Genomic DNA, 68963 nt, shown 5'->3' on the forward strand with positions numbered 1-68963 from the left:
TGTGTAGAAAATCATGAATGGTGTAGAAAAATAAAACAAGGAAATGTTATTTATTCCTTCTCCAGCGCTGGCCCGCAACATTTTGGCACCTGAGGTGGGGAGCTCAAATGATGCCCCCATGTCCGCTTTTCCCCTGCCTGCCTGCCATGTCTCTTGTGCCCTCCTTCCTCCAGCACAGCACCCCAATATCTCGGTGCATCTAGAGCAGAGAGAATACATCTGCACCAGCAGCAGACACGATTTTCTACACTCTGGGTTCTAGTGGTGCCCCCCACAGTCTGGCACCTGAGGCGGCCGCCTCAGTTCGCCTCACGGTGAGGCCGGCCCTGTCTTTCTCTAAACGTACCACAAGAAGCTGACGCAATTCAATGTACAGGCAGTGGATTTAAAACAAACAAAATCAATTGTTTTTTCACAGTCAACTTGTGGAACTCTTTGCCAGGGGACGGTGGGAAGGCCCAAACAACAACAGGATTATTTTCAGGAATAACGGCCCGAGCCACGCAGAGAGCAGAGCCGCAGCCGCCAGAGCCAGCCTGCGCGGGGAGGAGCTGCAGTAGCCGGCGGCTGGAGGCAGAGCAGCGTCCATGGGGCTGACGCAGTTTGGGTCCGGCTGGGGCGAGCAGCTGGGCAGAGCGAGGGGGACCCTGTGCCTAGCCCAGGGAGCCCCACAGCAAGAGGCCTGGCAGGCCCGACTGTCAGGGCCCTCCTAATCCTGACAGAGGGTGGCAATGGGGGGGGTAGCACCCTGCCACCTCGAGCCAGCAGGCCACCCCAGAGCAACTGTCTGACCGGCAGCTTCCTTGTGGCTGGGCCAGGCCTGGCACACGTGCTGTGAACTGCCCTTGTAGCTGGGGTTTCCAGGTGTCCGGTTTTCTACCGGACAGGCCGGTATTTGCGCCCTCTGCCTGGTAGAAAAATTCAGAAAATACCAGACACGTGCAATGTGCAATTTCCGGTATTATCTGAATTTCCAGCTGGGCGCCGGACGGAAGCCTGGTGGGGGCAGGGGAGTGACGGGGAGGCGGGGCCGTGATTGGCGCTGGGAGCCCTGTGGTCGCATGCAAAAGGAGGGGGGAGCGGGGTCTGGGACTCCCAGCCACACACTCCCCCCCCCGACCCAGCTTTTGCATGGGACCAGAGGGTTCCAGCGCCAATCGCAGCCCCCCCCTCCCAGCTGGGAGCCTCTGGCTGCGTGCAGAAGCTGGGGGACCCACTCCTCCCACCCCCGGCCGGTTTCTACTAGCAACTAGAGGGGGCGTGGCCTGTTGGACTCTAGCTGTGGCCAGGGGTTGCACCCCCCCCCGCCAGCTCTGCTTCCCGCCCCCCCCTCCCAGCCAGCCTCCCCCCGCTCTGCTTCCTGCCCTCTCCGCCTCCTGCCTCCTTTCCTCCCGGCCAGCCCCGCCCACAATCAAGTGTGTTGGGTATTTTGGGGGGGGGGGGAGGGGTCTACCCCATAACCCTACTTGTGGCCCAGAGCCGGCCGGCTGGGGTCCTGCACCACAGAACGGGGCCGTGTGGGGGCTTTCGACTTTCCCTTGTTTCCCTTCTCTTGTCAACGGTTGAATAAACGGAGCTCGCTTTGAACGGCGTGGAACCGTTTCTGGGTCGGGGGCCACTGATCCACAGAAAGATCGGGCCAGGTCGGCCCCCAAGGGAGAAGCCCCCCCCCCCAAAAGCCACAGCCCCTCGCTGACATGGCCCCACACTGAGGAGAAAGACGATCCCCACGTTCCCCACCAGAGCCGGCGGGGGTGGCAGGGGAGAGGGGCAGGCTAGTCCCGAGCCGGGGAGGGACGTGAGGCAGGAAGCAGCGCTCACCCCTTCGGTGGAGGGGAAAGTGAGTTCACACCCACTCAGGGGGGGCGGCTGCTCAGCAGAGACGGTCCCCGCCCCCAAACTTCACACCTTTGTGTATGGAAACTCGCCGCCCACAGAGAACAGGAAGAGAACCTGCCGCGGGGGGGCCGTGAACGAGGCTGCTCGTCCTGCGGAAAGTCCCCCCGAGGCCGGGACGGCGTTTTGAAAGCGTGCAAGGCGGTGGTTTGGCGCTGGGAACGCCACTTCCCCTAGACACAACGGCAGGAACGGTAGTTGGGGTCCCGGGTGGGCCCCCAGAAGCCCCCTTCACCGCCAGGGGTGTGGAAACACGTCGTATCCACAACGGAAAACAGCAGCGCCTGGGGTTTATTTGACCTTGAGCGCCGGGACTTGAGGAAAGGCAGGTTGAAGTAGAGGAGGGGGAGGGAGGCTTTCTCCAGGGCCTCTGCCCCGGCTGGCTGCCCCCTGCCCCTGCTCACCAGGAAGCAGAGAGGGGTAGGAGCAGGGCCCGAGGACTCCAGAGGAGCGGGGTGGGGGTGGGGGACAGCATGCAGCTGGAGGGAAGTGGTGGTTTCATTCAGTTCCTATGAATGCTCACCACTTCTCTCCAGGCCCTGGCTGCACGACCCCCCCACCGCTCCTCCGGCCAGCGCCTCCCCCAGTCACGCCCCCGTCCCCCAGCCTCTTGCCAGCTGCCCAGAGCTTTGGCTTGTGCGTGCGGCTGTTTGCAACCGGGCTGTTTGTAACAAGGATGTTAAAACGGGGTTAATCGACTAGTCGGTGGAATTCCCATCGACTAGTCGACCGGAGGAAGTGCCAAAGAGTCCCCAGCGGGGGCTCCTGTGCATTTCAAAGCCATGGAGGACGGGGTCAGTGGGGGACTCTCAGTCCCCCGCTGACCCCGGGCTCCATGCTATGGGCTCCCCTGCCCCTTTGAAACTGCCGCCTCTGCCCAATTCAGAGGAGAGGCGGGGAGCCCCAGCTGCTCTCGAGTTCCAGGAAAATGCCACGGGGAGTCCGAGATCAGCTGGGAATCCCCAGCTGACCCTGGGCTCCAGAGCCGACCCTTTGAATCCCCGCAGAGGTGATGTTTTAAAGGGGCAGCCCCCCACCCAACTGATCCCAGGATCAGCTGAGCAGCTGCTGCCTTGGGGTTTCAAAGAGGTACCGCTCCCTCCCCCCTCTATTTCATAGAGGCAGCGGTGGAGAGGGGGGCCGTATTGACTGGGGAGGGGGGCGCAAATGCTTATCGGCTAGTCTGTAACATCCTTAGAGTGTACCTGGGGGAGTGCCTGTCAGGAGCCAGCCATCGGACAAGGGCTCCGGCCTCTGGTTACAAACACAGCTGGCTTGGGGCCCCCACCCTGCAGTTCTCACCCCACAAGCAACCTGCCAGCTCGGCAGTGGGAAAACTGGCGCAGCTGTGCCGGCACACAGGCCGATCCTCACCTTATTGCCACAGCCTGCAACGCTGCAGCCGTGGGGACCATGGCGCTGGTGCAACAGAATTAGAGACCCATGCGCTCCGTCGGCAGGGCACAGACGGGCCACTTGGCAGAGCGCCACGCACCCCTGGAGGGCCTATCACAAGAGAAGCTGGACAGGAGCGAAAAGGGCTCCAGCAAGGGCCGCACAGCAAAGCCCGGGTGAACAGCCTGAGCTGGCGGCTGGCACTGTTTCAACGGCAGGGCCTTGGGCCAGAGGCAGGTCGAAGTTTCCCCAAGAGAAACGAGGGTGCCTTGCACTCAAAGCCTGGCAACACGCCAACACACGCCGGGTTATCTTCCAACCAAACCCTGGTGGCCTGGCGAGTGCCTGATGGAAACTTGCCGGGCACCCTCCTGCCGGCATGGCTCGTTGGCAGCACGCAGCCTCGCGGATCCTGCCAGCCCCAACTCTCTGCTAGGGTTGCCAGATAGCTTCACACAAAATACCAAACATGGCAGGGAGAAAAAAAAAAAAAAAAAACGGCCCCTTTAAATCACCACGCTTCCCCCCGCCCCCACCAGACACCTTCTGTCTGAGGAAAAACGAACAGAAAATACCAGATATTTTTACATGTCCAATATTTTCTGTATTTTTTTAACCAGACAGAGGCCGCAAATTTCCTTCTGTCTGAGGAAAAACGAACAGAAAATACCAGATATTTTTACATGTCCAATATTTTCTGTATTTTTTTAACCAGACAGAGGCCGCAAATTTCCTTCTGTCTGAGGAAAAACGAACAGAAAATACCAGATATTTTTACATGTCCAATATTTTCTGTATTTTTTTAACCAGACAGAGGCCGCAAATTTCCTTCTGTCTGAGGAAAAACGAACAGAAAATACCAGATATTTTTACATGTCCAATATTTTCTGTATTTTTTTAACCAGACAGAGGACTGTCCGGGCCAAGACCAGACACCTGGCAACTCTATTCTCTGCTGAACCGGGCTCCCTGGCTCCGGGAGGCTTAGGGAGCCTGGGACTCCCTTCACAACCTGGTCATTCGCACTGCATGGCGGGGGAGGAAGGGGGGGGTTACTTCTGTCCACTTCCAAACAACATTTTTCCTGAAATTGGGGAATTTCCCCCAGGCCAGGACTGGCAGTTTCTGACCAGCTCAGTTTTGGAGCGGCCGTGGAGGTTAGCACTGCTAACGAGGCTGTGTGCACCCCCCTCTCACACCCCCAGTGGCTGACACGCCACAGAGGCTTAGCAGAGCTCACAGGTTAAGGCTCCGAAGTCAAAACACCCACAAAAAGAGGGTGCTTGGTCCCACAGGGCTGGATTAGTCCTTTGTGGGTCCTGCGCCCTGGACGGTGGTCCTAACTCCCTGGAGGCTCTGACTTACTTCACTGTGGCCTTACCCACTGCTCCCCCCCCCAAACTCCCTCCCCCTCAGCCTCTGCCCCCCCCGAAACCCCCCCAGCCCTGCCTGCCATTCACATACAGGGTGTGGGGCACAGATGCACCCACGGGGCTGGAGCACACAAGCTCCTAGCCAGGGCCCCCCCCATCAGCTCCGGTGCGAGGGGACCGTGAGGAGTGACTTTCACAGATGTGGCTGCTGCCGGAGAAGGAGAGTTTTTTGGTGTGAGGCCCCTGACTGATTTTTCTTTGGGGCAGCCCGCCCCCCCAAAAAGGTCCCCCACCCCTGGAGCCAAAAGTCAGTATCTGTGCATCCAATGCGTCCGTCTGCCTTCCGAGGCATGAGATTTTTCTCTCCCTAAAAAGGGTTTTTTTTAAATTTGCTTCTGATTCTTTCAGCTACACTGGGGCTGTTTGCCAACTTTCCTCCACCCAGACGAGGCCCGGACGCTTGAAAAAGAAACAAACACCCCAGCGGAGGAGCGGCGGGGGAAGAAAGTCATCTCCAGCATGAGATCTCTGATAACGCAGTAGCTGGTCACGCTGACTCTTGGAACAGGCAGCCCCGCCCACCTGTTGTGACACTGAAGGCCTGGGTACGCCAGGTGCTGTACGAACCCTTCAGAGACAGGGGCGCTGGCCCTCAAAGCTTGCCCCTGTTGTAAAACCAGGGTGTGACCACTGCCTCTTGCCCCGCCCCCAAACAGGCACTGGAAGCAAAGCAAAAGAAATTAAAGCAAATTAGAGGCAGGATTGAAATAGTCCCATAGCGGGCTCCTCCCACAGTGACAAGGAGGAGAGAGGGTTAGATCAAAGGGCTGCACACCTCTCTAACGGCAGTGGAGTTCCTGCCACCAGGAAGGGGCTGATGGGTGGGAAGATGTACCCCTGCCCCCTGGTGGCTGAGCTCAGGGCTGTTTTGACTGTGCACATGTCATAGAGCCTACACTGATCACAGCTAGTGGAGAGTCTCTGTTGGATCACCACAGTGTGCAACACAGGAGTTGTGGAAGCCACCGAGCCGGTACGATACAAACAGGGACCTGCCCATCGCATGGAGAAAGGCAGCATTCAGCCCCGGCTCGCTCTTTTCCCTGCTGTAGTCAGAGCCGGGCCCTGCCTCGGAGCAGCCTCCTCTTCCTCAGTGCCTTGTGGTTTCTAGCTCCTTGGGACAAGCCCTGCCGGCGCGGGGGCGGAGGGAGAAATGACCTCACGTCCTAGCCCTGTGACAGACCGGTGACTGCAGCCCAGGGGTCAGTTTCACTGTGGGGGAAGACAAAGCATGGGGGGGGGGGGGGAGGGAGAGGAAACTACCCTCTGTCAACAAAGCAAAACCACCCCCACAGGAAATATTGCTGCAGGCCACGCACCCTGGGACTCCACAGGGTGCTGAGGACCTCTGGTGGCTTCAGCTGGTTAGGACAGATGGACCATATGGTCGGGTGGCCTTGTGGCACGGGTATGTCCACGCTGCAACACTATGCCGAAAGAAGTAGCGCTATTCCCAAATAACGTAGTCCGCATCGACACTGCAGGCATTTCGAAAAAGTCAAAATACGGTCAAGCTGGAGGACTTCTTACTCCGACGCCTGTAACCCTCCTTGTATGAGGAATAAGGGACATGGGAGGAGTAGTGCTGTGTTTTGAAATCGGTGCTGTGTAGATGCTTCCCATTTTGAAATAAGATACGCAATGGACATAGCTCAATTTGCGTAGCTTATATCGAGTTAAGCCCTGCTGTGTAAACACACCTTTTAGGGACTAAAATATATCATGCACTTCTGTGGGCAAAACCCACTTCCTCTCACACTCATCTGAGGAAGCGGGTTTTGCCCACGAAAACTCAAGCTGCTATATATTTGTTAGTCTCTAAAGCTATGTCTCCAGTGGGAATCATTTTGAAATACACTTCTTGTGAAATTGCAAGGCTTCCCTGTAGTGTGGACGTGCTATCAGTGCAAGGTAGGCACTATTTGAACATGTCTAGACTGGTGTTTTTTTCCGGGATACCAGAGGTTTCAGCTGGTTAGGACAGATGGACAATATGGCCGGGTAGCCTTGTGGCAACGTCTACATTGCAACACTATTCCGAAATAACTAGTGCTATTTCGAAATAATTTAGTCCGCATCTACACAGCAGGCAGGCAGAGGTACCCCGGAAAAACTCCACTGCATCCAGGGAATGCGTCTGCTCTTCCACTGCTGAAAGAGGAGGTTTTTTTTACCATTTGGCTCCATCTACACAGGGCCAAATGGCGGAAAAGCCTCTTCCAGAAAAGCAATCGGAAAAAACTACACAAATTGCGGAGCACAATCTGCGGAGCTTTTTCCAATAAAAAGAGAATAGTCTAGACCTAGCCTTAATGTGGACACGCTACCTTGACTTAGTGCCCTTAGTCATTACTTTGAATGACTCGGGGAGTCGTTATTTCAAAATAGCAGTGGCTAAGCGTCTACGTTAACCCTATTTCGAAATCGGTGTTCTTCCATGTAAATTCAGGGGTTATTTCCAACTAGCAAACCCGTTGTTTTGAAAATTTTCAAGCCAATAGGCTTGTTACTTCAAAATAGCGCTTTAGTGTAGACATGCCCTAAGCTGCCACAGGACGACTCATTTTTAAAAAAGCAGCGAGGAGTCCTGTGGCATCTTATAGACTAACTGACATGTAGGAGCATAAGCTTTCGTGGACAAAGATCCACTTCATTTTTAAAGTTACAGATCAACGCAGCTGCCAACACATCCAGGGGCTCTCTAGGTTCACAGCCTCAGTCCAGAGGCCCCCCAGCAGTGGCCAAAGCTTACAATGAGGCATCCTGATACAGCGGTCTAGTTTTGGTCCGAATCTACACACTCTCCCTCTGTCGATTGCCGGGGAATTAACTGGGAGGGTGATATAAAGGCGCTCAAACAATTGTAATAGAGATGCAGCCGTGTTAGTCTGGTCTTGCTGAAACAAAAGACAGGATGATGCAGCACTTTGAAGACTAACAAGATGGTTTATTAGGTGATGAGCTTTCGTGGGCCAGACCCACTTCCTCAGATAAAGGAAGTGGGTCTGGCCCACGAAAGCTCATCACCTAATAAACCATCTTGTTAGTCTTTAAAGCGCTGCATCGTCCTGTCTTTTGTTCAAACAATTGTGTTATTGCCAAGAGTTAGCTGGAACTCCTGCCCTGCTGGCCTGACTGCACAGGGAAATACCGACAGCCCGACTTCGGGGCCGTTTCTGTTTTGGCGCCACTGTGCATCACGGTTCCCAGGAAGCCCTGCAGAACTTCCTCACGGCAGCCCAGAAATTCTCTGGGGGAAGGCCTGCCGCATGGGGGAAGCACTTCCCCAAGCAATTCCTCCGCTGTAAAATTTCAGGGCCGGGCTGTCCGACCTGCAGAGAGCCAGAAGAGAAAAGCCAAGCCAGCAGCAGTGGCTTCTCCACTTCACCTAGAGACACTTGTGGGGGAAAAGAGCAGCTAGACCCCTCCCCATCTCCTCCCCTGCCACTAGGGTTGCCAGGTATCAGATATTGGCTCAAATAGTCCGGTATTTGTGGCCTCTGTCCGGCAAAAACAAAACAAAACAAAACAGAAGAAAACCCTGTTTTTCAGGGATGGAAAACCAATTGGGACATTCCTCCCCTGCTGCGTTGGGCGGGGGGGGGGGGGGGGGGGCGAAGGTTGTAGAGTGGAGGGATTTAAAGGCGCAGTGACTTTTTTTGGGCTCAACAACTTTGGCCATGTTTGGTATTTTTTGACACAGTATCCGGCAACCCTACCCGCCATGCAAGGAAAGGAAGTCGAGTGCATCAAGACCAGACCCAGTTCTGTCCTCTCAACCCCCCACCACCACGCATTTCTCCTACCCAGATCACATGCCATTTGCTTAAGCTGCCTGAATGTAGACAGTTCCTAGAGGAAAGCCGATCCCGTAGGGCAGGCATGTCCAAAGTCCGGCCCGCGGGCCAATTGCGGCCCGTGTTCCGGTTTAATACGGCCCCACAGGTAATTTGACAATATCTATCTTTTATGGCCCCCAACGAATCCATATGTATTGAGATGAATACATTGTAAAATCTCAGTTAATGTCAGTTGGTCTAAATCAGTTATAAATATATTTGGACACAACATGTATACTTGGTGTTATGTTCCTGTTCATATTTTTTGAACTTAAAAGTTGACAGACAACCTTTATTACCAATAATATGTAATGTACTTTACAACGTTCCTGACATATATTTCAGCTTCCTGGATTTTTTTTCATCTGGCCTTCAGATATGAAAGGCAGAGTGATTTAACACCTGTTTAGATTGGTCATCCATGTGACGAAATGAAAAGAATGCCGTTTGCAATAAACTTGGCATAAAATAGTTAATTTGCATTTAATTTTAATGGTTCAAAGAATGTCAGGCAAAATGGTCGGCCCTCACGCATGTTCACTTCATCAAATCTGGCCCTCTTTGAAAAAAGTTTGGACACCCCTGCCGTAGGGTCTCTTAGGAGCCAAGGTCTGCCAGGCTAGCCTGAAGGGATCTCCTCCCCCAGCATGTGCATTTTGTTGCCACGCCCGTGGGAATTGCCAATTTAAGCAGGATGCGTCGGGAAGAGGGAAGACGGCCTTTGTGCTCAGGACTCAGCTAGGACTTGGGTGATCCAAGTGCCACCCCGCTCTATAGGGCCGTAGGCCTTGCTGGTGATCTCCGCATCTCCCCTTCTGCAGCGAAGTGCTGGCCCGTTCCGCGGGGCTGCTGGGGGCAGACGTTAATGGAGGGGGGGGGAATAAGGAGGCCCCCGCTGGGTGTGGTTACAGAAGAGACTACCTGGAGTTATTCCTACCGGGAATCCTCTCCGGTTCCCCCCCCCCCAGGCCCACCCGTGTCCTATCAGCCTTTCAACAGCCCACATCCTGCCCCAACCAGGGAACGAGCCATTCTTCTCTGCCCCCCTGCAACAAGTCATGGGGCGCACACTCACCCCCACGGCGCCGCCTGCTGGTCATTCAGGGAAGCAGTGCTGCCTCAGAGCGCCCTCTGCTGGTTGGTGTCTGCTGGTCCGGCCATGTCCCTTCCTGGCCACAGCATCCTTCCTCCTCGAACTGTCCTTGGTCCGTGCCCCTTCGCTCCGGGGTCTGCCCCTCACAGAGAACCCCCAATTCCCCGACGCCCACCTTGTCTCCGTGACCCAGGGACTGTCCTCATCCAGCCTCTGCTTCAGGGGGAAACTGCAGCCTGACATGGCCCAGCATTGGCAAGATGGGGAGTGGACCTGCTGCCTTCTGCCCTGGCTGCCTCCCTGCTCCTGCAGGCCTTGCCCGAGGCCCTGCAGCCTTGGAGTGAGCTCTAGCTAGAGGTCCCCAGTCTTGCCTGCCTCTCTACCCTGCTCTGTCTCAGGAAGCCTCCAGCTTCCTTGGCAGCCAGGCTCCTCCTGCTTCCCAGCTCCAGCAAACAGATGTCTGTTCTCCCCTCCAAGAGCCCTGGCTGGGCCCTAATTGGCTGTATTGGCCTCAGCTGCAGGCTATTCTCTCTCAGCCCTCGCCCAGGGTTGGGTTTTACCCTTAAAGGGCCAGCCGTCCCATCCCACAAGAGTTCAGCTGGGACATCTTCGCACTTCCCCAACTCTGGGCTTCCTCCAAGGAGCCCTTGTCTTGCTAGCCTGTCTGGAGCCACTTCTCTTCCTCTTGAAACGCAGAGGCCGCCTCCGCCCCCAAGGAAGCCCTGGCCAGCAAGGACCCACGACCGCAGCTGACCCTAACCCACCCACACGTCTCTCCAGACCAGCCGTCAGCTGGGGCCAGGCGGCATGTGGGGCAGAGAACCCGCCCCGCGATGGAGGCAGAAGACACATGGGTCAACAGGGCTGCAAGATTTATTTTGAAAAGTGATCAATCTGCTCCAGAAAGCGCCCAGCCCTCGCACGGCTCGTCCCGCAGCCTGGCACAAGCAGGGCCCTGCGGCCAGGCAAGGTGGACAGCAGAGAGAGATGGGTAGAGCCAACACTGAACTAGTGGAGTCCTTTTCAAGGAAGAAGGCAAGGAAGAGTTGGAACCACCTAGGGCTACAGAGCCAGACACTTACTTAGCAAAGCCAATTTCGGCCCTTCCCTCCCATTCTGAGTGCTGCAACGTCATTGGTCAGAGCAGAGGGGGAGCCGGCTGGAGAGAGTTTTATTAGAGGATGCACCTACCTGTCCCCTTTGCTGGACCATACCAAGTAGTAAGAAAGAAGAGGCAGGGAACAGCACATTACTTCACTGCAAAAACCAACTCAGGGTCCCAGTGCCAACTCCTCTGCCCCAGGGGTTTAAACAAGAGTGAACGTCACAGCAGTTCAGGGCCGAAACCCACAAGGGATTGTAAAACTGGATTTAAAAGTTTGCCTGGAAAAGGCAAATCCGGGGGAGGACACGGGTTTGTCTTTTTTTAGGTTGAAGTTCTAGGAGGCGGGTTTTGAACCCAACGATGGCTGTTTTTAAAAATCTCAATCCACGACAAACCAATATGCACTTCTGCTTTTTCCACCCCCCACTGTAAACCCCCAAGAGGCTCCATAAACATGAAGGCCCGTCACCCCAGCCTCCTTGGCGCAGAAGCTCTGTTAGCAGGGCTACTGAATCTTTAAACAGGGATACGCAATCCCAGGAAATACAGATAACGCAGTCCCAAACGAAACAACACCGCCTCTTGAAGAATTTGCACCCCAGACAGAGTGCAAAGGTGGCCATTCCTATCGATGAAGCCATTATGGAGGTAGCTGACAATTTGGCAGACACCAGCCACGGTGACCCCAACTTGTCGCAGAGCTGATAAACGGTATTTTGTTCCATCCAAGAACTTGGAATTTCTCTTCAACCATCCTCAGCCAAATTCCTTAGCAACCCTTCTTTTACATATCTCTAATTATGCAGCGCTATTATCGAACCATAATTTTGACAACTATGAAAAAAATCTCAGCTGCTCCAATACCTCCCAGAGAGCAAGCGCCCCCCTCTTAAAATCCCTAGTGCAGGAGGGTTTTACGGCATTTGCGGCTTTGCTCCGCCGTGACTTAAAACTGCCAGTTGAAACTCAAAACCAGAAAACAAACGTTTTAAAACACTGAATAAACCCCATGCCTCCTCTTGGGAGCTCAAGGTATGTTCCATCCTGCCCCATGATGATATCACAACTGCAGAAGTTCTCCAGTCTTCCTAGTCACATGGTTATGGAGTGAAGTTATTCAGTATGAAGACTGGGAGGCGAGGGGAGGGTTGTGTAGTTCCCCACCCCCGTCACAACATGGACACCAAAAGAAAACCAACCTTTCGAGCCTTGTGTCTAGAGCAGAGAGGACAAACCCAACCTTCCAGAGTGGAGAAGCGACTAGCACGTAGTACAGCAGAGCCGCAGCATCCTACACTTCACCCGCAGCAAACTGTGCCCCCGGCACCGCGCTCTCGCTGCTTCTCGGAGACCTCGCACGATCTCCGGTTACGAGGGGGCCTTGCACAGTACGCTCCAGCAGAGCGAAGGAGCAGTGAGCATGCTCGCCATGCTGGGTTCGTTTTGTGCGTTTCCTTAACTTCCCCCCTACTGCCCACTTGGGCTTCCTCGTGTAACTCAGCGAGGTACCACTGCGGATTTCGGGGGTGAGAACAGAAAAAAGCTTCACTTGTAACACACACAGAAAGGCCATCAAGACCCTGCCAAAGTCAACTGGCAGAGGGAGGGCTGAAGGGAGCAATGCACTACCCCCAAATCCATGGGAAACCCCTCTCACAGCAAACCCCAGGGACGATCCAAGCTGCCCTCATCCCTACGGTCAAATAAATAAATAAATTAACGCAGCGTTCTGCACGGGAAGCTGTCTGGGACGGGCAGGCTCATGCCCGGTGGCTTGTCCTCAGAACAGCCAATCCGCTCCCAGTAGCTCAGTGTTTTAGTCACACGTACCTTGAAAATCATCCGGCCCCTTCCACATTCCTCCCCTTCCCTGTGGCCACAGAAATGCAGACGGGCCCAGCTCCTCCGCTGAAGACCACCCCAACGTACCTGGAAAGCATGGCCGCAGGGAGGGGGACGTCCGGGGAATGCCAGGCCAGAATCCGCTGCAAATAGAACAAGCCGTAGGAGCGCGAGCGGCCCTCACGTTGGCTCCGGCCTGTCCCATTCGACCCTGGACCGAACCGGAGAGTTGCAAGTGATTCAGGATCTGGCTGCAGCCAGTTGGCAGGGCATGGGCTAGCCAGCTGGCAGGGACTACGGCCAGACATCCTCAAGCATAGGCAGGCGCTTAGCTCCCCTTGAAAAGTAGTGGAACTAAGGCCTAGGGTCTTGGCCTGGCCTGCACCTGCACCAGCATCCTAGTGGTCTCATTCCTGAGTCCCCAGCTCTCCTCCTCCCAAGTTACAGCACCTCAGCGCTCTGCCCCCAGCCGCCTTCGCTGCAGCCACACACACAGTCTCCTTAGCCAAGGGGCTGGGACCCAGCTGGGGGAAACTGAGGCTCCGATCTCAGGGAACCCAACCTCCCACCTGCCTAAGGGCCCAGAGGGGGCGGGTGCCTGACCCGGGCATGGGGCTGCCACTCCCACAGCTAGAGCATCCATTCGAGAGGTCTGTGCTCCCAGGGTGGGGCTAGCACCAGCTCCTCCACCCAGACCTGGGAAGCGGAAGAAATCGTTCTAGAGGGGCCTCAGCCACCAGACAGGACCTGGTGGACTCGGCTCTGACGGGCACCCGGCGGCGGCATCGCTGGCTCCCGCCTGCTACCGCGCAGCTGGGTTCACTCATCCCGCCAGGGGACCCCCGCTAAGGCACAGGCAGTGAGGAGAGGAACCCCAGACCCTCCTCGTCCCTGAATGGCTGCCCTTCCCACACCACCAGGCAGCGGGGCCCACCCTGAGCGCACAGATCCTGGTGTCCTGGCGAGCGGGGAGCCAGCAGTGCTCACGGCAGGGCCCCCGCTGGCTCCGGGTTGCCCTCCACGCACGGGGCAGCCCCTCTTTGAAGGCACTTCTACCCCTTCCCAGCTGGCTCCCGGCCCGTCGCTCCAGCACGACGGCGGCCAGAGGGAGGCCAAGCCAGGCCGTGGTCCGGCTGCCACGTGCGAGCTCGCACGGGGAAGAGTCACGTTGACGGCCAGGCAGGGACTCGAACCCGGAGCGCCCCCTAGGTGCCATCCTCTGATGTGCACGGTGGGGGAGGGGTGGAGAATTCCATTTAAAGAGACAGGCCGCATTTCCTTGATCCTTGTTCCTCCGGATGCCGGGAGCTGGGCCAGAGCTTGGACCCAGTCAATGGTGCCTGCTCCAGAGCCGGGCTGCACCGAATCCTCTCTCCGCCCCGCACACCAGGCGTGTCACCTCCCCCAGGCAGCACCAGCCCCCTTGGCTCAGCCTCCGCTCCGGAGAGGTGCCACTGGAGGGGCAGGGCCGGACGCACGAGCCAGGCCCAGGGCAGGCCAGCCCCGCGAGCGTTAATAAATAAAATCCGGCCTGACGGCGGCAGCACGTCCTGAGCAGCAAGACTGTCCCCCCCGTGGGACAAAGGGGGCCTCAAAGGAGCCGGTGCATTGAAACACCCCCTCCTGCCCAACCCCCACCCGGGAAGGGGGGCAAGTTAGTAAAGAGTCCCAGTGTTAAAACGCGGGCGGGGCGGGGCTTCTATGTCCTACAGGGCAGCGCTGCCGGGCCCAGCATGATGGCAGCCAGGGCCCCACGGAGGGGCAGCCCTGCGCCCAGTCTTCCACCCGTGGAGGGAGCAGGGGCGCCTCCTGGGGTGTCGCCGGGCCCCCACCCCTCCGGGAGTCTACAGGCCGCGGCATCCCCCGCGCTCTCCTCTCCGTGCGTGGTGGTGCCGTGGGAACTGCGCCGGCTCACGTCTGCTCCGCCGCTGCCGCCTGCCCGGCCACCTCGTCCTTGGCGGGGGGCTCCATGTAGATGGGGGTCACCCCGGAGGGCTTCTTCGACCTGCCGGGGCCAGACAGGAGGGTCATGTGGAGCTGGGGATCCGCTCCAGAGCGGTATTGAAGGGGTTCGTACGGAGCCTTTAGCGCCAGGAGGTTTTGGGCGTCCCCTCCCCCAGGCAGGAGCCCCCCACGGTTTTCTCTGGGAAGGCACCCTACTGAGGTCACTGCCCTCGGCTAAAGGTGGGTGCAGGAGGGGAGCCCGCTGGCTCTGCCATTTCATAGGCAAGGAAGGGATCTGGCGCACCCTCCCCCACCGGCAGGGCCTGGCCACACTCACAAGGAGGCAGGCAGGCCCATCACAGGGATCCATCCCCAGCAGCGTGTGGCCATGCTCATGAGTAGGGGGAGGCAGTGGGCGGGCCCACCACAGGGATCCGCCCCCAGGAGGCGTGGCCGTACTCACAAGTAGGGGGAGGCGGGCCCACCACAGGGATCCGCCCCCAGGAGGGCGTGGCCGTACTCACGAGAAGGGGGAGGCGGGCCCACCACAAGGAACCGCCCCCAGGAGGGCGTGGCCGTACTCACGAGTAGGGGGAGGCGGGCCCACCACAGGGATCCGCCCCCAGGAGGGCGTGGCCGTACTCACGAGTAGGGGGAGGCGGGCCCACCACAGGGAACCGCCCCCAGGAGGGCGTGGCCGTACTCACGAGTAGGGGGAGGCGGGCCCACCACAGGGAACCGCCCCCAGGAGGGCGTGGCCGTACTCACGAGTAGGGGGAGGCGGGCCCACCACAGGGAACCGCCCCCAGGAGGCGTGGCCATACTCACGAGTAGGGGGAGGCGGGCACGCCCACCACCAGGACGTGGTTCTTCTTGCGGAAGAGGCGCCACAAGCCTTTGTGGTTGCCACGGACGTCCAGGTCCCAGATGTGCAGGCACTAGGAGGGAAGCGGCGCAGGCAGGTTAGAGCGCTGGCCTGGAGCGGACCGGCGAGCTGACGGCCTGCACCCCGCTCCGTGGCTCTCCAGGGCTGCTCGGCGGAGTGACAGAAATGCCGACCACGAAGGCTCCTTCCACGGCTGCCTGGAGAGCGTCTAACGCTACCTCCCTGCCCCCAGGAATAACCCCATGAGGGCAGCATCTCAGCTACTGGTACACGAGCCAGCTCCATTCGTGGGCAGAGGGGAGACTGCAGGGCCGGGGAGGGGTACGGGTAGAGGGCGCAGAAAGCTGCCTCCTTCTGGGGACTTGAGCTCATCTGCTCCGGTTTCTTCGAGGCACAGTCAACCCCAGAGTCACCCTGCTGTCTCGGGTCCAAGGGAACCGGCCAATAGGAGTCGGTGATAGGGGCCAGCTGAGCCAGACACACGGGGCATCCTAGCGTGGCTGCCGTGGGAGCCAGTGAGAACGTGATCCCTGGAGCTGGGATTTTCAGATGGCCCCGTCGCATCGAGGGGAGCTCTCCTGTACCACCCCAGGGGAGACAAGGGAGATGCCCTTCCCTGACCAGCACCGTGCAGCGTGGGGGGGCAGATCCATGTGGACCAGCCCAGAGGGCAGAGCAGGGCGTCACCTTGGCGAGCTGAGTCCAGGTGGTGAAGTCGGCTTCCCGCTCCATCCTGATGTACATCACGTAGGTCTTGCCTTCCGTGTCGGGCAGGAAGGAGTCCTCGCATGGGTTCTTGCTGTGATCCAGCACCGCAGCCTCACTGGCAGGGGGCACAGGGCTGGTGAGTGGGCAATTAAGGGCACCCCCCAGCTAGGGATGTAAGCGACTAGTCCCTCGACTAGCTGCTTCCTCCCCCTAACAGAGGCAGCAAGGGAGGAGGGGGGAGAGCAGGAGCCGGTTTGGGCGGGAGCTGGTTCCCCCCAGCACCATCTCCGCGAGGGGCAGGGGGTAGCAGGGACCAGGCACGAGCTGGGAATCAGCTGTTCCGACTCACTCCGAGTCCCCCACGCTGCGCTTCAGCCTTTTAGAGGCTCTTAACACATTGAAAAGGCAGAGCTGCAGCGGGGTTATATCCTGGGCCCAGGAGCTAGCCCCACTGCAGCTCCCCTGCTTATCGACTCGTCGATGGAAATTCCATCGACTAGTCGATTAGCTGCTTAAACTAAATGGAACCTCCTTACCCCCGGCAGGCGATCCACTGGGGGGCAAACCCAGTGCGGGAGAGAAGGCGGAGACCACGTTCGGATGATCTGCCCTCCAAGAGGATGGCTTTAGCGATACCCCTGTGAATCCCTCGCCCCAGCCGGCCCTGCCCCAGGCTGATCTTTCAGGCCAAGGGCCACAGAACACACTCACCCCAGCAGCCGGTGAATTTCTATCTCGTAGGCGTCCTTCTTTAAGCTGCACAGGAGAGACAGAGCGTCAAGGGGCAGCGAACGCAGAGACACGTTCCACGAGACGGGCCACGGATGAACAGCACCACACTTCCTCCTTCAGCACCAGAGCCCCCCGGGGGGAGGGGAGAACAGCGGGTTGCAGGGGGGACGCCCCCGTGGGCCTCGATCGACCACACCTCCCGTCTCTCCCCCACCCCACCGATTCAGCGCCGTTCCCACTACGGCTGTGCAGCTTTCACCAGCTAACAGGGGAGACTTACTGGTTAAGGGTAACTGGGGGGGGCTGCTCCGGCCCCATGCCCGGGGGGCTGCCTGTGATGAGCCCAGGGCCTCGCAGGCAGGGGCTGCTCCGGCTGGGACGTCAGGGCAGCTCCTGTCTGCAGTGGTGGGGGCCCAGCTCTGCTCATGCCCCTTCACATCGGCTGTACAACGGGTTAAACCCGTTAGCCCGTAGAGCGGGACTGTCCAGCCCTAATCCCCATGTCGCTGGGGAGCATGGGAAGGGACAGGGACAGGGACAGCGGTGGGCACCTCCCTTCAGAAGCAGGAGGGGGGGGAAATGGGGAGAAGAGAGGAGGGGAGGAGGCAGGAGCAGGGGGAGCTCGTGGGAGAAGAAAGGGGGTACGAGAGCCCAAGGCCCCGGTAGCGCAGGAGGCTCAGGTCACTCACCCCTCCACGTTCTTCAGCGGCACGTTCGGGACGGTGTTGAATTTGTGCTTCTTGAAATAGGCTTCCTGGGAAACGAGCACAGAGAGGGACGTGGGCATCACCCTCCGGAGCCACGGCCACGCTCTGGGTCCCGGCCCTGCCCCGGCCCTCGTGAGCACAGGCCGAGGTCAGAGACCAGTAGGCAGTGCTGTCCCCCCCGCAGGCGGGAGGGCCCCGCCGGCGCCACTCACGTGGAAGTAGCCGTTCATGTTGAGCCCCACGATGCCGAAGTGGTACGAGCGCGAGACGTCGGGGATGATGCACTCCCGGCCCTTCCGCTGCTCCGGCATCCGCATCCACATGTCCCAGTCCCACAGCTGGAGAGGGGCGAGGACGCTGCTTTTAGGGGGGGGGGGGGGGAGGGGATCCTGCTCCTGACCCGGGCACCTGCTGATCACCCCCCCTGAGCTCCCGGCCTCGGAAAGACTTCTGTGCCAGCCCCCTTCCCCCTCCAGGTGCGCGCACGTGAACCTAACCCCCGGACACGGCTGCTGCCAGCAGCCAGCGATTCGTTAGGCGGGAGCCCAAGTAGCGCCCCCTGGTGTTTGTTACCGTAGGGCTACTCTGCTCACGGGCCGGCTGGCCAGCTGGGGCAGGGGGGGGGATGTATTTTTAGCTGCTTTACCCAGGCTCGGCAGACAGAGGCGTCCAGAGCCCCTCAGAGCTGGGGGCCCAGGATCTGGACAGTCTAAAATTTTAAGAGTCACACGTGTCATTTGGGGGGAGAAAGGGGCTGGCACATCCCTGAGACAGCCCCTCCCACACCCTGCCTGATGGCCCCGCCCCACAGCCCCTCCCACACCCTGCCTGATGGCCCCGCCCCGCCTCACAGCTCCTCCCTGCCTCACGGCTCCTCCCCCTCCCCGCCCCACCCCGCCTCACAGCTCCTCCCCCACCGTGCCTCACAGCCCCTCCCCGCCTCACGGCTCCTCCCCCTCCCCGCCCCACCCCGCCTCACAGCACCTCCCCCACCATGCCTCACGGCCCCTCCCCGCCTCACGGCCCCTCCCCCACCCCCTCCCCCACCCCACCCCGCCTCACAGCTCCTCCCCCACCATGCCTCACGGCCCCTCCCCGCCTCACGGCCCCTCCCCCACCCCACCCCGCCTCACAGCTCCTCCCCCACCGTGCCTCACGGCCCCTCCCCCTCCCCGCCCCACCCCAAGGCCACACCCCGCCTCATGGCTCCTCCCCCTGCCCCTCCCCACCTCACGGCCCCTCCCCCATCCCGAGGCAACACTGGATCCTGCCCGGGAGAGCCGAGGGCACCCACCTTCTCTGGGGTTGGCCATTTCGGCTCCAGTTCGTCCTTGTAGAGGCTTTTGCTCAGCACCCAGCCCAGGCCGGGCATGGTCTCCACGCGGTACAGCAGCGAGGGGTCCTCGGCCGTGTGCTCGTAGCCCTGGGGAGCCACACGGCAGCGCTGAGCGCGCCCTCGCCAAGACGCGCCGTGGGCCCCTGGAGGGCGAGCACGCCAAGAGGCGGCGCTACTCCCAGCGCTTCCCACCTTGCTTTGGGCGGGGGCACCGGCCTCACCCACCTACCCCGAACCCCTTCACGCTTTTAGCTGCCTCCCCCCTTCACATCTGGCTTCTCCCCTGCCCTCTTTCCCTTCCCCCTAGAAACCTTCCCGTTCTCACCCTCCCCACTCCGCCCCCTTCCTGCTACCAGACGGCCTCTGCCCCCTGAAGCCGCCTTCTGGGCCATTTCAAGGGGCTCGTTCAGAGGAGCCAGGAGGCTGAACGCCAGCACCAGCTTGTGCCACCCAGGGGTCAGACACGATGCGCTCGCGGCCCCGACCGGGCTGTGAGCTCCGCCAGAGGATACGGGGGAACTGGCACCCTCTGCCCGGCAGGTGCCCCGCAAAACTCTCCCGATTCCAGCCCTGACTCGCTCCCACCAGATCACCCCCCCCGGAGCGGGGAGCAAGAACACAGCACCGTGCCGGGGCAGATGCCTCCACTCCAGCGATTGGCGTTTCAGGGGAGCCAGGCAGAGCTGGAGTGGGAGGCGCATAAGGTGAGTGGAGGCAACAGAGGGGGTCCCACGTGAGCATGGATTGGGGCGGGGAGGGGGAAGGAGTGCAGGGACACCGGAGCCGTTCGCGCCGCGGGGTTCCCGAGACGGGAGAAGCACGCGGCCACGAACCTACCTGGTCGTTCCAGGCCGAGATGCAGTACAGGCTGTCGTCCTCCTCCAGTAAATAGATAGACTGGCTCAGGAAGCTGGAAGGGGATCACCCCCGAAAGGAGATAATTACCGAGGGGAGCCAGCCACCGACAAAGAAACCAGCCCACGCCCCAGGGGGCTCTGCTTACCTGGAAGTGGATTCTCTCCCACCCACTGCTATGGGGCACAGCCCCTCCACCCCCTAACTGGGCAGAGGAGGTAATGGAAGGGCATCCACCCAGCCTGGAGGCTCTTTGCTCAGAACCACGAGCCAGGCAGAGCCCCACCCCTCGAGCCAGAGAGGATGCTGGGGAGAAGCTGACGCAGGAAAAGGAAGAGGAAGACAGTTGCCAGCCTCAGTGCAGGGCAAAAGCAGGTCAGCTGAGGCCAGAGGACACTCAAAGCATTTTGCTACCGTGAGAAGTCACTTAAAGAACAAGCCTCAAATACTCAGTTACATGTCCAGGTCCATTTTACAGATGGGCAAAACTGAGGCATGACACAGTCCAGTGACTTTCTCCCTTCCCTCCCAGGAAGTCAACAGCAGAGCCAGGAGTTTTAGCAGCAGCGACCCCTCGCCCTCCAGGAAGCTGTCTAGCAGCTAAAAACCTAGGCGGCATGGAAGTCTTGACACATGCCCTCTTTGTAATTAGAGCTCGGTTGCAGATAACAGGGTCAGCCCCATCCCAGCATCAGAAGGATGCTCCCACCTCTCCTGGGACCATCCTGCAGATGGCAGTTTGCCAGTAAAGAGCCAGCAGCCACTTGTTTCTGGTGGGGCAAAAGAGGCAGACAGATGTGGCTAGGCTCCTGGGCGATAAGAGAAGTTGTGGGACCAAGCAGAGGACCCGATGTCAGCATGTTAGAGCCTCACCTGAAGAAGTCGATGGAGATGTCCAAGTCTTCTTCCAGTACCACAGCAAACCTGGCATCCTGGGAGGGAAACGAGAGACGTCAGCAGGACAAAGGGGACTCGGACAGAAGAGACACGTCTCGCGGCATCCCCTTGAGGCTCGCAGCCCCAACAAACCTCGACGACCTTAGGATCCTAGAACCGGAAGGGACCTCGAGAGGTCATCGAGTCCAGGTCCCTGCCCTCACGGCAGGACCAAGCACTGTCTAGACCTTATTTGCACCAGGCCTGCCTTGAGTCAAGCCCAACGTGGTGGGGCACGACCACACGTGCGCCCTCAGAGGCAGCCATTTTGTTTGCCAAAGGACTCCATTCCGCAGCCATTGCTCCAGCGAGACGGGTTGGACATAGGGTTGCCAGATACTTTCACAAAAAATACCAAACATGGTGAGGAAAAAATTGGTTGAGGAACAAAACAAAACAAAAACCCCCACACCCGAGGATCAAAGTTGTTGAGAAAAAAGCTGCACACACACACACACACACACACACACACACACACACAGATACTGCGCCTTTAAATCCCCACCCTCCCCATCCCCGCCAGATGCAGCAGGGAAAGAATGCCCCAAGTGGCCTTCCATCCGAGAAAAAAAAGCACGTCCAGTATTTTCTGTTTGTTTTTTTTAAACCGGACAGAGGGGTGCAGTTCCTAGAGCTTGCAGAAAGGCCCCCATGCTGCTTCCCTCCTTCTCCCCCACCACATTCCCGGGTGCTGCAGCACAATGAGAATTTCAGCTCTTATAAATGGGCCCCGTGCGGGGGGAGGTGTTGCTGTCCTGAGGTGCCAGCACCCAGCTTGTTCCTGAGGGGGTCTGCAGGCGCTCGTTCCCGAGCGGACCTGCCCGGCACTGAAAGCAGAGACGCGGCTCGCTCACCGGATGCAGGTTGAAGGTTGCAGTCAGACTGGCCTTGTAGTGCTGTGGGCAGAGACACGAGCGTTAGCAAACATGGCTGCTGAGGCGGTGGCCGTCGATGTGCCACCAAGAGTCTACTACTGCTGCCAGTTCCAGGACCGAAGCTTTAATCCAAGCACGGGAAACGCATGCGTTTATTGCACCGGGCCGTGGGTTCAAGCCCCCCCACCGGCATGGGTGGGGCGCACAGTGCACCAGGAAAAGGGGGGAGAATTTTCCTAAGTGGGGTGAGTGGAAAGGGACCCTCACCTGGGACACCCGGGCATTTTTAATGCTAATTGGAGTGTGCTGAATCCCTTTCAGGCCAAACAGCTCCACCACGTCCATCGGCTCCTGGAAACAAAGAGAGAGACGAGATTTGCTCGACGCACGGCCCCCGGTACGGAGCGGCTGTCTGCAGCTCCATGCTCAGCCCGTGTGACCATGAGCGCACTGCTGTACAGAAGAGGGCAGGATTGACAAGCCATGGACTTTGCCCCGTCTCCTGACAGCAGCGGAGGCTTCAGGCAAGAGTGGGGAACATCCCGTCATGGGCCTAACTACGCCATAGTAACCTCAGCCTACCTAACCTTGTGGCTTGAAGCATGAGGCTTGCTGGGGGGAGGGATAGCTCAGTGGTTTGAGCATTGGCCTGCTAAACCCAGGGTTGAGAGTTCAATCCTTGTGGAGGCCAGTTAGGGATTTGGGGCAAAAATTTATCAGGGATGGTACTTGGTCCTGCTGTGAAGGCAGGGGACTGGACTCAATGACCATTCAAGGTCCCTTCCAGTTCTAGGAGATAACCTGTACAATGGAGATTGCCTAACCCAGCCTGTGTAATGGAAGATGCACAGGAAGCAGCTCACCTCTAGTGCTTATGCATCTGCCTAGAGCCCTGTGAAGAATGGGGAGGTGCATTCCAGGGCTACACGCCACAGCTGTGCTTCATACATACGACAGATCGGCTTCCTTTGCCCTCCAGCATGAAACAAAGTCACCTCCCCAGACAAGTAATAAGCCCATTAGAGTGCCCCCTAATTATCTCAGACTCCTCCTCTCCCCCACGATCCCTATTGCAGCCAGGGAAAGGAAACTCAGATTGCATCAAGGGCTTCTCCTCCCCAGGACACCCCAGGAAGATGGCAGCACAGCGAGCGGCATTTCCTGGCCCAGTGCTGAGCCGTCCTAGCATCCATGCTGCTCCTCCCAGAGCCCAGGGAGCCTGCTTCTGTTGCCATGGCAACGGGATGCAGCTCTTGTTATCTGCGCTCACAAAGCATCAGTCACTGCGGCAAGTGTCCAAAAGAAGAGGATTTCGCTCCCCTCCTCCCCCAAACAAAACCCCACACTTCTGGTTTCATTCATTTTCCGCCACTCCACTCCCCCATCACCACATGTGGTGGAGAACACTTTATACTGCACTGCAGCACATGGAAACACTAGATGCGATGGAGGAAAGAAAATCCTCGACCCCACAGCACGAGCCAGGCCCAGCCACGGTGTCTGTTCGATGCCCACTAGACGCAGCATCTCCTAAGTCCCTTACTAGGCCAGGAACCGAGAGATCTGCCCCAGGCTTGGTCCTTGTGTGACCGTGGGCCACTCAACTGCCTTTGCCGCACGTCGGGCACCCTCTGCCCAGCCGAACGAGGGGGACAAAGGCCAAGCGAAGGCCCCGGTGAAGCCCTTTGAGGCCTACGGGGGTAAGAAGCGCCACAGGAGCGTTCGGCCTCTGGCTGTGTCCGGCAAGGCTGCAGCTGACAGACCCTGGGAGAAGGTTTGTGGGGACAGGCCAGCCTAGGGCAGGTTGTTTGGAGGGGCTGGCGGGGAAGGTCTGATCATTGCCAGGACTATGCAGGGCCCCCGCTTCAGAAGTCACATCACCGCTTGCCAGCCAGGAGTCTCACCCAGTTTTAATCTGACTGGTAGGGCAGGAGGCGCTATCTGGTTATTTTAGACCGGGGTGCCCAGGTCTGGAAGGGAAGGGGTCCAATGCACATGGGGCGCTGGGTGAGGAATCTGGACCCGCCCCCTACAATATGGCGAGGCACAGGTATGCGGAGCTATGGGGCAGCAGAGTTTCAGCACTCCAGACCCGGCCCGGACTAGCTTCCTGACAACGGAGCAGCCATCTTGGGGGCTTCTTACCTGGCTGCTCAAGAGGGAAAAACAGAGAGAGAGACAAAAGGAAGATTTCACCTCAGGCCCTGCAACAAAGCCACATGGGGCACGTCTACACTGAATTAGAAACTGGGTCTGTGAGACCTGGATTTGTGGACCTAGTGCTTCCAAGGGATGTTAAAAAAGTGTAGCTAACTACAGTAATTACTCGTTTAACATGTGCCCGCTTAACATGTTTTCACAATAGCATTTTTTTTTTGGGGGGGGGGGGGGGGAGGTTCAAATAACACAACTGTCCCTGAAATAAAACACGAAAATAATCAAGTGGCGGACTACTTTGTGTGGCGGTATACGTCAGTGAAAACAGTGGTAATACACACGAGAGGATGAATACATGTATCACAGAGCCCAAAAGGGCTTGGGCCAGCCCGGGTCACATGCAGGGACAGTCGGGTTTGCCCACAAATAAAGAGTATTCGGCCAACAAGTTTCGCTCTTGCACAAGACTGAGCTGAGATGCCGTGCCCAGCTTTTGGTGCAAGAGCGGGAGAAGTGTGAAGTCCCACCCCAGGAGAGGAAAGGGCACGAGGCCTAGCCTCTGGGGTGTGGGGCACTCCAAAGGGACCAGGGACGGGACAGAGGTGTAAGCCACCCCATCGCTAGGACACAATCCCGCCCGTTGCTGTCATGCCTGGCCACTCTCCACGTAATAGACTGGCCCCGGTGAAGTCCCTGTGGAATCGCTGGTTCATCTCACAGCTCGGAGACCGGGAGAAAGTGCTTCACGTTCGAGGATGAACGGGGCTCCCTTCCCAGCCCACAGCACAGCACCTCCCCACGCCCCTCAGTCCACCTCTGCTGCCTACTCGACGTGCTAGCCAGGACCGTTCGGATTGCTAATTCGGCAGGAGTGGGTCAGAGAGGGGACTTCAAAGGGCATCTGAGACCTCTCGCCCCCTGTTCCAGCCACAGGGCACTTTAAGGACGCAGAAAATAAAGTTATTTGAAGCAGGAGGCCCAGTTCTGGGCCCTGCCGCGCTTGGTGCTGTACAAAACAAATCCGTGGCCCTTCTCGATCCAAGCCGGAGACGAGAGACAACAGGCAGCGGCCTCAGCACATCAACAGCCCAACCGCTGTCACACGCAGACGCCCAACGGGAACACACCCACGAACCTGCTCCGGCTCGGCCCCTTGGGACAGATTCACAACCTCGCAAGGAGCCCCCCCATTCCCCCCCAAGGGAGATCTTACCTCATAATACCCATCGATGAAGACGGTGATCATCTGGGGGTTGACCCCCTGGGCCGACAGCAGGGACCGCAGCATCCTGGGGGCCAGGAGAGTGGAAATGGGTTTGGTCACAAGTGAACGCCATGGCAACGGGGGTGCCATGCAGCATCTCCTCTCAGACTGGGGGGGGGTGGGGAGGAAGGGGAACGGGCCTGACCAGACCCCTCCTCTCAGCCGACTCTGCCGGGGGCGGGTTAGACATTCCCCAGCTTGGAGAGGGTCTGAGGGGGGCGCCAAGATGAAACCTGGGCCACAGGTGCAGGAGATGGGTTCCACACTCCCGTGAGGCCTAGATCCGGGAGGGGTTGGGGCATGGTTGGCCCTTGCAAACCCAGACGCTGCCCCGTCCCAACGGCGAACGCCCCTCCCCGCGCACAGCTGGTCAGCAGGGAGGAGGCACAACCTCTGGCAGGCTAGACCGGGAACGAACCTGCTTCCAGGACAGCGCCACCCCCCGCCAGCTCCCTGGCGCAACAGCCACTCAGACGCCCTCGAAACACTGGGAAAGTGAAGACGCCGCACAGGGGGCCTCTCCTGCTACCACCACCAGAGCACCTGCCCCGGTTATTCCGAACCAGGCCTGGCCCTAGTGGCCCACCTGCACTAGCAGGGCTGGGTGGCTCTCCCAGGGCTTCCCCCGGCCCCAGATCTGCTGCTTTCCCCAGGAGGGCCCTCCCAGGCGCTGCGCTCACCTGTACAGGTAGTTGGGTCGGTTCCCTGCAATGACAGCCACCGGCACGTTAAAGACTTTGTTGTCCTGGAGCTGGAAGAGAAAAAGCATTGGAGAGAAGGGCTTTGGGAAGCCACCAGCAGCCCCCGATGACCACAGCCCCCCCAAGGGCGGGACTGGCCTGAGAACGCCAGTGAAGAGAAGGCAGAGAGAGCTGGAACAGCCACAAGGTTTAGGAGCCCTGCCCGCAGCCCAGAGAGCTCATGGGAGTCGTTTCAGTGCCCCTCTAGGCTTGAATCGGAGCAGAGACTCTCGCCCGCAAGACCCTGGCAGATCGAATGAGTCCACCAGTCCCTCTCGGACCCCTTCCCGCCCTGCCGAGCAGGGCTGGACGTGGGCCATGCTTGGCTGGCAGGCAGCTAGAGAAACTCTGGGGCTGCGGGACGTGGCACAGCGACTATTGAGGCCAGGTTGTCTCTTCAGGCCTGATCCCAGTCTGGTCAGAGCTGCCACGGGCGGCCTACCCCATGGGACAAGAGGGTGCTTCTAGCTGGAGTGTAACAGAGCCCTAGGCCGGCAGGGCCTCACAGGCCGCTGAACGCCATCTCCCCAGAGCTGGAGCGAAGCGTTACGGCCCACGGGCCGGGCACAGACGAGACGGAAGGGCCACGAGTGGCTGCAGAGAGCGTTTGCACCCTCGTGCCCTGGCCACTTTCTACAGCTCTCAAGCCCTTCCTTTGCGTGGCAGGCCTCCCTCCCAGAATGCACTTGGCGGCCATTTTCCAGCCCTGCCTGGGAATGGACGGGCAGGTGCATTCTGGGAGCAGGCGGATGTGATTTTGGCTAGAGCACTCCATAGACCGCTCAGTTTCCTGCGGGCATCCTGCCAGGTCGGGGCCACGCCCGGGGCCAGGGCTTTCCTCTCCCCCAGGGCAGGGCAGGGGGGTCCGGCGGCGGCCACTCACGGGCTCCGGGTTGAACTCGATGGGCGTGGGGTCCTTGCAGCTGCAGACGCTGCCGTAGCCTTCCACCTTGCTGCAGAACCTCCGCCGCCGGCGATTCAGCTCCGTGTCCGGCCAGCGGCACTCGGCGTCTGCAGGAGAATGGGAGACTCCCAAGTTCAGACCCTTGCTCCCGAGGGAGGGGGGTGGCCGCAGCCCACTCAGTGCCAGGGCTTCTGTGCCAGCGTCAGCCATCGCGCCGGGGGCTTGCCGCCTCTAGCGACGGACAGGCGGGCCGCAGGGATCTGGTGGCCACCCAGGCTGAGCGGATGCCAAATACGGTGCCGGGCACCCCGGCGCAAAGCCACGCCCGGGCACAGAAGGCCCAGGGAGCCGGAGCCATGCAGAAAGGAGGGCGCTTTGACTGGGATGGTCCCGAGACATTCCTTGCAACTGCAGTCACAAAGCGTCCCTTGGGAGCAGGAGGAGGAACCCCCGTCCGCTCTCTCCTCCCGTCAGCTGGGTGCTGGATTGTTACTGTAGGGCTGCCAAGAGCGATCACCAGATTTACAATGGACACCCCAGCTCCATTTTAAACCGCCAGTTTTGTACTCGCGAGGCCAGTGACCCAACAGCCCCCCAGAAAGGGCTCCGTTAGGACTGACATCATCCCCGACCACCCCCCTCCCCCGGGCAAACTCCCCACGGAGGGGCTGGCACACAGCAATGCCTCACCAGCTGGGCTCCCATGGCTCAGGGACCATATTTAGAGAGGGCCCTGGCTCCCCACAGAATCACAGAACCCCAGGGCTGGCAGAGACCTCGGGAGTCATCGAGTCCAGCCCCCTGCCCAAGGCAGGACCAACCCCAACTCCATCATCCCAGCCAGCACTGCCCCTCAATCATTTCTCATCTCCACATCGCCAGGTCCCCGGGTTTACAGGAGAATCCTGTTCCACTTCCCCCAACCCACCCGGAATGGGGGCTGAACTCGGACAGCTGGGTGCCAAGAGCTTTGTAAGGCAGAGTCGGAGTCTCCCCTCCGTCCCCAGCATCTGCTTTGCACACGCGCCCCCCCCCTTCCCCAAGCGAGGCACTGCAGTGGGGCACGGCACGCCCAGCTGCATCCTGCCCTCCCCCTGGTTCCCTACCTTCCACGGAGGTCAGCTGGACTTCGGTCTTCAGCAAGACAGGGTCCCCCCAGGCCGAGAGCGCCGGGGACTTGGAATGCTTCTCGCCGTACACCTCGCCTGTGGGGCGGATGCGCCGTCAGGGCCGGGCCGCTGCCGAACCGCGCTCGAGGCCCCACCGCACCCAGCCCCAGGACAGAGCCAGCCAGACCCCATGGGATGGCTTGGTACCGCTTCCCTCCAGGAACGGCAGGCGCCTAAGGAGGAGATGTCCCCATCCCCCAACCTGCCCCAGGGAGTAGGCCCCCATCATGGCCAAGCGCCTTGAGGGTGAGGAAGCGGTTTGAGAGACCCGGTTTGAGGGGGAGCCTTTTCCATCCAGTGCACAGGACCCCTAGACCCCTTCTCCATCCCTGCCCCTGCAGCCCCCGGGCCTGGCGGGAGCAGGACTCTCACCTCCTTTCTTCCCCACAAAGCTCCACATGTCCCGCCAGCTGAGGGACGAGGCCGCTTGGCTCCCCAAGGCCTTCAGGAGGCTCTTTGCCGGGTCTTTAAGGTGGAAGGAGCCTTCGTCCTGGAACGAAACAAAACCCGTCCTGAGGCGGCGCCTTCCCCGGCTCCGACCCGACGCGACGCCTCCCCCGCCGCAGCCCCCGGGGGCTTTCCGCCGTGCCCCTCTAGCTCCCGCCGGGGCTCCACGGATGCCCACCAACTGCACAGGGTTTCACCCCCCTGCGGACAGAGGGCGCGAGGCAGACTCGGGGGGGAGGGGAGGGAGAGTCGGAGGAGCCACCCTTTCCGACTCAGGAGCGTTGCCTCGCCAAGATCAGACAGACAGACAGACAGACAGACAGAGCCCCCGGGCTGCAGTCCCCTGGGTCAGACGAACACACTTCATCCCTTTGGAGAACGTCTCTTCCCAGCTATTTCCCACCCAATGCAGGTGACGCGGCACGTAAGTGCCCGCCAGAAATCAGACAACAGAACAGTTTCAATACAAGGGCACCGGGGTGGTTTGCACTCAGCGCCTTATGGAGAAGCAGTAGGCGCAGGATGCATTACGGGGCAGAAAATACACCCCTCCCCCCCAAACAAGAGTGAGACAAGAAGGCTGTGTCTAGACTGGCAAGTTTTTCTGCAAAATCATCTGCCTTTGCGGAACAACTTGCCAGCTGTCTACACTGGCCGCTTGAATTTCCACAAGAACATGGACGATCTCATGTAAGATCATCAGTGTTCTTGCGGAAATACTGTGCTGCTCCCGTTCGGGCAAAAGCCCTCTCGTGCAAATCATTTGCGCAAGAGGGCCAGTGTAGACAGCACAGTGCTGTTTTCTGCAAAAAAGCCCCGATGGCTAAAATGACGATTGGAGCTTTTTTGCCAAAAACTTTTCCGTTAAAAGCATTTCTGGAAAATCATGCCAGTGTAGACGTAGCCGAAAGGTATAAAAAAAGTGACAAAAGGGAGCCGGGGCGGGTAGAGTGTGTTACTCTCTTCCCACTCGTGGCGGTGGGAGACAGGAGTCACCCCATTCCGGTCAACAGCGCTACGCAGGGGTTACATGTAAATGTTGTTTTCACACAAGCACCCTTGTACTTTCTGCGCATGCACAGTCCCAGCAAAAGGGAATTTGGGAGGATGCCTACAAACAACAACTTAACAGTCCCTCTGCTGGAATGCTGAGACCACTACCCGCCACGCTGATCAGTCTGGATCCCCGGTTTCCATGTGCTTCCCTCTCGGTCTGCAACAGCTCAATGCCTCTGGTCTTATACTGAAATGTTAAATGCCCGGGGGCGGGGCCTGTTTCTGTTCTGTGTTTGTACAGCGCCCAGCACAGTGGGGGGTTGGGGGGGGGGGGGGGTCTGGCCCGGATTCTTGGTGTTCCCAGAATAGAATCGACAGTGTAAATCGGGAGGGGAACGGCGCTCGTTGTCAGACATACGCGGTGGAACGTTCACGAGACAAGACTGCAGGGAAGCAGAGCCGGCCTCAGCTCGCTTCCGTAACTCGAGCTGCGGTCCTCAGCCCCACCTACCTTAATGGAGAAGATCAAGATGCGGCCCCGGGCCACCATGTTGAGGAAAAGGACCATGGCTTCGTCCTCATGGGGCGAGTAGGTGTCGAACACCCGCTTGGCCATCACGTGCCCCTGCAGGGGTTCAAACACACCGGAGGGATGTCAACACCACCGTTAAAAAGAAGGTTCAACATTCTGGCTCACCAGGATCCCATGGGTAGGGGGCTGCTATAGCCCAGCCAGGTCGCTGGTTAACCGGTTACCAGTAATCATCAGCTGGTAAGGGTGATGCTTCCTGGTTAACTGGTTACTTGTTAACATCCCTAGCACAGCCTGCATGATGCACGTAGACCATGACCCCAGGCATCAATACTCCCTAGAACGCCTTACTGCGGCGGGGCGGGGCCAAATATACCGAGTCCTCCACTTCGGAAGGAGCAATCAATCAAATGTGTACTAAATGGGAAGGGACTGCCTAGGAAGGAGCACTGCAGAAAAGGATCGGGGGGAGGGGGGAGGGGATTACAGTAGATCATACTGTTGACTCATGTTTAGCTTGCAATGCTGTTGCCAAAAAAAAGCAAAAATTTCCCGCTGGGGGGCTTCAGTAGAAGTGTTGTGAGCAAGACACAAGAAGTAATTCTTCCATTCTCCTCAGGCCTCAAGCGGAGGGTTGTGTCCAGTTCTGGGCACCACATTTCAGAAAAAGAGGTGGGCAAAACGGGAGAAGTCCAGAGAAGAGCAACAAAAATGATTGTCTAGAAAACATGAGCTATGAGGGACGACTGAAAAAGAGAGAGAGGAAAAGAAACAAACAAAAAACCACGGGTTTGTTTAGTTTGGGGACGAGAAAACATGGTGGACATGGCAGCAGCTTCCAAGTAGGTAAAACAGTGGTGTCCAACCAGTTCTGAAGCAAAATGAACTAGTCACATTATTCTGAAAATGTACATAGTTGTGAACCAACTAGCCACACTCAACCAGCCAAATAGCCTAGAGTGTTGGACACCACTGATCTAAAAGGTTGTTACAAAGAAAAGGGAGAGAAAGTTGCTCTTTAATCTCTGAGGATAGAACAAGAAGCAATGGGCTTAAATTGCAGCAAGGGAGGTTTAGGTTGGACATTAGGAAAAACTTCTTAAGTGTCAGGGTGGTGAAACACTGGAATAAATTGTCTAGGGAGGTTGCGGAATATTCATCACTTGAAATTTTCAAAAGCAGGTTGAACAGACACCAGGCCAGGCTGGGCTAATTAGGCGATCCTAATTAAATCCCAATTAGAACAGGGGTCTGGCCTAGAGGAATTCTCTCGGTCCCTTCCAGGCCTATGATTCTAGGATTCACCAGGGGTGTCAGACGTGCATCCCGGCATGGAAAAAGGAGAGGCTGGTGGGCCATGACCCAATTGCTTTCGGGGGAAGAGGCAGTGTGGGGGGAGGGGGTTTGGTTCAGGTGCCCGTGCCCCCCACGTTTAGGGACCTTCATCATCCTAGTACACAAAACCTGAGTTCAGTCTGCACCCCAGGAGCCAAAGCCGCCCCGGACAATGGAACGACTCCCGTTGAAGTCCACGGCTCTACCTCCAGCCTACTTCCAACCATGGCTTCCCAAGCCATTCCCTCTGGGCTGTACTTTCGCCAGGCCGAGGCCCGTGCTACTGCAGGTCTATCGGTTGCTGCCAGCCCCTGGCACTTCGCTCCATGCATGGTGCACGCCCCGAGCAAGGAAGAGGGTCCCAGCCCCGCCCCACATCCGTGCCATTTACCGTAGCCTGATTTAACACAATGACATGGATCCCTCTGCCCTGCTCCCGAGCCTCATCTTCCAACACCTGCGGGAGGGGGGAAAACGTGATTATAGCCAGGAACCAGGTTTCCCTGGGTCACAGCTGCACCGACAGGGAGAATTCGCTGCACTTCAGAATTCTGGGTTCTCTGTGCTCCAGGAAGAGCTTTGGCCCAAGGGCCGGGGGATGGAGATCAGGTCTGTTCTGATATCACCCAGGCCGGTTCACCCGCCCTCAGGCTCCCGGGCCAGCCACTAGGGTTGCCAGGTGTCTGGTATTGTACCGGTATTTGCGCGCTCTGTCCGGTAAAAAAAACAGAAAATACCAGACACGTGCAATGGCCAGTATTTTCTGTTTTTTCCAGCTGTGCACTGGACGGAAGCCTGGCGTGGGCGGGGGAGCGGCTGGGAGTCCCAGCTGGGAGGCGGGGCCGCGATTGCTGCTGGGAGCCCTCAGTCAGTTGAGTGTGAGGAGGAGGGGAAGCCTCCTTGCTCGGGCATCGCCGGGAGCCAGCGCGGGACAGGCAGTCAGTCTGCCTCCCCACCGGCCGATTTGCTCACCCCCCGCTTTCCCGGCCAGCTGGTTCTCCCCCACTTCCCCTCCTGATCTCCCCCCCCCCCAATGAAGCATGCCTGGTTTTTTTGTTTTTTTTAAAGGACTACCTGGAAACCCCCAACAGATCCTTGGAGTCTTCCCCCCCCCCCCCCTTCACCCCCCGCAACAAAATTTTCTTGGTGTTTTTTTTTTCTGGGGGTGGGGGGCGGGGCGCCGTGTTCGGTATTTTTGTTTCAGCCACCTGGCAACCCTACCAGCCACTCACCGTCGTCCCGTCCACAGCCACGTAGACCTTCGACCGGCTGGAGTACACCTCGATGTCCAAGAGCTTCCGGCTGCTGGTGGGGCGGCGCGGGGTCTCCAGGTGCTGCACGCCTTCATCTAAGGGGAGAAGGGCACCCCCAGACTCAGCCCTGCCTGCACCCGTGTGGCTGGGCGTCAGGAGCAGCAGCCGGATCCCCAGGGTGGGTGAGATCCCCAACCGATTTGCACGCCACGCGTTCTATTTTGCCCCTCCCGACGGGCTGCAGCATCCCTCTTTACCAGCCTGGGGGGGAACGTTCTAAGCCACGTTCTTCCGACACGCCCACTCGACACAGCCCCTGGCGCCCGCGGGACCAGGAGGCAAACCTTGAGGACCTTCAGCTCTTTAAGTACTGCAGATAGATGAGAGAGCAAGGCAGCCCCTGCTATCACCGGTCCTTGCTCATTTGGGGTCTCAGTCCTGTTCTGGGTGGACAGGGGTCCACGTGGCCAGAGCCCCCACGGCTGGTGGTCTGAACCGAGCAGCCCAAGATGGAGAAGGGAGCCACGGCCGCCTTCCCAGAATGCCAGCTATTCCGGTACTTCTGGGAACGGCAGGGGCCCAGCTCTGCTGGCCTGGCTCGCATGGTGCATACAAGGGCATGCTACTCAGAGAACGCCATTTCGAGGAAGGCTATTGTTCCGCCCGCCCCACACCCTGGCTCTGCTATAGTCTCAATACCAGACAAGGGGGACACCACCAAAAAGAGAGGGCTGTCCAGCTTCACACAGGACGAATGGCCCACCAAGAATGAAACACTGTCTTTAGCAGTGTGCGGGGGGTTCCCTCAATGTTATGGCTAGGGCTGGTCAACCATGTTCCCATCAACAACGGTCTTTCCAGAAGAAAAGCGGGATTTCGGTTACACAATTCTCACACACACTGGAAAAAAAAAGTTTCAAGGTTTGCATCCAAACCACCAAATTCTTGAGAAGTGAAATATTTCAGGGCTGACATCCTGCCCCAGGGCCTGGTGGGAATTGTAGTCCTGTCTCCTCCCCTCCCTATTCTCTTCTGTGGGCTTGGCTCCCTAGGTAAACTACGTCTCCCATAATGCAACCACCTCCCGTTACCCTGAGGAGAGACCCTGGTGCACCATGGGAGATGTAGTCCTATAAGGAGCCTCACCCACAGAAGGGTGGGCACACAAGGCATCTGAAATACCATCCCCATGAGGCACAGCAGCAGCATTTCTAATGACAAATATTTTTGGTTTAGATTTTGTTTGCCAAAAAGTTGCCCCCCCCCTCCCGCCCCAGCCATGGAAAGTTTTAGCAAAGCCTGTTTTCTAGCCAGCTCTAGGTGCATTGACTGCCTGCTGCTGCCGTGACCCGGGCCCCTCCGACTCACCATAGTCTTGGGCAGACTCCTCCTCCTCCTCGCTGGCAGCTCTTCTAGTGTCCAAAATCAGCTTGATATTCACAATGACCGTCACAAGCAGGAAGAGGACGGCCCCCATCTGCAAGGCAAAAAGTTCTGGTCCCATTCCATGCCACACGGCGACATGCCAGGAAAAGATCGCCATAAGCTACACTGAGCCTCACAGACGATCTCCGGCAGCCATAGCTTTCCCTTCACATCTACTGGAAAGGGTGGCCTAGTGGCTTGGGTGTTTGCCTGGGACTTGACACACCCAAGTTCCATTCTCAGCTCTGCCACATGCTTCCTGTCAGACTTGGGCTCATCACTTAACTTTGCCTCAGTTTCCCCACCTGCACAATGGGGACTCTCCTCACAGAGGTGTGAAGAAAGAAGGAACCCCCACATTAGGAAAGAGTGAGGATGACAGGGAATTCGGCATTACACCTGCCCCGGAAGCCTGAACTCCCCATCCGCCCTGACTTACAATCTCTGAAGCGATTCATAGGCCCAAGTGGGCACCCTCAGGGGAGAGAGCCCTGTGGGCCGCACAGAGCGTCCCATCATCCAGCTACCTGGGATACTAGCGTCATGAGTGCGCCCGTCGGCAGGCAGACCTGTGAGGAGATAGAGGTCGCTATGGGAACTTCGAGGGTGTTCCCCACGTCAACCCCCTTCTCCTCTCCAGTGCAAGCACTAGCCCCGCACTCCCATCGGCTGGGAACCTGATGCCGGCTGCTTCTGGGGTGCAGCCTGGTCTGTGGTGCCAAGGACAAGCAGGAAGCTGCCTTACTCGTCTCTCCCCGCTGCAATGCTGCCCGGGAGCTGCTTGAGATAAACCCCTCCTGCCCCAGCACCGACCCCCCCCCACCAGCCTGAGTCCCCTCGCATGCCCCTAAGCTCCTCCTCAACCCCACCCCAAGCCCACACGCTAGTCACATTAGGTTGGGTCGCGGCATCAATTTTCTTCAACTGAGTCACGAGAGGAAAAAAAACCAAACCAAACCAAAAAAGCTTGAAACCCGCTGCCTTAACCTCACGGATGGAGGCCCGGAGGCTGCGGGTTCAAATCCCGGCACTGCCACGCTCCCTGCAGGAGCGCAGGCAAGTCGCACCATTACTCTCGCCACGGCGGCGTCTCCCCCCACCGCGTGGCACAGGAGGAAGCGAGCCCTGAACTGCCGAGGGCTACAGAGCCACCCACGGAGTCACAAAGGCGAGAACTCACGGACGGAGCCAATGGCGTTCCCGGGGAAGCCGGCCCCTCTGCCTCACCACAACGGGACAGAGCAGCCTGCCCGAGACCAGGGTCCCCTGCTCAGTTACCCACAGGGACGCCTGTGAAACCAGCGCGAGCGCTAGCTAGCATTGCGGGAGCCATCCGCCAGCGCACGAGTATTTACCACGGCAAGTCGGAAACCGACCAAGGGAAAAGGCCACTGGCTCAGGTCTAGCGCGTGCTCATCAGACAAAAGGGCCTAGATCCACCCAGCCATGTGGCCTCAGTCCTGCCTGGAATTGTGTTCTCGGACCGTGTGTGCGGGAGGAGGGGAGGTGAAGGGTTAAGCTCACCCTTAACAGGTGAGGCTTCCCAGCTATGGCTAATCGGTGGGAGATGCCCCCTGCCCTGCAAGGCCTGCCACGGGTGGGGGGGGGGGCACTCCAGCCCACCCAGAGCAGTCCATGTCCATGGGGAGGGGGTGCACCAAGCCCCACTTCCTACATTCCCCACATTTCATCAGTTAAACATCAGGTTTAAATGGATTAAACAGAATTTTACACCCCTAGCAGGGGTGGGAGGGCTGCTTGTTTCAATAGCTGGGTTCCACGACCCCCTTTCTACAGCTGGGTTCCACTACCCCTGTTTTTAGATCAAGGATGCTTGCCCCAACCGTTCAGGTATCTAAAAGGGAGTCACAAAGAGGAGGGAGAAAAATTGTTTTTCTTGGCCTCTGAGGACAGGACAAGAAGCAACGAGCTGAAACTACAGCAAGGGAGGTTGAGGTTGGACATTAGGAAACACTTCCTACCTGTCAGGGTGGTTAAACACTGGGATAAATTGCCCAGGGAGATTGTGCAATCTCCAGAGATATTTAAGAGCGGGTTGGACAGACACCTGTCAGGGATGGTCTAGAGGGTGCTTGGTCCTGCCGTGAGGGCAGGGGACTGGACTTGATGACTCTCGAGGGTCCTTCCAGTTCTAGTGTTCTGAGATTCTAGGATTCCTGCCCTATCCACGGTGCCTGCCCACGCTCAGACAAAAGGGGCCAGATCCACCCATCCACATGTCCTCAGTCCCACCTGGAATTCTGTTCTCTCAGACTGGGGCGCGGCGGAGGGGGAGCGGGGGGAGGGACATGCTTGAGTTTGATTACCATCTTCCTCACTAGATCAGAGGCGCTGTTTCTAGGAGCCAGGCTCTGAGGAAAGACAGCAGATTAAAAACCAATTCGTTGTTTGATGTTTCTTAACCCTGGTGAAAAGGAGCAGGCCAGGAACAGAATCTGCCTCTAGACACCCTCTCTCTCTGCGGCACCTTCTGTTCTTTTCACTGCAGCCCTGTTCTGACGCTTGCCCGGAGCTCTCCACCTACCAGAGGGAGCCTGCCCAGATTTCGTTATCGACGACAGCGTCATTACCTCGGTGCCGAAGAGCGTTTACACAGCAGCGCTGCACCGAGACCCATTCCCCGCCCGGGAAGGCTCATACACGCGCCACGTGTCCAGAAAGGCATGTTCCCGGCCACTCGGGCTGGGAGGGTGCCGAAGTTATAGATTAACAGCCACGCCGCAAGACAGAAGGGACTGCTGGTTACAATGAGCTAGAATAGCCACCCCGAGGGTTACATGCTGCTCATTACATCCATTACGGCGCTGCTTTTGGATGGCTGCAGGAGCAGGGGAAAAGGGCTTGGTTCACAGAGATGCAGCATGGTCCAATAAACACGACCTATCCAAAGCCATAGTCCATTTCAGTCCATTTCACAGTCATAGGCTTGTAAATACACATGCATTTCACAGTGTCACCTATTTAAATTGTGCAGTATTGTCACCATAAGGGTCCCAGCTGAAAATGGGACCATGGAATGGGGGTGCTGCAAGGCTAGAGAGTGTGGGGGGGGGGGATGTCACAGTTTTGTGCTGCTGCTGCTGCTGACGGCGGTGCTGCTGCCTTCCGAGCTGGGTTCCCGGCCAGAAGCCGCAGAGCTTCTTGTAGCCAAGAGAGGTTTCCGGAGATGGGTGACACGCAGCCTTGAGAGAAGCCTGTGTGGAAGGGGAGGAAGTCCTGTGTGGAAGGGGAGGAAGGGCAAGGAGAACACAAAATGAGCCCCCATCTGGGGCATCCTCAGTTCAAGATCCAGAGTGTGGTAATGAAAGGCACGTATGTGGGGATGTCTGACCACAGCGGCTCCCTCACCATAGGGTGCTGGGTAGTCACCGACCTCAGAGGCCAGCCCTGCTCCCCCCGCCCAATTGATAACTTCCTCTCATCCCATGCCATCCTCACATCTGCACCGCTGTTAGCACGGACACGGGCTTCACAGCTGGGATCCTGCCCAGCAACAGCTGCTCTCCGGCCCCCTGGCTGTGAAAGCTGGTCTCCCCCAGTGACATGCGGCTAACGTAGGGGAGAGATCAGATTTCACGGCCCGTGACACATTTTTCCACGGCCGCGAATTGGGCAGGGCCCCACGAATCGGGGTCAACGACGGACAATGCGAAGGGGAAGGAGAGGCTGAGAGAGCAGCCAGCAAAGGCTTCGCAGGTCTCGGATACAGCCCGTGTCTCTTTCCCCTGTCACGAAAGTGCTTCTTAAAAATGGCCCACGTGGTCCACTATGATCAGAACATGCCTGGCTCAGAGCTGGCCATTTGCTTTATCTACAAATAGAAACAGCTGCAAAGCTTCCCACATGTCCCATACGGGAGGAACTATTGTTAAATTCCCAGGCCCTGTATTCGGGTTATAGATTAGCCACGGCTTCTCAATACCTACTATCAATTTTAGAGAGTCTGTCTGTTCAAGAACTACTCACCGGTAAAAGCTGGGACCATCAAGTTCCGTACACAGCTTCCTCAACAGATCTTAAAGAAAGGTCAGGATTTGGTTGTGCCAGGACAGTGGGATGTGCCTGGAATGGGATTGGTGCTCTTAAAACCATACAGAAGAAAGACAGAGTCACCAAATCATGTACGAACAACGAAAAGTCCTGCGGCACCTTATAGACTAACAGATTTATCGGCACATAAGCTTTCGTGGGCAAAGACCCACTTCGTCAGATGCTGTTCCAAAACATCTGTTAGTCTCTAAGGTGCCACAGGACTTCTCGTTGTTCTTGAAGATTCAGACTAACACGGTTACCCTTCTGATACAAATCACGTACAGTCCGCCAGAAGATCCCAGTGACACAACCCAAGTTGGACAACAGCGTTACAGGCAAACAATACGTCCCTTCCACAGGGATGGGAAAAAAAATTAGTCAGAGGATTCCAGACTCCATGAGGAGTGGCTTGAGGGAACAGGAATCTGGTGTGCAGAAGCACCAATTTACACCCACAAGGCCCAAGGGCACTCCACTTGGGCTGCTGGAAAGAGGCCACTTCTGAAAAGCTGCACCATTTGACCCCATGCCACCCTCAAGCGTTCAAAAGCAGGGAATCAGGCCCCAAGCACTTACAAGATTGCCTTGATAAATAAATACATTTTTAAAACAGATTGGGTAGGGTTGCCAGATGGTTTCTGAAAAAAAACAACAAAAAAAGGGACCCCGAGAGTTGTTAAGAAAAAAACTAAACAAACAAATTAAAAAAAAAAAAACAGCATGGCCCCTTTAAGAAATGCTTTTGAGGCTCTTTGGCCCTAACAGGCTGCCGCCCGCCATCTTGCCTCCCTGTGTGGGGCCGGACAGCTCCCCCGGTAAGCACTAGGGTTACCAGGTTGCCTCTGTATTGAGCTGGACAGCCTGGCTGCATCTAGACTGGCAAGTTTTTCCACAAAAGCAGCCACTTTTGCGAAAAAACTCACCAGCTGTCTACACTGGCCGCTTGATTTTGCACAAAAGCACTGACGTTCTACTGTCCGAAATCAGTGCTTCTTGCGCAAATGCTTTGACGTTCCCGTTTGGGCAAAAGCCCTTTTTCGGAAATGTTTTTGCGCAAGAGGGCTAGTGTAGACAGCTAAAAACTGTTTTGTGCAAAAAAGCCCCAATGGCGAAAATGACGATTGGGGCTTTCTTGCGCAAAACCGCATCTAGATTGGCACAGGTGCTTTTCCTACAAAAAGTGCTTTTGCGGAAAAGCGCCCGTGCCAATCTAGTCGCTCTTTTCCGCAAATGCTTTCCATGAAACTTTTCCATGAAAAGCATTTGCGGAAAATCATGCCAGTCTAGACGGAGCCCCTAAGATATTCACCTCCTGGCTGGGAAACTTTAAAAAAAAAAAAAGAGTACTGGACATTTTAGGTGTCCAGTATTTTCTGAATGTTTTTACTGGAAGGTGGTGAAAATACCAAACTGTACAGTTCAATACCAGACACCTGGCAAGCCTAGATTTGGGTTGTTTGCATGGGGCTTCTGGGTTTTGTGTCTTTAGGGGCTCTGTTTTCCAGCTCTTCTCTGCAAGCACAGAGGCTAGAAACGTCGCGCGTTAAAAAAAGTGAGAGTCTTGGAGCCGTGGCGGAAAAAAAAAAAAAAAAAAGGCACCAGCACCAAATATTCTAAGGCCCATGCTCAGAGAACTGTAAGAGCCACTCTTCCTACACAAACAGCCCAGACACAAGCTCCCTGACTTACCCGGCGTGGCTTGGGTCCTTAACTCAATTCATTTTTGGAGAAAAGGTCCATCCTCCATTTGAATCACTGCTCTGGGGTAGGGATGGGGGTGAGGGGTGCAGGCTGCCCTGAGGACAACCCCAGTCCTCTCTCACCACAGCAGCTCGGGGCTCCAGCTGGCACAGCAGGGGACGGGCACATGTCCCCTGGGTGGGTCGAATCCATGTTCTTCTGCCTCCTGCCCTCCCAGCCAGAGTGAGGAATGCAGCAAACTCTGCACTTTCCCTTCACTCCCTGACAAAGGGAAACAGCAATGTTGCCATATGAATCGGGAGATGGAGGGGGGGAAGGGGACGGGGACTTCAGCCTCCCTAAGGGCTGGGGTAGTTCTGGACAAGTGGGGGTGCCCCTAGCCAGCCCCTTTCACCTGCCTGGTGATTCTGTCTCTTTTCTGTATGGTTTTAAGAGCACCAGTCCCATTCCAGGCACACCCCATTGGCCTGGCACAACCAAATGCCTGACCTTGCTTTAAGATATGATAAGAGGAAGCTGCACATGGGGTGTTGCTGTTTAGGAAGAGATCCCGCACAAACGGACACTCAAATATACAGCAGGTAAATTTTACAAACAAGATTAATGAGGCGTTTACAGTCAAAACTTAGTTCTGCTAAGAAAGGGCTACCCAAGGCCCTTGCAGCGCTGAAAACCTCTAGCCTGGTCGCACAGAGGACCACACAACGAAAGACTCACTGGTTCTAGTTTCCCTAGCCAATACACAGCGGAGAGCCAACAGGAGTGAGTCTCACAAGGCTTTCCCCCACAAGCCAAATGCAGAGCTAGAACTCACAACCAGGCACCTAGTAAGTCCACCCTCCCCTCCAGGAAATATTGCAGGGCGTCCTGGCTATACATCCAAGATCCGTTCTAAAATCTGTGGGGCTGTGTCTACACCGGGCCACTTATTCCAGAAAATAAGCCGCTTTTCCGGAATAACGTGCAAGCTGTCTACACTGGCCGCTTGCTTTTCCGGAAAAGCAACGACGATCTACTGTAAAATTGTCAGTGTTTTTCCGGAAAAACTATGCTGCTCCCGTTCGGGCAAAAGTCCTTTTCCAGAAAAACTGTTCTGGAAAAGGGCCAGTGTAGACAGCACAGATTTCTTTTCCGCAAAAAAGCGAAAATGGCGATCGGGGCTTTTTTCTGGAAAAGTGCGTCTACATTGGCCACAGACGCTTTTCCGCAAAAAGTGCTTTTCCGGAAAAGCATCCTGCCAATGTAGACGTGCTTTTTCCGGAAATACTTATAACAGAGAACTGTTCCGTTTTAAGCATTTCCGGAAAAGGGTGCCAGTGTAGACTTAGCCCATCTGTCTATAACTGATCTCCTCCCCTGTATTTCAACTCTTCCTTAGATGCTCTAAAATCCCACGAGAGAGGCTCTTCTGCTATTTCCATCCTAGTTGGAAGGTTCAGAATGATATTTCTGCAAGATCTGTAGCCCCCTCACTCCAATGTCTGCTAGTTCAGGGAAATCACTGGATGGTGGGGTGTGCTTCTCCACCAGTGTTCCCTCTAACCTGATGTTTCTTAAACTGTGTTCCGGGATACACTGGTGTGCCGTGAGGTGTCTACACTGGCCCTTGAATTTCCGGAAAAGCAACGATGCCCTACTGTACAAAATCAGCCGCTATTCCGGAAAAACTATTCTGCTCCCGCTCGGGCATAAGTCCTTATTCCGGAACACTGTTCCGGAAAAGGACCAGTGTAGACAGCCCAGTGGGCTTTTCCGGAAAAAAGCCCCGATCGCGAAAATGGCAATCGGGGCTCTTTTCTGGAAAAGCGCGTCTACATTGGCCACAGACGCTTTTCCGGAAAAAAAGCTTTTCCGGAAAAGCAGCCTGCCAATGTAGATGCTCCTTTTCCGGAAAAACTGAAAACGGAATAGTATTCCGTTTTAAGCATTTCCAGAAATTCATGCCAGTGTAGACACAGCCTGGCTGTATAGCAAGACGACATCAAGTGGGGAATTCCCCCCCCCCCCCCCCGTCGGACTTCCATTTGCGCAAACTGTTGTGGGATTTTTTTTTTGCAAGACGTAAGAGCGGGGAATGGGAGGACTTAACACATCAGATCCTACAAGTGTCAACGATGTTCGTGCAGGATGGATGTTTACCAGGGCAACTTCTAGCAGGGATGCCCTATATTTCAGACTTGCTAAGCTGTGCAGGCCTGGTAATCAACAGCATCTAGCCACAGGTGAAATCGATGAAGGTCCCCTCTGTCTGCAGGAAAAAGATCTTTCTTGGGCACTTGCCATAGCTAGAGGAGGGTTTGACTCGTTCCATTCTACCTTGTAAGGGTGAAACACAATGCGGGTGGCTTCTCAAAGGACAATTTATTCTCTTCCCCTGCGTTAGGTCACAAGGCGGCAGCATCTGCAGCCCGACACAGACGCCATAATCCATGGGGCTTTGCAAGTTTATCTTCTCTAATCCCTGCCTCTCTCTCCGCCCCGGCATGATTCGCATTACTCCAGGGCACTCACCTGGCACAGCCGCCGGACGGCCCTCTGGTTCATCAGCTTGTACTTCCAGGCCAGGTACCAGCTCCGGTTTTTCCGCGGGACAAACTGTTTGGCTGGAGCGTTGGGTTTCCACTCATCCATTATCACGGGGCGAGGAAGAGGGGGGAAAGGAGCGGGAGGGGACAGCTGTCAGGATCTGGTAGGTTCTGGTCCCATTCCTTCGAGGGTCCTTGCTGAGACAGGATCAGCACTAGTAAGACCTGCGGTTGAACAGGATGGGGTGAACTCCTCCACTCGCTCCCAGCCTGATGTTCAGTGGAGCCAACATCAGAGCAAGAATCGGGCCCCTAGCACGCGGACTCCGGAGCCAGGGCTGCGATCAGCCGACAGGCAGCAGCAGCGCTCGGTGCAGGGGCTTGCTCACGGAGCAGAGCTTTGTCCCTGTGCCACCAGTTGCAACCTGGCACAAGCAGGTAGCGACCTAGAGCCATTTCCTGGCCTCCGTGGAGCCAGCTGGCGGCTTCACTCCAGTTCCTAAATGGAACCGGCATCCGCAGCATGGACAGCAGCACTGCAGCTGGCCAGCAGGAAACCCAGACAGCCTCAATGGGGCCTGGAAAGCCAGCTCGGCCCAGCCCCTCACCTGGGGCATTAGCGAAGGGTAAAAACCCTCTTGCACCGTCCCGCCCCACACTGCCCTGGGGGCTCATGGAGAATTTCACACCATGCCAGGGGAGCCTTTAAACTCCCCACGGTGTCACACGCACTAGACCGGATCGGGGATCACAGGGGGGCACAGCACCCCCGAACTCTCTGCTCCCCTTTAACACCCATAGGGAATCCACAGGCCAGGATACGGGGCGGGGCGGGGGGGGGCTGAGATCTCCCTGGGGGGGGGTGCAAATCCCAAGCGAGTTGGGCCTGTGCGGGTGTGTGGAGAGAAGGGGGGGGGGGTTAGGGGAACCAGCAAGGGGATCCACTAGCCCAGAGCCCCCCCCAGTGCTTGGGAGAGGGGAAAAACTGGGGGGGGGCGCCCCCTCCCTGCACCAATCCCTCCCCCGCCCCTTTCCAGCGGAAGCGGAACAGGGATGGCTACAATGTAGCAGCGGGCAGAGGCCGATCCTGGGATCGCAGCGCCCGGGAGGAGAGGGGGGGGCTGGTACTTACGGGGGGGGGGGGGGGGGGCTGCACCGTGCGGGCGGGGCCGCTCTCAGGGGCGAGCCCGGAGTCGCCTCCCGCCGCAGCCGCTCGGGCAAGGCTGAAATTGACGCGCCCGCCCGCTTCCGGCGGCTGAGCAGCGAGCAGGCTGCTCTTAAAGGGGAAAGCTGCGGGACAGGGAGGAGCCCGGGCCGGGGGGGGGTCCCTTCCGTCCCACGTGCCCCCCCCCACTTTGGGGCTCCACCCAGCGGCTCAGAGCCCCCCCCCCCCCCGGCCAATCCCCACTCGCTCCTTGCGCTGTCTGAGCCCAGAGCCTCGCCTCGCTGAAGAAAATCTAATGGGGAAGGAATTCGCTCCCATTGCGCTGTGTGTCATGAGCCCTGTACTGCACGCGGAGATTTCCCTGGAGCGCAGAATGCTCAGCACAGCTGTCGTCTGAGCGATATACAAAAGCAAAGCGGTAGCATTATATATCCCCGGCTGTGTATTGTTGTGGGGTTTTTTTTTAACAGGCAAACTGAGGGGCAGAGGTGGGGAGTCATTTGCTGAAGATCCCCCCCCAGCAAGCCAGAGGAGTAGAAGCCAGGCCTCCAGCAGGGTAGCCAGGCCAGATCGGATATATGTGTTTGTGTGTGTGTGTGTATACACACTCATCTGCTATGTTTAGAAGGGTGACTGCTGCTTTTATTTTGGATGACTGTAGGCGCCACTGTCCAGTCACATGGGGGAAGGGAAAGGTCACAACATAAGGACTGGGGCTCCCCCTTTAATAAAAGGGTAGCCATGGCACAGTGGAGACTTTGAACCCCCTATGGCCTGGGAGCCCCCCAGCTTGCCTGGATCCAGCCTGCGAGGCTCAGGGTCCGTCTCCCCCCCAGCACTGGGGAATCCATGTGCCAGCTTTCCTGCTGCTCCACCATGGGAAGGGGCATACAAATCTACTAGGCTCCCCCCCCCCCGCCCCAGGCTCTGGTGTGCAAGGGGAATGTGGGGAGGGTCTTTCTCCGTCCCAGTTGGGGATCACGTCAGGGAGGGGCTGGTTTTCCTTTTTTGCTTCTCACTTGTGTGCGGCCCCCGACTGATTTTTCTGAGGGTCAGCGGCCCCCGACCCAACACCGGTTCCCCGCCCCCGATGTAGGGGATCTGTGTTCTTTTCCCTTCAAAGGACTGACTCAGGCGCCAACCCTGCTACAGGACTGCACGGGGGCTTACCCAGGACAACTCGTGGGGCCGGCACTTTGCTCCCCTCCGAAGGACAGAGCGTCCCAGCGAGCCGTGTGTAGAAGCTCGCTCTGCTGAACGCCCACGGCCTTTGGGAGGGGCTGTTATTCCCCTCAGCCATCCCGGCCCTGCTCCCGATCGGGGGATCCCTGTGGGCCCCCCCGAAAGCAATTTGCAGCTCTGATCAGGACTGCAATGCAGCAGCAGCTTTCATCCCCCTTGGCACCAGCTGGCAGTTACCTGAGGTAGCCCAGGGTCTCTCTCCCCACAGGACGGTGTAGCTCTCTGTGAGGGGCACCCCTGGCTGTGATCACACCCCGCCCCCAAGCACGCAGGCGTCTCCCGGGCCCAGAAGGCAGATCACTGCTTTCCTGTCCCCTGCAATCTCGTTGCGACAGAGGGCATGGTTACAGGGAGGCAGGGTGGCCTAGCCCATAGCCCCCAGGACTGCGGGATTCTGCCACAGACTGCCCATGTGACTTTGGGCCAGTTGCTTCCCCGCTCTGTGCCTCAGTTTCCCCTCCTGTAAAACGGGGACACCGCTAGCAAAGGGCTTGGGTAATCTAGGGATGAGGCATGCTAGAGACGAGCCAAGAGTTCTCCCTGCGGTGGGTCACGCTATTTGTCAGCACAACTCACTCTGTCCGTGGGCCGGGCCTTGAACTCACGACCAGTCCTTTGGCACTAATAGCAAGACTCCAACCCTTCAGACTCCCCTATAGCTCCCCCCTCCCTTCCAACTTCTCCCGGGCTGCTGAACAGCCTGGCCTACGCAGGGGGTGGCGTTAGTGTGCACCGCACACACACGGGCGGCTGCATGGCCTGAGCACTGCATGGCCACGTGGGCAGCTTTCCTGGGGGACGTAACCCCCCCTCCGCCTATTCCCCCCACGGCCCTGCCCGTACTCCCCGCCTACTCCACCCAGGCTCTGCCCCTTCCCTTTGTGAGCCCCCTTCCTGCTGGGCCCCCTCCCCATTGCCACTTGCCACTTTCCTCCTCCCCTCCCTCATCACTGTGGGGCCGGGTGGGGGGAAGAGACACAGGGAGGGCCCCCACAGAAGAGATGTGGGAGCAGTGGAAATCTTTGAAGTGGGGAGTGGAGGAGAGGAGGGACTCCCTGGGCAGCAACGGTCCCTCTTTTCCCATCCAGGTGTGGAATAAATGTTGTTCCGTGCACCAAGGCATGTGCGGATGTGCACCACCCGTAGAAACACTGGCTGAGGGTGCTCCGCTGATCAGCTGGGCGGCATTTGAATCTCTCCTGGGCATCTGCCCAAGCGCTTGGCTTCCCAGGAGTCCTGCCGGGCAGCAGCAAGTGGGGGGGGGGGCCTTGGCAAAGGAGCTGGAATGGGAAGAGACAGAGCGCAGGGACCACCACAGCCCAGTGTCTGGTGGCGGGACAGCAGCCAGCAGCCGCTCCTGGCCTAGCACACCCGCTGCCCATGCGTGGCTGTGTGTGCACCGTCCTTGGAGCGGCGATGGGGCCACCGCCCCACGAGAACAGCGGTCGCAGGAGCGTTCTGGCCCCCAGATGCTTCAAGAGCCGTCAATGCTGGTAGCTCCTGGGGAAGCGGGCAGAGGGGAGTTCTCCGTTGCTCCCACCGAGCACGGGGCTGGATTCTCCACTCCTCTCCTCCCAGGCAGGGAGCTGCTGGTCTGCTCGCCTCCCCGGGGGAGCCCAAACGGAGGCTGATGTGCAGCCAGCGTCTTGCTGCTCCCAGAGTCCTACTGCTCCCAGGTCTACACAATCTGCCTGCCCCTTATCAGATGAGTCCCAGGGCCCCAGCCCCAGAGATCCAGCCACGGCGCGTAGCTCAGCAGGGCAGGAAAATGCCTCTGGGCCTATCAACAACAGCTCTTTCCTTGTCAGCGTGGGAAGTGGGGGGCTGACCTGCCCGGCAAGTGGACCCATGGGGCATGCAGGTGTAACCCACATCCCTAATGTGGCTCGCTGTCCTGTGCAGTGGCACCTAGACCACAGCTAAGGCCAAGACACCTCTCCAGCAGGGGCTGAGAGCCAGCTGGCTTTTAGTGCAACGGCTCCTATATTACGCTCCAGAGGTCCCAGGTTCAAATCCACCAGGTGGTTCTACCTCCCACGAGGTGCCGCTCATCTCCAGCGACTTCCCTTGCTTGGGACCCTGCACACCCTGGCTATGTCTACACTGGCGCAATCTTGCGCCAGAAGTATGCAAATGAGGCTAAGCGTGGAATATGGCTGAGCCTCATTTGCATATCTAATGAGCCACCATTTTTGCAGAAAAGGCTCTTGCGCCAGAAGGAGCGGGTACACGGCCCCTTCTTGCACCAGAAAAACCCTCTTGCGCAATGCCGTTATTCCCGAAAATAATCAGCGTAGCCGATCAGAGGTGCCGCAAAAATGGTGGCTCATTAGATATGCAAATGAGGCTCAGCCTCATTTGCATATTTCTGGCGCAAGAACCCGCCAGTGTAGACACAGCCCCTGAGTTTGCTGCTGGAGAGGAAGGGCTGTTTCCTCCAGCCCAGACCTTTCCACAAGGCTGCCACTGTATCAAGCCCCAAGGAGGTGTCAAGAGGGGGCCCTGGCTGTGGTTTGCCTATTCTAGCTTGCCTGGCAGTGGCAGTGTTCCACCACTAGGGGTCACTGCAGCCCATCTGAGTGTTGCAGCTTGGGGTGCTGTCCCTGCCTGGGGCATGCTGGACAATATTCCACTTTCCAGTCCATTCTGAAAATCTCACCTGTAGCCCATTGGTCCTGGAGCCAAGACTTCCCTTTCCCCGGGTGGTCCCTGCCCTGGAGAAGTCGAGGCTCCCTCCGCCTGTCCCAGCCAGAGTGGGGGCGAGGGGCTAAGACTCTGGGAAAGATTCAGAAAAGGGCAACACAAAAGATGAGATATTTGGGGGATCAGGTGCCATAGGAAGAGAGATTAAGACGAGTGGGACTTTTCCACTTAGAAAAGAGGGGGGATAGGAGAGAGGTCTGTACAATCATGAGGGCTGTATCTACACTGGCCACTTATTCCAGAAAATCAGCCGCTTTTCCGGAATAACTTGCCAGCTGGCTACACTGGCCCCTTGAATTTCCGGAAAAGCACTGACAATCTACTGTAAAATCATCAGTGCTTTTCCGGAAAAACTAGCTGCTCCCGTTTGGGCAAAAGTCCTTTTCCAGAAAACTGTTCCGGAAAAGGGCCAGTGTAGAGAGCACAGTAGTGTTTTCCACAAAAAAGCCCCAATCGCGAAAATGACGATCGGGGCTTTTTTGCGGAAAAGCGCGTCTACATTGGCACGGACACTTTTCCGGAAAAAGTGCTTTTCCGGAAAAGCATCCTGCCAATGTAGACGCGCTTTTTCCAGAAATACTTATAACGGAAAACTGTTCCGTTTTAAGCATTTCCGGAAAAGGGTGCCAGTGTAGACGTAGCCGATAGGTCTGGAGAAAGGGAATAAGGAAAAGGAATGTACTTGTTCCCCTAAGAACTAGGGGTCACCCAATGAAATGAATAGGCAGCAGGCTCGAAACAAACAAAGGGAAGTTTTTCTTAACCCAGCGCACAGTCAGCCCGGGGACAGGTGCTCCTCACCATGCTGATTCTGAGGAAACTGCATTTTTGGATGAAAAATTGTTGAATCAACAACAAAACATCAGCCATGCCCATGTGTCCGAATTTGGAGACGGCTCCTCTGTTATAAACAATAGTAAGTGCAGCCAGAGAATGAAAGGGCACATTCGATAGCTGTCGGCTCCTACAGTGTTGCCTGCAAGCCGAGCGGCTGTGCGGCTATGCAGGAGAGATTCAAACGCTGCCCAGCGGATTAGCAGTGCCCCCAGCTAGTTTTTTGTTTCTATAGGTGGTGCCCATTTGCACACGCGTCGGTGCACATAACAAAGTTATTCCACACATGAATGGAAAAGATTCGAGGGAACTTTAGGGTCCTAAGTGCATAATTACCAGTATCCCAGACATGCGTAGACCACGTGATGCAAATGCTGCCTCCGACCCATCGATAAACAGCTGGAGCCCTGCAAATCCAGGGCTATTCGCTTTCTAACCACATCCGCGGAGGTGGCTGCGGATCTCCGAGGCCCATTTTCGCAGATGTGGCTGCGGATACCAATTCTGTATCCGCGCAGGGCTCTGTAGATAGTTGCTCCGTGCACCACGGGCCAAATACGCCAGGGGTGTAATTTGGCCTGGCTCCACTGAAGTCGATGGAGTGACGCTGGCACCAGATGAAGATCCCACCTCATCGCCCTTTTTATGCACGTTCCTTTCCGCTTCCCCCTTCCTCGCACTGTGCTCTAACCACTGTATGTGGCCAGGTGACCTCTCCGGAGCGTGGCCCGACCCCGGCTATTCACGCCCAAACACTCGGCAGCTGACAAAGCGGCTCAAGACTGGACAAGTGGCCTCCAAAGATGATGCTCCCGGCCCTGCTGGCCGTGAATTCCCCGGCGCCCTGGGGAAGGGGAAAGCCAAGGGTCTATTACGCCTTTACGCTGCCAGCTGCGGGCAACACCCTTGCAGGGGAAGGCTGGCTAATCCCTGGGGGGCCCACAGGCGTGACGGGTACAGCTGTGGCTACTGACATCTCTAGACAGCCCTACACCAGACCCACCTCTGCCTGGAGTCAGGTCAGAAATAGAGTCACGTCTAATCTGCCCTCCAGCCCCTTAGCTGGCCTGTTGAAGTGGAGCTGTGTAGCATCGCTCCAGATGTGGAGCTAGCCTGGACGTGTCTGCTCCCTCGGACTGGAGAAAGCAGAGAGGGACGCGGCCTTGGAATGGATGCACCCTCTAATCTTGCCACCCATGTGCGGAATGAATTTTGTTCTGTGCACCGAGGCATGTGCGGATGTGCACCACCAGTGGAAACACAAACTGCCAGCTGGGGGTGCTCTGCTGGGCCGCATTTGAATCTCTCCTGGGTGGCCGCGCCCCAGCGCTCGGCTTATAGGGAATCCTGATTGTAATACAACAGGAGCAAAGAGCAAGCTAGCCGTCTGGTGCGGCTCAGTCATCAGCGGGCCAGCCCTTTGCCAGGCTGCAGTGTTACTGTCAGATTCTGTGCATTTCCCCCAAGGTGCCTTCCATATGCTGGGCGAGGAAGGAGGGGCTAGTGGTTAAAGTTCAGGGCTTGTAGACAACCACCCTGCTTCGCAGGTCTGCCAGTCATTCTCAGTGCAGCTAGAATCCACACCGGCTGATTCTATGGACCCCTCAACACCCACCGAATCAAAGAGCCTGATCCCTCAAAGGATCAGGCTCAAGCCTCTTCCCCACCCCCGCCCAGTGCCTCAGTTTCCCCATCTATCTGCAAGATTAGCAGTATTGCCCCTCCCTGTTGGAAGGTGTCAGTCATAGGAGGCTGGGGAGATCTGTGCACATCTGGAGTGTAACGTACGAGGATCAGAATCAGGGACGGCTGACGCTGACCAGCTGTTACGGGTAGTTAGGTTGGCTCATGAAAGTGGATCTAGAAAAGGGGGGAGGGGAGTGATTGCTAATGGGAAGCAGGCTGCGTAGCTGTCCGGAATTCCCTCCTTGGCCTGAGTTAAACTGTGCGAAGCAAGAGGGGAAAGCGCTGAGTAATCGGAAGAGCTCAGAGACATCTCCACCGCCTCGTGTCATCTACGCAGCCGGGGAAGCATGCAAGGGGAGGCAAAGATGTTCTGCTGGAGGCCCAGAGATGACTCCCAGCTGAGACAGGCTTAGCAGGGCCCCTGCCAGCTCAGCAAGGAGGAGATGGAGGGGAGCAATGTTCCCTGTAATTTTTTTCCATCCATGTGCAGAATAAGTTTTGTTCTGTGCACCAAGGAATGTGCAGATGTGCACCACCCATAGAAACACATGCTGCCAGTGGTAGGTGCTTTGCTAATTAGCTGGGCAGCATGTGACTCTCACCTGGGGGGTTGCCCAAGCACTCAGCTCGCAGGGAACACGGCGTGTCATCATGGCCTCCTTGCTCTGCTAAAGCCGAGCCAGAGCAAATAATAACCGTGCCGAAGGCTAGGGATAAAGGAACTTCCTCCGCACTGGAAGGAGTGTCCTTGAAGAGGACAGGAAGCGGCACGTCCCGGGCACTTCAGGGCGACGCAAGTCTGGGGCTGCAGTGGGTACTGCGTGCCAACTTGGCTGTGCTTTGCAACACTTCAGTGGGAAGCCGGGGAGAGCAGCAGCTGCCAGCTAAGCCGGTGCTGCCAGACAGGATATTATATTGTATCTGCAGCGAGGCTGGGGAGGACCTGAAATGCTTGCTTTTTTGCCTGGGAAGCTCAAAATTAGGATTCGGGCAGCACAAGACCCCTTCATGCTGCCTGTGCCAAGAGCAGACGTCACCCTTCCTGCTGCCGTCAGCATGCCAACTACAGCCTCCCTCCGTCTCCCTCACTGGCCTCCCCACAGCCCCCTGCCAAATTTCCTGCACTAAGCGCTGACCGTTGACTCCAATGGCAGCCCTGTGTAGTAAAGAGGTTTAGTCACCTGCCTCAAACCCACTCTGCTAAGAATGCTTTTTATACAACATACCGTTAACCTGTGGAACTCCATGACACATGATACTACAGAGGAAATTAAAGAGAGAGCTAGACTCTGCAGGTACACTGGGTGCTATAAAAGGAAAAAGGGCTCTGCATACTCTCACCTCATGATGCAAATTTTGAGCCAATCACTCCCATTAAAGTGAATAGCAAGACTCCCATTTATTTTAGTACCATGACATGTTCTTCTTCTGGGAATGAGAAGAAATAGTCCCCAATATAGAGTATTACATATTTTGTCCAACGCCTAGGTCCATGACTGGAAATCAAGGCACTAACGCACAGTCCCTGCAGATCCCTGGTCAGGGTAGGAGGCGGGGCCTGGCTCCGTGTTCCTGGAAGGGGCAGGGCTTCAGGCACAAGGGGCGGGCCTTCCAGCCTCAGAGCTGCCAGGAGCACGTGATGCAGCCCTCCAATGGCAATTTAAAGAGCCCGGGGCAGGCGTCCGTTGGCAGGGCCTGTTAATGCAATGCAAACCCATAACCATTGGAATTGCAGTTCCAGGTTCTGCATCTACCCCTGAATTCCCCAGCGCTGTTTATGGCTATTGATGACTTGTATTACAGCAGCACCCAGAGGCTCTAGCCAGGATCAAGGCCCGGTTGTGCGAGGTGCTGTACACACACATAGGGAGAGGAAGTCCCTGCTCCAAACGGACGAGAGAGGCAAAGGGCAGGTGGGGAAACTGAGGCACGGAGCAGGGGAAATGACTTGCCCAAGGTCATGCAGCCGTCTAGAAGCAGAAGGGGGCGACGGGAGAGGTCCAGGTTGGATATTAGGAAAAACTATTTTACTAGGAGGGTGGTGAAGCACTGGAATGGGTTACCTAGGGAAGTAGTGGAGTCTCCATCCCTAGAGGTGTTTAAGTCTCGGCTTGACAAAGTCCTGGCCGGGTTGATTTAGTTGGAATTGGTCCTGCCTAGAGCAGAGGGCTGAACTTGATGGCCTTCTGAGGTCTCTTCCAGTTCTATGATTCTATGACACCCCAGCTGAACTCTGTGGCCAAACTCCCATGATGGTAAATAGCTCACGATGGTGTTTCCTCAGGCTAAGGCCGTACTAATGCTTTGGCACTGTCTGTCAGAGGAGCTCATCAGGTTTTTGCAAATAAGAGCTCGGTACACAGCCCTGTTCCCGGCATGGGACATGTGGGGAAACTGAGGCACAGAATGAGGCGTGGCTGGTTGCCCAACCTCACCCTGGAGAGCTGGAACAGATCTAGGGTTAAAGTTCACCATTGCCTCATACCCAGGCCTGTTCCCAGGGCCATCCCTAGGAGCATACGGGGCTTGGGACAAGTCTGTTTATATGACTCCCCCCTTACCATTTTGGATACAGGTAAAATCCGGTTACAGTGACCTTCAAGGGCAGTTGCAGGCTGCCAGTTAGATACTGGAGACGGAGCCCGAGTCCCGCAATACTGAGCACAACAAAGAAATCCGGTGCTGGCTTCCCACCCATGAGTGTGGGCCTGATCCCACTTCTGGCACCAGACCTCTGCTAGCCCCCCAGGATGAACTGGCGCCCTGAACCCTTAAGCACACCCTCTGGACCTGCCCCCCAGCACCCCTACTCCCACCCAGCTGGCCTAGCATCCCCCCCACAACACACACGCCCTGAAGTGTAGGGCCCCCCAAAGTGTGGGGCCCCGAACGGTCACCCCAATCTGCCATACTCAAGAAACAGCTCTGCCTATCCTGTCACCTCAAGACTATCCTTCCTCTATCCATATGAGGCCTGCCATCAAAATAAGCATGTTTGGCACTTCCCGAGGGCTTTACAGCTTCCAAACGCTGCCGAAATATTCCCCACGGAACCCCAAAGCACATTCACAAGTAGAAAGACAAACTCTACTGAATGTCAGTGTGTTACGCTGAGGCCGATGCTTACCAGCATGTGGCAACACAGTGTAGGACAGGAGGCGAGGAGCTACCAACCCCAGGGGGAATAATATTGGCAAAGTCAATATGATGCGTAGGTAGCAAGAGGATGGAGGCTTTGGAAATACCCTTTAAGCTCTGGGATTAAGTATCCAATCCAAGTGCTCCACTTAGGAAGGAACAATCCATTTCACACATAGGCTACGTCTACACTGGCCCCTTTTCCGAAAGGAGCATGCTAATTTTCAACTTCAGAATAGGGAAATCCACGGGGGATTTAAATATCCCCCGCGGGATTTAAATAAAGATGTCCGCCGCTTTTTTCCGGCTTGGGAAAAAGCCGGAAAAAAGCATCTAGACTGGCCCGATCCTCCGGAATAAAGCCCTATTCCGGAGGATCTCTTATTCCTACTTTGACGTAGCCATACAGAATGGGAAGTGACGGTCTAGGAAGGAATCCCGTCAAGGAGTCAGAGTGGACCACAAGCTAAATATGTGGTGCTGTTGCAAAAAAAGCAAACATGATTCCGGGATGCATTGACAGGAGTGTTGTGAGCAAGACACGAGAAGTCGTTCTTCCGCTCTGCACTGATTAGGCCTCAGTTGGAGTATTGTGTCCTGTTCTGGGCACTGCATTTCAAGAAGGATGTGGAGAAATTGGAGAGGGTCCAGAGAAGAGCAACAAAAATGATTAAAGATCTAGAGAACATGACCTATGAAGGAGGCTGAAAGAACTGGGCTTGTGTAGTTTGGAAAAGAGAAGACGGAGAGGGGACATGATAATGGTTTTCAAGTATCTAGAAGGGTGTTACAAGGAGGAGGGGAAAATATTGTTCTCCTTGGCTTCTGAGGATAGAACAAGAAGCAATGGGCTTAAATTGCAGCAATGGAGGTTGAGGTTGGACATTAGGAAAACCTTCCTGTCGGGGCGGTTAAACCCTGGAATAAATTGCGTAGGGAGGATGTGGACTCTCCATCACTGGAGATATTTAAGAGCAGGTTGGATAGACACCTGTCAGGGATGGTCAGGATGACGCTGGGTCCTGCCGGGAGAGCAGGGGACTGGACTCGGTGACCTCTCGAGGTCCCTTCCAGTTCTAGTGTACTACAATTCTTTGCTATTTCAGAGATTTGTTCTTTGACTTTAAGGTGAGAAAGGACCCTGGTGACCATTGAATCCGGCCTCCTACATAACCCAAGCCAGAGAACTCCATCCAGCGATTGCAACATCAAGACCAACATTTCTGATTGAAAGATTCCTGGGGTAGCCAAGTTAGTCTGTACAGGATACACTTAAAAGACAACAAATAGCCTGGTAGCAATTTAAAGACTAACAAAACATGGAGATGGAATCATGAGCGATCGTGGGCAACATCTCCATGTTTTGTTAGTCTTTAAAGTGCTACCAGACTATTTGTTGTTTTTTAACTTTATTTCTGATTGAGTTAGAGCACATGTTTTTAGCAAGAAAGATACCGGCTTTAAATCTTGATTTAAAGATCTGAAGTAGCGGAGAATCCAGTACACCCCTCTGTGAATTGTTCCAGTGGTTAATTACCTGCCCTGCTAATAATTATTGCTAATTATTTCTCTAGCTTCAGCTTCCAGCCATGGCTCTCATCATGCCTTTTCCAGCTAGCTAGCGGGTCGTCTCCTCTCAGGAATCTCTCCCCCGTTGTCATCTGAAGGGATCTGTCACCAAAGCATGTCCACGGGGGTTCAGTGATCTCTGGGCCATTTTTGCTTTTTTTATTCTGATTTGGGGTTTTTCCCCCCGTTTTCTCCTGGAATCCTGGGAGTGGCAACAACATTATCTGGGAAAAGCTGTGACCAAAAGGTGGGATCTGGACACAAGCTGATCTCCAGCGGCAAGATACTCCAGACCTGCGGTTCCAGTACCAAGGCAGGGACGTCTAAGCGCTATCCCAGTTCTGACACTGGTTTGCCGGGTGACCTTGGGCAAGGCACTTAAACCACCCAGGATTTATCCTTGCAACCCCCATTGTACAGGGGGAACCAGGAGAGCCTAAAACCTAGATCTTCAAATTAGTGGCGCTTCAGAGCCAGATACCTTGGACTTTAGATCAGGCCAGGCAGGTAAAGATGTCTCCTGGTACAACGTCAGCCAGCACAATTTGCCATGGCTCAGGCATGTGGCAAGTAAACCAGCACCCCCCCCCTCCTCCCGCTCAGCACGTGTGGGACACCTCCACCAGGAACCAATAACCATCAAGGCATAACTCCAGCTGGTGGCAACGTGGTGGCTTGTTCTTGGCTGAACAAAAGCTGGGGAGAAATCTCAGACTCAAATCCACGGCAGAGAAAGCCTCAGGCAGCTGGCACGGCCACCCAGCTCCACCCTCCGGCACCTCCTGAGGCTCTGCCGGCTCTTTGGCTCTGCCCCGGGAGTGGGGAGGGCTTTGGGCCCTACGGCAAGGCCCCGTCTCTTTTCCCCTCACCTAGGCGTACGTGGGGCAAGTTCGGCCGGCACAGGCCTGGAGACCACAGGGTGAGTGAAATGCTGCAGCGCCTCGGCTGTTGTCTTTGGAGGCAGACAGCTGCCAGCGGCATCCCTGTGGGAGCTAGGCCTAAGCACCACCCAGGAAGCCAGCGAGAGAACGGGGACTTGCGCCCAGCTCTGGCAAGCCTCCCTACTGCCCTGCAGACAGCCCGCTGCCCCTCCAGCACCCCCACCCTGGCGGACATTTCCCCCCTCGCTGGGGCTGCCAGCTGGATCTGGGGAGTTCATTCTGCTGTGCATCTCTCTTGCACACACACTTCCCTGGCCTGCACACACACACACTTCCCTGGCCTGCACACACACACGCACACACTTCCCTTGCCAACACACACACTCTTCCCCGACCTGCACACACACACACACACACACACTTACTTCCCTTGCCTACACACACACACACACTTCCCTGGCCTGCACCTGCACACACACACACTTACTTCCCTTGCCTACACACACACACACACACTTCCCTGACCTGCACACACACACACACACACTTCCCTTACCTAAACACACACACTTCCCTGGCCTGCACACACTTCCCTTGCCAACACACACACTTCCCCGACCTGCACCTGGGCGCACACACACACACACACACACTTACTTCCCTTGCCTACACACACACACACACACACACACACTTACTTCCCTTGCCTACACATACTTCCCTACCCCCTCCCCTCCCCTCCCCTCCACTTACTTCCCTTGCCTGCTGCGCCAAGCAGGATTGGTCCACACCGCCAGGCGCTCCCCCCCCCCCACACACACACACTTTTGCGCGTGCGCTCCACTCGGGGAAATAAGGCAGCTGCGCTGCGCCTACACACGGAGCCTTACGGCCGCGGGGTGTATCGGCCCGCGGGCAGCGGCCGGGCTGCCTGCAGCCGGGCAGGTGGAGGCGGCGGGGCCGGGGCTGTCGGGGGGCCGGGCTGCAGGGCCCCGCGCGGGGCAGAGGCTGCGCTAGGCGGCCCGTCGGGCAGGAGCGGGGATGGAGGGGCCGGGCTGCGAGCCGCTGCCCCCCGACCTGAAGGAGCTGGAGGGCAAGGTGGGGCGGCGGCCCCCCGACGGGCTGCTGCGGTGGCTGCGGGAGGACCCGGCCGCGGCGCTGCTCGGGGAGAGCCCGGCCCGGGGGCAGCGCCGGGGGCTGGCCGGCAAGATCAAGGCGCTGAAGCTGGAACTGGTGAGTGGGAGACCCCCGCCCACTGCCTGGTCTGCCCCCCCCAGCCCGCCCCCCGCCTGACCCCCCAGCTCCCTCCCCAGCTCCCCCTGCCCCCCATCTTCTCCCCCGCTGCCTGGGCTCCCTCCCCGGCTTCACAGCCTCCTCCTCACCTTCTCCCTCCCCATCTCCCCCCTCCCCACTGCCTGGTCTGCCCCCCCCCCCCCCCCGCGAGCCCGCCCCCTGCTTTCCTCCCCGCCTGACCCCCCAGCTCTCCTTGCCCCCCATCTTCTCCCCCACTGCCTGGTCTGCCCCCCCCCCCGAGCCCGCCCCCCCACTTTCCTCCCCCGCCTGACCCCCCAGCTCCCTCCCCATCTCCCCCTGCCCCCATCTTCTCCCCCTCTGCCTGGGCTCTCTCCCCAGCACCACAGCCTCCTCCTCTCATCTCCCCCCCCCCCCCCCGCCTGCCCCTTCTCATCTCCCCCCTCCCCCTCACTCCCTGCTGCCTGGTCTCCCTCCCTGGAGCCACAGCCTCTTCTCCATCCCCCCCTTTGCCAGTCCCTGGGGCTATACTCCTTCTCCCCATACTTGCCCCTGTCCCTTCCCATCACCCCTGGGGCCCCAATCTCTCTACCCCCCATGCCACTCCCACCTGCTCCCTGTGGCTTCTGGCAGTCCTGCTTTCCCCCTTGCCTGCCCCTTTGGGCTACAGCCCCCCTCCCCATCTGCCCCTCACCCTGTCTGCCCCTCGGGCCTGCAGCCTCCCATCACATCCTCCCTTCTCCACTGGGGCCACACCTCCCCCTTGATCTCCCGGGGGCGAGGGTTGGGACAGTTCTTCCCCTCTCTGCGCTAGGGCCAACACTGCCCTCCTGCCCCATGGAGTCACCCCCCACCTCCTCTCCCTCTCTGCCCCATGGGGGGCTCAGGGCAGCACTGCTCTCTGCTTCCCTGCCCCGTGGGAGGGCGGGGACCGTCCTCTCGCTGCCTGCTCCGTGGGGTCACCGATATTCTGCTCTGCCCATCGCTGGGGCATCTGGCCCCTCCTCTCTAGAGCCAAGCCTGGCTCGGTGGGTGGGGGGAGGGGTTCGTTGTGGTGGGAGAGCCCCGGGGTTTACGCTCTGAACGTGGGGACGTGGCCCCAGGGTTGAGATGCCCGACCCGGCTGGAGTTCCCAGCTCCTCTGGCAGTCGAGCTGCCGGCCCGGGGGGGGTGGGGGCGGGCAGGAGGAGGCAGTGTGGGGTCGGGACTGTCCCCTGATGTCCCCCTGGGTGTTGGCTAGGCCGGGGAGAGCAGCCTCCAAAGGAAAACACTGGAAAGGGGGCCACTGTGCTCCCGGCCTGTCTAACCATGGCTGTTTAAAAGCTTATTGTCAGGGAAAGGAGGAAAGTCTGGTGGATAAACCACACGGCTGGAGTCCAAGAGACCTGGGGCTCTTCCACTGAGTGTCTTGGACAAGTTCCTTACGCTCGTCCCATGCCTCAGTTTCCCCACCTGAAACTCCTCCCTCTAGTGGCTCGATTTTTGCTGGCAGTTGTGCGCATGCACTAGTCTCTCCCCTTGTCCATGACTCAGTTTCCCCTGCTATAATGAGGCCGGTGGGCACATTACCATATCTCCTAGTGGCTTGGGCAGGGCGACTTTTGGCTCATTGAATGTCAAGCGCTTTGAGATCCTTGAAGGGTAGCGGGCATAGAAGGGCAAAATATGATCTAGCCAAAAACTGGGTAGGCAGGTTTTTCTCCCCAAAAGAGCAGGGATCATCTTTTAAGTGTTATAGGCAGGGAATTCTAGCCCTCTTCCCCCTTCCATGTGTCAGCTGCTGTCTCAAGTCGCCTCTTTTCGCCGTCTGTGGCTGCTTCCTACCTCCGCCCCCCCCCCCCCCCCCCGTTCACCGCCAGGAAGAGGGAGCTGGCCTCCTGCAATGTCAGCTGTGTTCTGAACACGGAATCCTAACGCTGCCAACGGCAGGAAGCAAGCAGCTGGCGAGTGACTCACGGCATCGCGACGGGGTGACTTGGGAGTCGGAGAGCAGTTATTGTCGTCAGGCGACCCGGCAGGCCGGAGGTTAGCGAGGAGGAGGGGGGAGTGATCTGCTGTAGGGGCAGTGAACCAGCCAATTTCCAACCCCCTTACTCTAGTTTAATGATTACAAGGGACCTTAGATTTATAGCTCACTGGAAAGACACACTACATCCAGCAACACACTGATTTCCCCCACCACTGTGCGAGGGCATTGTCTCAGCCCTGAAACGGAAGGGAAAACAGCCACTACCGCTTCTTGCAGCATCCAGAGAAGTCTCTCTTCTAGAGCACTCGCTCTGCCTGGGAGAAATGCTCCTGTTGTAAACCATCGGGCTGCTACGCTCCACCCCAGAAGCAGCTGCACGGAAGTGGCGTCTTACGGCCCAAAGCTTTTGAAGTGCATCGTGATGCAAACAGCTGTGTGTGCTCAGTATATTAGCAGATGGGAGCTTGGGCTTGGAAGCCTGAATTCAAAGCTTCTCCCTTTCATTGATCTCTGGGGAACCAGGATTTGCATCCAAAATGTGGTCTAAGCACAAATGATCAGTATTTAAAAAATTCCCCCAGACGGCCTCCCTCGCCTCTGTGCTAGCATATGAGAACTGAGAAGAAACCCCTAGGGGGAGCCACTGACTCTATCCCCTTAGCTTTAAATATCTCAGGTATAATTAGCAACGTGGGCGGATTTTTATGTAGCAGGACAAATTCGTCCCTGCTGGAGCAAGGGAGGCTTATGGCCTGTTGTTCCTCGGCGGAGTCTCTTTCACGTGCTCTGGTTGGGTGGGAGAGATGGGATGCTGTTGCTTTAAAGAGAGCAGAGACTGGGAGACCGTCAATCTTCCCAGGCCTTCATGCTGGGAAGAATCAGCCACCCAGGTTCACAGACGCTAAACTCGCTGCGTGTTACAGTCGCAAGCCAAAGCGGGGACTTTGTAAGGGGGCGGGGAGGCTGAGTGGATGGGAAATGACAGCATCATCTGAGCCATCCGTGCAGGTAGAGACCCCAAGCGCTGAAGATGCTCTGTGGAGGCTGATGCATTCCACAGCCCAGGTGATCTAGGTGCATCTGAGCCATCCGTGCAGGTAGAGACCCCAAGCGCTGAAGATGCTCCGTGGAGGCTGATGCATTCCACAGCCCAGGTGATCTAGGTGCATCTGAGCCATCCGTGCAGGTAGAGACCCCAAGCACTGAAGATGCTCCGTGGAGGCTGATGCATTCCACAGCCCAGGTGATCTAGGTGCATCTGAGCCATCCGTGCAGGTAGAGACCCCAAGCGCTGAAGATGCTCTATGAGGCTGATCCACTCCACAGCCTAGGGGCTGCACAGTAGTGCCCCACAACAGTGTCAAAACCTTTGTTATATTTGACTGGATTCAGGTCCTGGCTGCTTTGCCTCTGTCACAAGCGGCGTTGATCCCTCTGCTCAAAACCGATGCCTGCTGAGCCTCCTTTCCCTGCCGCTGGCTGAGAGGGGATGGCCGGCAATAGGGACAAAGTACCTGCCATGGCTTCAAGCTGCCGGTTCCTCTTAGAGACACCCTCCAGAAAAGCCCTGCTGTCTTGGCAGGCTAATTGTCCCAGCTGTGTTGCTCATGGTGCCTGGGCTCCATGAAAATGGAGCGCAATTGAAAACCTCTTATTCACTCTTGCGGCTCTTTACCAACTGGTCAGTTTCATGTTTCCAGGTAGTTTCACGTCCTGTTTTTAATGCATGCATCCAGTGGCGTGCTGGCTATCTTTGGTACTTACCTCCCCGTTACTGTAGGATCCAGATGCCTTGCAATCTGTAATTTACTTAGCTTCTCAGTCCCTGTGTGAGGCAGGGTACTGAGAGATAGGGAGAGGTTATCCTAGGTTGGATCTTAGGAAAAACTTTTTTCCTAGGCGGGTGGGGAAGCACTGGGATGGGTTCCCTAGGGACGGGGTGGAATCTCCATCCTTAGAGGTTTTTAAGTCCTGGCTTGGCAAAGTCCTGGCTGAGATGATTGAGTTGGGGTTGGTCCTGCTTTGGGTGGGGGGCTGGACTTGATGACTCCTGAGGGCTCTTCCAACTCCAGGAGTCTCTGATTCTATTACATAAATTGTCCCCTAGAGCAGGGGATTGGCGTATAGTTCTGCCTTGTCATTTTTTTACCCTGCTTGACATAACTGGCCGTTGTCCATACAAGGGTCAACTCCCTTCTTTGGGATCTGCTGACCTCTACTGTGGACATCGGCTCTGGGCTTACTCGGCCTTCCCAAGTTCAAAGGTCAGTTTCATTTCTCCTCCGCATGGCTCATGCTGCAGCAGACTCGTGGAGGAAAACATTGACAGGTTGACGAATTCTCCGAGGAGAGGGGGATTAAAGGAGCTACCGGCAGCTGGTATTCAAGAGCATTTTCCCAACCTTCAGAATAATTCCAGGGGGGAGTTGTTTGCTTCGCTGGTTCCAAAGAACCATAGCACACTAGAACTGGAAGGGACCTCGAGAGGTCATTAAATCCAGTCTTCTGCCCTCCTGGCAGGGCCAAAAGCTGAACTGAGGAGGGAGCTGGGTTTGGGTGAGGATTCAGAGGCCAGGTCGAAGTCTCTGGATCCTATGGCAAATGGGTTGCGCTTAGAAGGGCTGAATGCTGGTCCGCATTGGAGAGCAACCCTCGTCCGGCACGTTCAAGCTAAACCCCCCCCCCCCCAGTCGGTTAATCCACCTTGTATCTCCTCTGGTTCTGGGTCCGGGGAGCCAAGACTGGAGAAGCAGGTTCTAAGGGAGATTTTCGTTTAGTTCCCAACCCTGCTGCCCTACTTCGCCACTTCGGGAAAGATTGGGAGTCGATCTTCTGTATCTGACCCTCCGGGTGCGGCAGCATTCCTGGGAAGGCCAAGTTGTGGTCTACAAACTGTGGCACGTAGGGAAAATTTCCTGGTTCCTGCCACGCTCTGCCCTCTGCGTGTGGCCTACCTGTTCCCTGCTCCGCTTTCTTTCTCCGTGCTTCTGGGTTATGCCGAGCAGTGACATAGTTGGCGACCTGTAAGTGACCATCCCCGGGGCGCGGTTTGCACCTCTGGGTGCTGGAGTGAGGGCTACCAGTCACCATCATGGCATGGGTTAGGCTTGGCTTGCATTGCAAGAGGGTGCTTTACGGTCCTCGCTGCTGGAGCCTGGCTCTGTGTTTTAAGGACCGGCAGAGACTCGGGGGAACAGTCGGGAGGCCCGGCTGTATCCCCCGCGAGCCCTCTGCACACCCTGGTTTGGAAACACAGCAGCTGCTCCCAGAAGAACACCTGCTGTTGCGTTTCCCGTTTGTTCTGTGCTTTCCTGAGGCCCGTGACCACTTCCTGCACAGCGCGTCCTTCCCCGGGCCTGGATTCCATCTGTTCCTTCCCCTTGCTGAGATCTGCCCCGATGTGCCCTTGGGGTCAAGCACAGGCTCACCGACAAGTCCTCCGGCCCCTCCTCTCTCGCAGCGTGGGATGTGCAAGCCGGGCCAGTCGTGCTGAACGCTCAAAGGAAACTCGAGCGGGATGTTTCCTCCCGGTTTCTCCTCACCCGCCATCCTCCTCCTACCGGAGCTGGGGTTGACCGAGGGAAGGAGAAGCTGGAGACGTGAGTGGGAGGGTGTTTGTGCTGCTCCATTGCCAGGGCGTGACCACAGCTAGCTTGCGGGTAGGGCGGTGACCCCAGGCTTGGACGGGAGGGCGTTTCTCTCGGGCCCCTTTTGGAGGGGCGTCTGGGAGGAAGGAGAGAAGAGGGGACCCTAGACATGGCCTTGGCGGGAGCATCTGTGCTGCTTGGAACAGCCGCTACAGCGCCCGAACTTCCAAGTAGGGTTGCCAGGTGTCCAGTTTTTGCCTGGACTGTCCATTATTCCGGTCCCCCATCTGGTAAAAAAAACCAGAAAATACTGGACATGTGAAATGTCCGGTATTTCCTGTTTCCCTTGGAACAAGCCAGCTGGGGACAATTTTCCCCTGCTGCATCTGGCGGGGGTGGGGGAGTGAGTGGGGAGGGGCCATTTAAAGGCACAGTGCCTTCTTTTTTTTTTCGTTTTGCCCAACAACTTTGGGTCTCCTCCTTTTTTTCTCAACAGAATTTTTTCCGTGTGTGTGTGCGCGCGTGTGTTCAGTATCTTTTGTTAAACCATCTGGCAACCCTACTTCCAAGCTGGAAATGAGTGCGGACGTTCTGGTTGGAGCCTGGGGTCTGGCGCAGGGGGAGGATCTGGGATGGCTACGCCGCTGGGTTTTCTCCTCTCGTTCGAGTCAGTTAGTCCAGGTGCAGACTCGGGGCTGGGAGTTTCCCTCGCAGGGTGGCTGTGCCCAGGGAGGGGAAAGATGCATTAAGGCAGCAGTTCCCAGGTGTAGAGTCGTGCCACCCTCAGGTACCAGAAGGAGACGCTCGCCTGTCGACCTTCGAGCAGCTCTTATTCCAGTTTCTTTCCAGGTGCTGTAGGCATCTCCGGGTCTCTGCCACCCCCCTAGGCCAGTATGTTTTGAATTTGGGTGGTGGAGAGAGACCCACCCGGGGGAGAGGGGGGAATGAGAGGCCGGCTGGGGAGGGGTGAGGACGCGAGGCTTAGTTGGGATTTTTTTATCCCACATTTTTTTTGGCCATCAGGAGATGCTGATTTGTGAAACCGAAACTTTTTTTGCAGGAATGTGCCGCTCTTGCTCCACTTCTCATCTGGAGAGATCCCTCCGGGCCAGGCTGGCGTTACTGGCCAGCCCGGAGAGACCCACAGCCCCATGCTGTCGGCTGGGATGGGGGCGAGCCAGGTTCTCGTCCCCGCCCCATGCCTATGTGTACGTCTCGAGGAGAACAGCTGTGACCGGAGAGATGGAGACAGCCCCTCCCCCACCCCCTTGCCGGAATTAAGGATGCGAACATGCCATGATCCCGCTAACCGTGGAGCCGACACAATTGGTCTCGGCTATCCGATGAGTCGACACGCGCCGCGCTGCAGAACCACAGTGGGGGTAGAGCCAGGGCTCTGGAGCCACCCGCTCTGCTGGCCTGTATTTTAAGTGTAGGAAGAGCTGCGGGGCTCTTGTGTTTAAACCGCAGAGGCGCAGCGATCGGCGTGAGCTGGGATTGCTTCGTCCTGGCTCGCGCTCAGTTCAGCAGCCACAGGGGCTGTGCCGGAGCAGTCTCTGTTGGCAGCATCCAGGGCTGGTCATGGACAGGGGTTGCGGCCTGAGGCCAGCCCTGGCTGCTGCAAACGGGGGCTGTTTGGTGGCACTTCTGCTTTTGAAATGCGCAAGAGCAGACGGCCCGCAGTGGGAACCGGCGCCAGTGGAGACCGACGCAGTTCCTGCTTTTGCCAGTTCCCCACTGGGCCTCTGCCTTCCCTGCCCCCTGCGGACACGGTGCTGGGGGGGGGGGACCAGCTTTAAGCCAGTCTCCCCCCAGCACCGGCTCCTGTTCCCACCCCCCTGCCCCTGGCCTCTCTCTGATGGCGGCAGTGGGCGGGGAGGTGTGTACGTGAAGTGACTGGTCCAGTCGCTGCTTGGCTATCCGATAAGCATTTGCTCATCAGCTGGTGGACTAGTCGCTTACATCCCTAGCCAGAATCAGCAATAGCTCAATCCAGCGCTCGCCCCGTCGACTGGCTGTCCTGTGGGGGGGATGGGGGACGATCTCTCTGGGTTTTCAAGAGAAGCTTTGCGAGGGTTCTGGGTTGTCCTGATAGCAGACAGGAGAGTTTCTGAAGTCCCCAAAGTGTCGCGGTTGGGGAAGAGGGTGGTTTTCCCCTCTCCGTTGTGGGCTGGGTCTGGCGGGAGTGCGGCTGGCTCTGGGGAAGGGCTCACTGGAGCGGTTGAGAGGTGGGGGTTTCAGGCTGGCAGAGGGGAGTTTTTGCTGCTCCCCAGGCAGTTCCAGTTCCCCCTCATTCCAGGGATGCACGTTCCCAGTTTCCCACCCGAGCCAGGGAGTCCCAGCTGTCTGCTGCAGCCCCGGCCTCTCAGCTGCAACTTTCCCCCAGGTCTCCTGCTCCAGGCTCACTCCTCCCTCTTGGCAAAGGGCTTCCCCAGTCCCGTGCCACAATTCAGGCAGGCCCCTGTGCTCCTAACTCGCCCTCTGCCACAGGCTGTCTGTTTTCTCCCCTAACCCCTGGGGCTGTCTACGCTAGCAAGATCTTGCCGCCTGTCTACACTGGCCGCGAGTATTTGCACAAGAACACTGACGTTCTACTGTATGAAATCAGGGCTTCTCGCGCAAATACTCTGACGCCCCCGCTCAGGGATAAGCCCTCTTGCGCAAGTGGCCAGTGTAGACCGGTAACATCAATTTCTTGGGCAAGAAAGCCCAATGGTTAAAATGCCCATCGGCGCTTTCTTGCGCAAGAGAGCGTCTGCACTGGCACGGATGCTTTTGTGCAAAAGCACATGGTTTGCGCAAAGGCACATGCCAGTGTAGACAGTCTCTTGCACAAATACTTTTAACAGAAAAACTTTTCCGTTAAAAGCATTTGCGCAAAATCATGCCGGTGTAGTCACAGCCCGGGGGTTTATCCCGATCCGGAGCTACCTCCCAGATTAACACCTGCCTCAATTCCCCAGCTAGCTGGCTGCTCCCTTGAGCACCTATGGCCATAGAGGGGCTGTCTTGGGGCCCCAGGCCTTCCTCCCCTTGAAAGGGGGCAGAATATCCCCGGGCCGTGCAGTGTGGCGTCTGCATTAGCTCGTCCCGTCCCGGCTGTTCAGCAAATATCTGTGCGGCCTAGTTCCAAATACGCCGTTCACTGTGATCGGCCCATGCTGGGTGCGAGCACAGGGCCGAAGAACCGGTCCCTGCCCCGCGGCGACACGAGCAGGGGAGGGAGGATGAGGCAGGCCAGGTGGCCAGCAGCACTCCCAGCCCGCCTGTTGCCTCATGTAGCTGGCAGCGGGGGGAGGAGCGTTGTGGTCTGAGGGCTGAGGTTTCCACCCGGCCCTGGAGCGGATGAGGGCATCCCCTGAGGGGTCACAGAGATATTTAGCCTTGCCTGACTTCATCCTTAGCCGCCACCCCTCCCCTTTCCTAACATGTGTCCCCCTCAGACACGTCCCACGGTAGGGCCAGGCCCCTAAACCCCCCTCCCCTGCCCCACTCCTCTTCCAGCTTTGCGTCAGCCCCACTCCCCTGCCCCGGCCTTCCCGGCTTGGCTGGGGTTTCCAGCCGGCTCTGGAAGCAACACAGCGGCTTGTGGCAGGGAGTGGCGCGTAGGGACAGGAATGTGTTGGCAGGCCGGGCTTTCTGTGAACGAACCAGATGTTTATAGCAACGGTTGATGCTGCAGCAGGCCTGGCTCCGGCCCTCCACCGGCGCGACTCGGCGATTCGAGGAACGCCGTCGCAGAGAGCAGGGCGTGCTCTGCCGGGACGCCGCTGCGCCTGTATCGTGTCTTCTGGGGCAGCTGCTGCCTGGCGGTTTTAGGGGTGTGGGCGTGCCCCCACGGTTCCCTCTCCTGTGTGGTTGGCAGGTCAGGGAACAAATTAAAATATCCTTTTGTACCCCCTCTTCCCGAGCAGGGCTGTTTCCTCCAGCAAGGGGGGGCAGGGATGGACAGATGGACATGTCGTTTCCACACACCCCCTCCCCCAGAGAGCAGGACTGGTTCCTCCAGCAGGGGATGAGAAGTGGGGACAGATGGACACCTCTCCCCACATACACACATGCCCCAGGAGCAGGGCTGGCCCCTCCCGCAAGTGGTGTGTGTTAAGGTTAGGGATGGATAGACAGACACACCCACCCTCCAACAGGGGGCAGTAGGGAGAGATGGACACCCCCCCTCCCCCCCCACACACACACAGCAGGATTGGCCCCTCCAGTGGGGGTGGTAGGGGCTGACACATGTTGCTTATGTGCATGCGCCCCCCCATGTGTGTGTGGGGGGGTTACTCCTGGTGTTACACTGCAGTCTAGTCTCACCAGCCAAGGCCCAGCAGTGACCAAAGTGTGGTGCCCCCTGTGAAGGGTGGGGGCTGGTGCTAAAGAGGCTAACAAGCTGGGGGCGGGGGCTAGGGCCAAATAGGCCTCAGCCCCTGGGGGTGAACACTCAGATAACTTCTGCTCTGGGGTGTGAGAAGATCCACCACAGCCCTGTCCCTCCCATCCCCCTCTTTCAGCAGACCCCTCCAGTGGGCGTATGCTGGGTGGAGGGAGTATTGGCACACATACCTTGTCCCATATATGTCACTGCTGCGGGACCTGGGGGTGAGTTGCAAGAGACACGCAGGGCCTAGGTGTGTCTTGAACTGGTCTCACTCTGTGCTTCGGCTGCCTTCCCTCGTGTCAAGGCTGTTCCCCCTTGTTCAAGTGCAGGACCTGCAAGAGACTTTAAAACACCCAAGTTACAGGGTGCCAGGGGGTCCGCGGGTTCCGCACAGAGGAGTTAAACACCCAACAAATCACTAAAACAACCCGCTTGCGTCTAACTAGACATTCCCTGTTCTGCTTACATCTCTCTTGTGCCAAGGTTTAGTCTTTCCCTAGGCATGGATATCACTGGAAATCCCATGCCTTCAGAGCAGCCTGTGGGGCGGGGGATGTTTGGCCAGGCTCCTGGGGGAGTCGCTGACATGTTTGCAGAGCCAGTTCCTGTCCTGCCAGCTCTGCTGGGGGCTGGCGCAGCAGAATGGCTCGTGGAGCTGAGAGGAGGTGGTGGGGGGACAGGTAGATGCCCAGTGTCTCGGTGCCTCCCCGTCTGTGATTTATTTGTCCCTCCCAACAGCCCTGTGAGGCAGGGCCCTGCTGTGATCCCCTTTGTCGAGATGGGAAACTGAGGCACAGCGCGACTCAGAGGTGGGCCGTCTCTGAGGTGAAGGTAGCAGGGGCTCTCTTTCCTTGTGCCTTGCATGGCATGGAGGCTACTCTCCACACGGGATCGACGGGAGGCCCGCCCCTCCTCGTGCTCACCCACCCGTGAGGCTGGCTCATTATCAATCCATTGCAGGGGCTGGCAGTAGCAGACAAGGCCGGGGGGGGGGTCTGTATCTCCCCCTTCCCCCCCCACCTGTGAGGCTGGCTCATTATCAATCCATTGCAGGGGCCGGCAGTAGCAGACAAGGCCGGGGGGGGTGTCTGTATCTCCCCCTTCCCCCCCCCCCACCCATGAGGCTGGCTCATTATCAATCCATTGCAGGGGCCTTGGGCTTTGCTGGCACTTGCATCTCTTCTGTTCTCTGCCTGGGGCACAAGGCAGCCTCACGGGTGGGGGGGAAGGGGGTGGGAGCTTTGCTTTAATTCGGCCACTGGCCATGGGTGTGTGTGGGGGGGGGTGGGAGGGTGGAGCCTGTGATATGCAGGGGACAGTGGAGTTGTCAGAAGGGGGCGGGGCTGAGGGGGAAGGGGCGGAGCCAGGGACAGCCAATCCTGGCAGTGCAGTGCTGTTTCCCCCCCCCCCGCCCTCAGAGCTGTGTGGAGCAGTGCTCCAGCGGTGATTTAAAGGGCCCAGAGCTCCAGCCACCACTGCTGCCACGGTAGCAGCTGGGAACCCCAGATCCTTTGAATTGCCAGGCTCCTGGGCAACTGTCCCCTCCCCCCCAGACGCTGGACGGTCTGGCCGGCCCTTCTGGTCTTTGACTCTGTTGGGGACGCTCCCTGAGCCCCCTGCGGCAGCCCTAGGCCTCCCGTGTGCGCCCCCCCACCACAGGCTTGCCCGGGGGGAGCAGCCAGGGCACAGGCTGACCCGGGTGCCCTTTGTCTCCCCGCCCAGGCCTACCTGCGAGCCATCGACGTCAAGATCCTGCAGCAGCTGCTGGTGGTGAACGAGGGCATCGAGGCCGTCAAGTGGCTCCTGGAGGAGAAGGGGACCCTGACCAGCCATTGCAGCAGCTTGGCCAGCAGCCAGTACAGCTTGGCGGAGAGCCAGGAGACCTCGCGCCGGGGCAGCTGGACCAGCCTGCAGGACCCCAGCGAGAAGCTGGACAGCATCTCGGTCGGCAGCTACCTGGACACGCTGGCCGACGAGACGGACGTGTACTGCCCGGGCGCCGCGGAGCCTGGCCTGTGCTCCACGCCGGGCCGGCCGGGCCTCCCGCAGGACTGGGCCAGGAGCGACCCGGATTGGGGCCCGCCCAGCAAGGCAGAGCAGGACAGATGCAAAGTGGACCCGGCGTGGCTCCGGTCGGACCGTTCCTCGGCCCGGCATGCCCTGGAGCACAGCACCGGGGATCCAGCCGAGCAGCTCGCCGGCCCTCCGCCCCCCACCGCGCCTAACGGCTTCTTGGGCAGGCAGATGTCTGCCTCGGGACCCAGTAGGGAGGCCAGATCGCCGCCTACGGCGGGGGAGCCGAGCCGGGGCAGCGCGGGCCTGAAGGCCTGGAGGAACGGCCCCGTCGACTTGGAGCCCTGCAAGCTCAACAGCAAACTCCACCGGGAGTACGACGCCCACTGGCGCTGGGTGCAGTCGCAGGACGACGTGACGTTCTTGTAGCGCCCGGAGCCCGGCCTGCCGGCGCCGTGTCCTGC

The 68963-nt window shown here is 57.6% G+C and overlaps 2 protein-coding genes across 4 annotated transcripts in view; one reads left to right on the top strand and one right to left on the bottom strand.

Annotated features, from left to right (window-relative positions):
- Positions 1-10511: 10511 nt before the first annotated feature.
- POMGNT1 (protein O-linked mannose N-acetylglucosaminyltransferase 1 (beta 1,2-)) lies at positions 10512-42345 on the bottom strand. 2 transcript variants are annotated; one of them, XM_075935903.2, is made up of 22 exons: positions 42070-42199; positions 37792-37887; positions 33748-33856; positions 32359-32474; positions 31518-31583; positions 29771-29884; positions 28189-28306; positions 27754-27852; positions 26627-26754; positions 25684-25754; positions 24953-25028; positions 21850-21933; positions 21562-21603; positions 20645-20703; positions 19754-19826; positions 18875-19003; positions 17793-17918; positions 17563-17627; positions 16853-16897; positions 16121-16256; positions 15376-15485; positions 10512-14608 (listed from the first exon to the last, which is right to left on the bottom strand). In XM_075935903.2, the coding sequence occupies exons 3-22, from the start codon at positions 33854-33856 to the stop codon at positions 14515-14517; spliced, it is 1860 nt and encodes a 619-aa protein (XP_075792018.1). In that variant the 5' UTR covers positions 37792-37887; positions 42070-42199; the 3' UTR covers positions 10512-14514. The 2 variants fall into 2 exon arrangements, with proteins under 2 accessions (XP_075792018.1, XP_075792017.1); XM_075935902.2 differs by lacking the exon at positions 37792-37887 and having other exon boundaries at positions 42070-42345.
- Positions 42346-56159: 13814 nt separating this feature from the next.
- LURAP1 (leucine rich adaptor protein 1) overlaps positions 56160-68963 on the top strand; it is a 14032-nt gene continuing 1228 nt past the window's right edge. Inside the window, exons 1-3 of one of the 2 annotated variants that reach the window (XM_075935905.2) lie at positions 56395-56534; positions 63169-65973; positions 68209-68963. The exon at positions 68209-68963 is cut by the window's right edge and continues 1228 nt beyond it. In XM_075935905.2, coding sequence (XP_075792020.2) covers positions 65782-65973; positions 68209-68928 — 912 coding nt within the window. In that variant the 5' untranslated portion in view covers positions 56395-56534; positions 63169-65781 and the 3' untranslated portion in view covers positions 68929-68963. Of the gene's footprint in view, positions 56535-63168; positions 65974-68208 lie in introns of both variants that reach the window. The other variant, XM_075935904.2, reaches the window with a different exon arrangement.

The sequence above is a fragment of the Pelodiscus sinensis genome, chromosome 9 (assembly GCF_052426305.1).
Source record: "Pelodiscus sinensis isolate ZL-2025 chromosome 9, ASM5242630v1, whole genome shotgun sequence".
Taxonomy (NCBI): Eukaryota; Metazoa; Chordata; order Testudines; family Trionychidae; genus Pelodiscus; species Pelodiscus sinensis.

Bases quoted from the DNA above. Each gene is read 5' to 3' on its own strand.
- POMGNT1 (XM_075935902.2), bottom strand. From the start codon at position 42,189: ATGGATGAGTGGAAACCCAACGCTCCAGCCAAACAGTTTGTCCCGCGG. The intron at 32,475-33,747 runs GTGAGTCGGAGG...TTCTCCCCTTAG, and splicing joins GGAGTCTGCCCAAGACTATG to ATGAAGGCGTGCAGCACCTG. The intron at 20,704-21,561 runs GTGAGCGAGCCG...TTTCCCTCCCAG, and splicing joins CAACCTTCAACCTGCATCCG to GATGCCAGGTTTGCTGTGGT.